This window comes from Glycine soja, chromosome 4 (genome assembly GCF_004193775.1).
Source record: "Glycine soja cultivar W05 chromosome 4, ASM419377v2, whole genome shotgun sequence".
Taxonomy (NCBI): Eukaryota; Viridiplantae; Streptophyta; class Magnoliopsida; order Fabales; family Fabaceae; genus Glycine; species Glycine soja.
In genome coordinates, this window is record NC_041005.1 from 33,245,418 (window position 1) to 33,317,506 (window position 72,089).

The 72,089-nt window shown below is 35.3% G+C and overlaps 1 protein-coding gene and 2 pseudogenes across 1 annotated transcript; all 3 read right to left on the minus strand.

Annotated features, from left to right (window-relative positions):
- Positions 1-16,947: 16,947 nt before the first annotated feature.
- On the minus strand, positions 16,948-35,688 carry LOC114410752 (annotated as a pseudogene).
- A 1,196-nt stretch (positions 35,689-36,884) lies between these two features.
- Positions 36,885-39,310, minus strand: LOC114410753 (annotated as a pseudogene).
- Positions 39,311-57,342: 18,032 nt separating this feature from the next.
- Positions 57,343-59,383, minus strand: LOC114410754. The gene is made up of 2 exons (XM_028374685.1): positions 58,736-59,383; positions 57,343-57,414 (listed from the first exon to the last, which is right to left on the minus strand). Exons 1-2 carry the CDS (start codon positions 59,381-59,383, stop codon positions 57,343-57,345), a joined length of 720 nt encoding a protein of 239 aa, XP_028230486.1.
- Between the last annotated feature and the right edge of the window lie 12,706 nt (positions 59,384-72,089).

Below are 72,089 nucleotides of genomic sequence, written 5' to 3' on the forward strand. Positions count from 1 at the left end.
GTGGATGTATCCTATTGAAAGTTATGAATACTTTTTAATCATTTTAAAAGATTCTAGAGTTATAAAGTAAAATGATATTATCTTAATTTGTAACCTAAAATTTTCTTTTTAGTTTCCTTTTACTCTAAAGTCATTTGTTCATAATCGAGCACATCCAGAAGGATATTTAGCTCATGAATGCTTATATTTTGTTCAAGATATCTATCTAGGGTGGAGACTCATTTTAATCGATTTGCTTGAAATGATGATTCATGTTTTGTGGAAAATGAAAGTGTTTTAAATCCTAGAGGTAGACCATTTGGGAGAAAGAAGCAAGTTTGATTCAATGTGAAGAAGAGAAAAAGAGCTTCTCGAATTTCTCTTGATAAGAAAGCATTGGTTCAAGCACATAGATATGTGCTTTTCAATAGGAACAATGTTAACCCTTTTTAAAAGTAATACAATTTCTTTCATGTTTATACTTAGTTATTGAAATTTTATATAATATCTTTCTATCAATGCTAATGCTTACTTTTTCTAACCTTTTTTACATAAAGCCCAGACTGATCTTATCATGAGATAAAATCATCGATTATCTCCATATGAAGTTGACAAAATTGATGGTAAAGAATTTCTAGATTGGTTTCGTGAATGAATAAGTTTAGGAAGCATCAATAATGTTAAATTTTGCATTCATTTAAAATTTTAACCATTTGAAATAAAATTGTGGTAGGTTGCTCGATTGGAAGAGCATGGCAACACACTAGACAAATGATGACAAGTGGTTAGTACGTGGTCCACTAGAAACAATGAGAAGATATAACGGGTACATTGTTAATGGATTTAGATTTCATACAAAGACATGTAACACCCCATTTTCCTAAAATAAATTAACAAGGATTTTATTTAAAAATAAATAGAGTTTTGGGAAAATAATGAGATTTTCATAATTAAATAAATAAGAAGAAATATTTTTATTAATTAAAATAATGGTTTTAAGGTAAATAAAATAAATACATGTTCTTAGAAAATAAAAAAGGATATTTTATTTACTCATTTGATAAGGAGTAAAATAAATTTCCTTTTTTTTATAAAATAATAAAATAAAGAAAAATAAAGTAAATAATATGTTGAGAGTATTATAGCTATAAATAGAGACATATTAGATTATTTTACAATACGTCTCTACACTCTCTTCCTCTCAAATTTGTTTTCCCTTCTTCCTCTCCCAAAACTCTCTTTTCCCACATAAACTCAACTTGTTCCAGTAAAACTATGATCTCGAACTCGTTAACTGTTGGATACTCGTGAAATTTGAAAACCAGGTTTGGAACTCATTTTTTCATATCTCTATCATTGGGATTTGCAACATAATATCTTTGGTGAGAGAAATGTCCCTCGCACAGAAATGGAGACTCTAATCCCTTCTCCTTCTCTCTAACGCTTGGAAACCTTAACAGAGCAACCAGAGGAAAAACTTGAGGAATATTAGGGAGCCGATAGAGATGCCACTGTCACTGCCGGACCACACACGTGAGTTTGCTTAGAGGTAAGGGATGAGTTTATCACAATTGGGGTTAGAATGAACATGTGTAGGGATCCTTAGAGGATCAAATTGAGATTTATTTTAGGATGTTTACTGTATTATAATTTTTCCTTTATGATTATAATTACGAGATTGTTGTGTTTGAGGGGCCAATTGATGCCCTCATGCGAATTGGTTGATAAAATTGAGTGTTATTTGTGTTTTCATTTTTTTGACCTATGATTTTGATTCCTTTGATTTTGATATGTTTATGTAAAATTGTTTGGAAGGTTTAATCATATGAACATAACATATTGATATTATAATTGTTTGGCATGTATATAATGCATGAGGCGTGATAACGTGTTATCTTGTGATTATGGAAGTGTGATGAACTATGTGTATGTGACAAGTTGACTATGTGTTAAATTGTGAGATCACACATGTGTATTGAGATGTTGGGTGCATTGAGTTGTGAGCTATGAATCATACAGTCACACGATTGTAAGACCTTTTAAAGGCGATGAGTTAATGCGTAACGAGTATTGTGATGGGATCCACTCTAGGAATCTGACAAGTTTAATCACTTTGAGGCACGACGAGTTAAAATTATTTTGAGAACAATTGAGGAGTCGTGTGTTTTGTACAATTAATAGATGGAGTCTACATGCTAAAATGTTTTCTGGGTTGGACTTGAATCAGGAGGGAGAAGCCTTGGTGGACTCTTCGGAGTGTAGGCCTTGGGGGTAAATACACTCAGTTTGAATGTTCCTTGAAGCCTATGTCGATCCCATATTGTTGGAGTATTCTCGCAAAACAGAGTGACCCTGACTAGTCTCCCTATGATTTTACCTAGTTAGAGTGACCTGACTTACCAGTGTGTGATTTGTCTTGTAATGTACTCTTGGGCGCCCGACGAGGTTTTTCATTGACATGGTACCACATTGCATATAGAATTGAGTCTTAGTATATTTGTTGCATAACGCTTGTGTATTGATCGATATTGTGTTTTGATCCTTGAGTAGGTGAATGATGTGAAAATGTGTGAGATGTGTAGTGTTTAAATATAATGTTACGCGATAAGTGGTGGAATAACGTGAGTTATGTTTAAGTAAGTTGTATTTCATTTATATGATATATATATGTGTGTGTGTGTGTGTGTGTGTGTGTGTGTGTGTGTTGTCCCATTTCTCTCTATTAGTTAGGAATGTGATAACTCACTCCCTGTGTGTTGTTTGTGTTTGGATCCTGTGATGATCTCGAACTTTGTGTTCGTGGGAGCAGATGGTTAGGTGGATGGCTATGAAGAACCTCATGCTAGAGGACACTAAAACATAATGCTCTGATAGGATGTGACATTTAGGCATGGGTTTATGTATTAATTGTATGATGTTCCAAACATGTTATTTTACTTTATTTTATTTTGATGCTTAACTTGAGTTCTTTTGTAAACCTGGACCACCTTGTTTTGAGTTGGAGATGTTTTTAATAAGTTTTATTTGATAATAGTGAAGTGAATGTGACCATTTTACCCACGTGAATTTATTTAAGCAATTTGAATAAAATTGATTTAATTAAATTCCATATTTTTATATGTTTTTCTTAATTATATGTATGTCGGGGTAGATGGTGTCACAAGACACGTGAAAGGTGCTTGAAGACTCAAAACAGTGGCATTATTGTAACTATTAAGACATTAAGTTATGCCAGTTCAAGAGATAAAAACCCAAAGGAAGAAGAAATCTACTACTATGGTGCACTAACAAATATAATTCAATTGGATTATTCAGGAAGATATAAGTTTGTACTTTTCAAGTGTGATTGGGTTGATATAAACAGGGGTTTCAAAATTGATAATTTTGATATGACGTTAGTGAATTTCAATTATTGTCAACATTCAGGGAATGATATATGTAATGACCCATTTGTTTTTGCATCTCAAGCTAGGAAAGTATTATATGTGGAGAATAAAACACAAAATGATTGACTTGTTGTGCATGCTAAAATCAGAGATGTATATACAAGTCTTACAAGAGATAAATGATAATGATTTGATCAGATCAGAAGCCGATGATAATGATGATATGATTGAAGTTACAATACCTATGGAGAACATTTTACCACATGAGAAGGATGATAATTATATAGATGATGTTGAGAGTGATGCATACTTCTTTTGATTTGTTTTTATTTGTTTTATTTGAACATTTGGTTATATTTTTAGTATACATGTATTGACCAGTTTGTCACATTTATATACTCTTGTTCCTTTCTTTAGTTTTTTGTTCTTATTGTTCATTACTCTTGTGTTTGTTTTTTGTTATGTATAAAAATCACTCAAAATATAATGATGTTATTAGTTTTCTATCAAAATTTGTTTGGTTATTTCCTCAGCAGTTTGATTCTTGGTGATTGGACATTGGTGAGAAAAAAAAACTTTCAAGCGATCTAAATTTTCATTTTAGGTAATTACATTCACACCACTTGTTACTACTTTATTCTTCTTTTATTTTTTGGCATGGTGTTTAAAAAATTCATAGTCAATAATGTAGCTATATCTAATTTTTATTTTATTTTATTTTTTGGATTGGTTTATTCAGCATACTATCGAAAAGCGTAAAAAGTTGAATACCATTCAGAATGATGGTCAATCACAAGCAAAAGAGCAATCAATTGAAAACTCTACTAAAGCAAACCAAAATAACAAATCTATAATTGAAGAAAATGCACAATTTGAAGGAGGTATAAAGATTTTATTAACTTAATTTATTTATTTTATATTGAATTTTTTATAACACAATTGTTTATTAACTAAATCAACAATCACAAACAGAACAACACATACAAGAAGAAAGTCATGTTAAGTCTCATACTTCTCTTGGAAGTGCAAGTGAAAGTTCAACTAAAGGTAATTATAATTTTTGGACTTTTTAACTATGCAAGTATATACACTTCTTTCTCTCTCTCTTTATATATATATATATATATATATATATATATATATATATATATATATATATATTCGATAAATGTCATATCCATTAATGATTTAGGTAAAAAGAGGACTAGAGGTTATAAACATATGCTAGATGTATGGGACTTGCTAGATGGAAAATTCATACTTGTTGAAGTAGATCTTTGGGGAAATCCTATGGGTTGGGAAGGGAAAACTCTACTGAATGCAATTAGGAGCTTGGTAAGGAGACACCAATGTGCTTCTATCAATTTTCTTAGCTAGAAAGACATGCCTAAGGACTATATTACTTACATGGTTGAATTGATTTTGGTCTAGTATAATACTCTATAAGTGTTGTTTCATTTTGCTTGTAAAATTTTATGTTTTGTAATGTCTAACAAAATGATCTTTTTTGTTTGTTAATGATACTCATAATAGAGTAAGTTTCAATTTGTTCCTGAATTAACTGAACAAACAAAGGAAATATTGATTGATGACATGAGTCTAAAATGGAGGCAATTTAAATATGAATTGAAACCAAAAGGAATATGATAAGAGCAAAACTAAGGAGGAAATTGCTGCTCACATGCTAGATCCAAGGGTTGATGCTTCTCAATATCGTGATTTAGTACATTATTGGTGTTCTGAGAAAGGACAGGTATATATGTACAATGTCACCAACCTTTAGCTAACATAACAATTATATATCATATGCTTATTTTTATCATTGACTTTTTATATTTTTTGGTTATAGAAAATAAGCATCATTAACAAAAGGAATCACTCAAAATATGAGGACTTGCATTGCATGGGAACCAAGAATCTTACAAGATGGATTCATGAGATGGTTTGTCTTTTTTATAGTTTTATAATATTTAATTGCTTAGTACAAATAGGATGATTGATTTTTTTTAACTAATGTTAAACAACAAAGGCTAAGGGAGTGCAAACTTCTCAAGCAAAAAATTATATTGACACTTGAACTCGAAAAGATGGAAGCATTGTTACTAAAAAGGCTGTTACTATAATTGTATGAATTTTAATTTTTATTTCAATACTTTCTCTTTGTTTTATGTTTTGTTTTGTTCAATTTTCTAATAGAGGGTTATGGTGTGAGGAGGAGTAACTAATGAGGAGATGAGTTTTGTTTAGTGACATTGAAGTATTAAGAATATTGGTGCATTGTAATAATTTTTAAGGTGTATTTATGTAGGATGAACTAAAAAATGGTAGAAGCAGAGAGTTCACAAAATTTAGAAAGAACCTAAGATTCTACTAATTGGACAAATGATATATATTCAAAACTCAAATGACCTTAAAAAAGAGAGCCTCAGCATTGTCTTAGCAAACTTCCACATCAAGCAAGTTCATCTCAAAGCTTTTATGCAGACAATAGAATTCAAAAATTAGACAATTTGCTTGGAAACCTTGTTGCTGCCCTTAAAGTGCGATTTGCAGAAGATCCACAAATTAATCGAGTCTTAGAAGCTATAGGTCAACAGGTATGAATTTACAATTCAACTTATTCAAAGATTTAACTATGATATGATACTTTACAAAGAAAAAACATTATTTTAATTTAGGTACCTACAAATGGTTCTACTAGTAAAAATCATCAAACCACAAACGATCCCAACTAGAGGTGAGTTGAAATTTAATAATTAATATTTTGACAATACCATTTTTGTTAGCATATGGTATAGCTTGTAGTGTATTCGTACTATTTATGTATGTAGTAAGTTGTAGCTTCCCTTTACTTGGTTGTCTCCTTTTTTCCTTAGTCATGTATGTACCTAGACTTGTTGACTAAGAAAAGGAGTTTGAATTTTATTGTTTTGAGAATTGACTCAAACTAATCAAGCTTTATTATATTTTTTTTCTATTCTAATATGACTTTTAAGGTTAAGTTAGGCCAAGTTAGTTGATTCACATACCTATGCAACTATAATTGAGAAGCTATCACATCTATTTGCATAAGATTTTCATTTGTATATGTTAATATGTATTCCTTTATGTCATTGTAATGGCTTCCAACAATGAAGATAACCAAGTAATGGTTTTGAGGTAAAGACATTTTCTTCTTGCATATATGCTCGATCATTTTAAAAATTTGTTGCTAACTTAGTTCATGAATGTGTAGATCAGTGATTACTTGAATGTGACTATTCTGTTGGTTATTGTGAATGTTGGATATCATCTTAGCTCGACTAAGTGTTTTGGGACATAAATACTTTTGTTTATTTTTGTGATTATGTGATTTTACTTGGATGTGGCTATGTTGTTGGTTATTGTAGATGCTAGATATCACCTCATCTATGTTAGGTGTTTTGGGATACATAAATAGTCATGTTTATTTTTGTGATTATGTGACTTCCCTGGGAAATGGACCTTTGTCCCCTTCATCCCTCGGAGAAAGAGAGAGAGGAATTTAATTACTCCATGTTTGTCAATTTTCAATGTTTGATCCAATGATTCAAAACTACTAGAACTTTTTTTCAAGGTAAGGCAATTACTTTATTGCCTAGATTAGTTCCTTGAACTTGTAAAAAGCTTAGACAATTAACTTATATACAATTGATATTCATTTGATCTAGATAACTGAATGATAATATTAATAATAATTTGGAAACATAAAGCATCTCAATAGATAATGAGCAATGTGAGTTTTTTATTATGTGACTTTTACCTACGCTTAAAGTCTATAAGTATAAATAAATGGTTTGTATCTACAGTCTTTCAATGGTAGGCATAAGTTAATGACTTTTACCTACAGTTGGAGGTTGCAGGTACAAGTTAATGTTTTAACCTACAATTAGACGTTGTAGATATAAGTTCATGACTTTTACCTACGCATATTGTGAATTGTAGTGGGTGGACGACACAAAATTGTGTGCATGTGTTCTGCATTTGGCACATTGCACAAAATTACATGAGGAGGTAAAAGAACAATGCCAGCAAAAAACTAATTATCAATATGGGTGAGTGTCAAACTTATTTCTCTTCATATTAAATATCATTTCATTTTGTATTATTCACAATATTGAAATTTTATGTTTATAACTACTCAACATATGCAAGGATAGAGCCTACGTTCAATTACTGCTACAAAATTTTGAGGGAGGAAGTAGATGTTGACCGAGCAATTAATTGGCTCAGTGAGATTCCACGAGAAAAATGGACTTTCGCATAGGATGTCGCTCGACGATGGGGGCACATGACCACCAATCTTGTTAAGTCGATTAATTCGGTACTCTAGAAATTTGCCAATAGGTGTGCTAGTAAAATCAACATATCTAAGGTGTAATGCATTGTTCAACAAAAGAGCGAGAGAAGCCGCAACAATGCTTGAATCTGGCCAAGTTTATATGCAAGTACTAAACAAGGCCATCAAAGACACACAGAGAAAGGCAAACGCTCACTGTTCTTGAGTTTGATCAACGCGACACACGATTCTTGGTCCAGGAGACAATAAGTCTAAGAGAGGTTTGGCCTATTGGAGATTGAACAACCAGTCTGGATGAAAGGTGGTGTGACTGTGGAAAATTACAGAAATTGCACATGCCTTGTTCTCATGTTGTTGTTGATTGTATGCATGCTCACCATGAGGACATGAACTACATATATCCTATGTATATGTTGGAAAGTGTCTCCAACGTATACAAAGGATTGTTTGGAGAATTATACAATGAAGTGTATTGGCCACCATGTCACGAGCCAATGATATGCCACAATCTAGATAAAAAAAAAATCTAAGGGTCGTCTTGTCTCCTCTCGTATCCATACCGAAATGGATATTCGAGAATTGGGTCAACCAAAGTAATGTTTTGTGTGCTGCATCCTAAGTCATTCAAAGACAAATTGCTCCAACCGTGTATGCTGAAACCAACAACGTTGAATTTATGTCATATTCTTTGTATTAAAAAAATGTTTTATTGTTTCAAATTTAAATATTTTAGTTTAATTCAACCTTTTGCTATATTTTTTCTTCTTTTGCTCATTTGCTACATTCTCTTTTTCTTTTATTATCATTTCTATTTTTTCCACTTATTTTTAATAAGCTAAATGTTTTTATTTAATTAAAATTTGAAAATAAAATAAAATATATTTTATCATTAAGTTAAATGTTTTTCTAATTTAAAAAATGACTTTTAAAATTTTATTTAATTTTAGTCTCTTTTTAATAATTCAAAACATTTGATATGTATAAATATGATAACTGACACCATATGATTGGAAAAAAATATTTAATGAACATTCATAATGTTATTATTATACATCTAGGAAGAGAGAAAAAAATAATAAAAAATATAAGTTTGATATGATTTATGATATGATAAGAAAAGAAACATGTAAAAAAAAATATGCTAATAAGTATGTAAAAAAAAATGGAAGGATTGAGTTTGGTCCATTATTTGTTACATATTTTATTTTTAAGTTTGATTTAATGTATTTAAAAATTTAATTTGGTTTATTAGTCTATTTTTAAATATCTATTTTATATTAAAGTTTTTATATAAGTGTATTTTTTTATATTGGATAATAGACTCATATTAAAATGTAGAAGTATCATCTTAAAATTATTTTTTAACAACACTTTCTCTTAAATCAACTTTATTTAATTTTATACTACAAATAAAATTAAAAAAATAAAAAAAAAATACAAAGTGTTCTCAAACTACAAATTATTTTCAGTTTAAACAATTTAAACGTAAATATAGATAATTAAAAAAAAGTAAAAACAATTTAAAAAAAATAACTAAGAAATAACAAAAAAAAACCACTTTATGAAATTGGTCCATGTTATGAACATAGCATTGATTAATAAACAAAATAAAAACACACCTTATGAACATAACTGATTTCTAAACTAAAGTAAAAAAAAAAAATGTTCATGTTAAGAAATTAGTTCCTGGATAATCGATTTCTTAAGGTGAACAATAATTTATATTACTAACGTAAATAATTTTTTCTTGTATTACTTGGGTACTCTTATATTATTTATTGAAAAACTCAAAAAATATATATAAAAGAATTGTTAGTACATTCGAATATTTTAAAAAGTTGATAATCATACTATATGAAAAATATATTGATATATATCAATTGAAGCCTTAAATATACTTAATTTCAAAATTTATTAAGCTTTGTTTACAATCAAAATATATTATAATAAATTATATTAACTATCACTTGGATAATTTAATCATAAGTCAATCAAATAATTTTTTTTATCATTATATTTATTCTACTATTCTACACGTGATTTCTCCTCCCTCCCTCTCACTCTTCTATTTTTTAGCTTTATTTCTATTCAACAAAAATTATCCATAAAAAATTTGATAGAATATATATTATCAATATTTATTCTAATTAAATATGTATCTTAAATTGTAAATGGTAATTACTTTTTAAAATTCTTATTGTAATAAATAAAAATATCAATCGAGTAATATAATTATCAATTTAATATGTAATATTTGTTTATAATTTTACTATGCTCAGCCATATAATTAAAAAATTTAGAAAATATATTTTATCATTTAATTAAAAGTATATGAAAAAAATATAGTATATTATTTCATATTTAGTTAAAAATAGTATGTACAATTAGGGATGACAAAAAAATTCATACCCACATATATTTGCGGATAAAATCCATAGTAGATACTAAATGAATATCTTTAGTGGATACGGTAATATCCCAAAAACAATTTAATAATTATTTAGATAAAAAGATATCTAAATATATCTTTTAGTAAAGAAAATGATATGTTTAATTATTTTAATATATTAGATTGTTGCTTTTATTTTGAAAAGATGTTAGTATAATGATATATTATATTGGTTAAGGATAATTATAACTAAAGATAATATAAATAATAGATAAAGAAAGATCGTTCAAACAAATTTCAAATTAAGTACAATTCTTATATAAGGGTAGACAATTCCTTCTTTTCGAATCACACAGTTAAATTGTCTCTCTTGGTATTAGTAGGTTGCTCAATGACTGAGAAAAAGAAAGAAAGTGGGGAAATTCTTTGATGCAATTGGTAGAGGAGAAGAAGAATAACGAAGAGTATGAATTTCTTAGTTCAAGAGATGAGCAAAACAACTTTCTTCTAAACTTTCATGGTATAATTATTTTATGAAAAATTTCTTTTACGGTGTTTTTGCTATAAAGAATTTAGGAATTAACGGTTTAGATGTTCACGTAGCATCTGTTGGACAAGTGACCTCAGTTATCTTAAGAAGGAGGGGGGGGGGTTGAATTAAGATACAAAAATTATTCCCAATTACAATTTAACTCTCTTTTTGAATTAACAATGCACCCTTAATATGAATTACTCAAAAGACAATTCAAAAATAAACTTCTTTAAAGCAAAAGATAAATAGCAATAAATAAAAGAAATTTAAGGGAAGAGAGAATGCAAACTCAGATCTTATACTGGTTCGGCCACCCTCTGTGTCTACGTCCAGTCCCCAAGCAACCCGCTTGAGATTTCTACTATCTTGTAAAAAGCTTTTTACAAACTCTGAACCACACAGGAACACCCTTACCTTGTGTTTAGATATCCTTACAACTTAAGAGACCCTCTGTCTCTTAAACAAATCTCTTTGAATAAGAAGAAGAATTCTCTCTTTAAGAGAAGAATATTACAATGGAAGATCACTCAAGATTCCTTATTAAATTTGCAAGTGTTTTGGCCAAGGAATATTTTGAGAGTTATAAGACAATTTGGTTTTGAGAGGATAAGACAATGTTGTTTAGAAAAACTCTAAGGAATTTCATATCCTAAGTCACCTATTTATAGGCCTTTGGTGGCCATTCAAAAACTTCTTGAACAGTTGTGACTCTTGGGAGTTATTTTCGAAGATTCCTTATTGATAATCGATTACATAAATGTGGTAATTGATTACATAGTTAGTTTCTGAAGAGTTGTGACTCTTCAGACTTGAAATTTTAATTTTTATGTCTGGTAATCAATTACACAAATGTTGTAATCGATTACAGGTTTTTAAAATTTAAATTCAAATTTCTAAAAGTTGTTATAAACAATTTTAACTTCTGGTAATCAATTACATACTGTGTGTAGTCTATTACAACCTTTTAAAATCAAATTCAAAATTTGTAAAACTGTTTCAGAAATCAATTTGACCACTAGTAATCGATTACATCCTCTGGTAATCGATTACCAGAGAGAAAATATCATATTTTTGAAATCTCAAAAATCTTTTGTAAAATATCCTTTAGCCAAACCTGTGCAGCATCAATTAAGGAATTCGTTCTAAGATCCTAGGAACTAAGTATATTATTCTTCTTGAATTTCTGAATTCTTGACTTGAATCGCGCTCATCTTTGGCATCATCAAAACTTCATATCATATGTGCTTCTACAGTATCAAATATATTTTAGAATGGGTATAATTTCTTTAACTAATTGATTTGTATTATAGAGTGTTGCACTATTATTTCATCTCAAGACAACAAACTTCAATGATATTTTAATTTGTCATACATGGATGTGCAAGAGTTTTTTTCTCAATTCAAATATTTGTGCCTATGAATATAAATATAAACGTTGATGTTACTTTGTGTTATTTTCTCGCAAGTGTGTTTGTGCCTTGTGCATGAATGACAATATTGGTATTTATATATTTGTGTGTTTATTTAATTATAACCGTGAATGCAACATTGTTCATATCATAAATTGATAATTTTGAAATATATGATAGATATATTCATCTGCGATGAAGATGAAATTATTATAGATACCTCCATTTGGGATGAGAAAAAGATTCTAAATACCTTTATCTATGAAGGGAAAGACACTAGAAGGTCATTACAGTGAATATGACCTCATAGATCCTTTGAAGAATCTGAGATCTACACTGCTTCCAAGAACTAAAAAATTAAGTCTTGTGTGATTCTGAGAATCACTAAGTTCAATTTGTTATGTTTATTTGGATGCGATGAGGTTGTCATTTATTTAAATATATTATGTATTCAGAATGTCATGAATTGTGATTATTTTAATATGATTTTTATTAGAGTTTATATATATATATATATATATATATATATATATATATATATATGTATGTATGTATGTATCTATGTATGTATGTATAATCTTATTTTAAATTTGTTGAGGATATCATGGTTGATTTTTCAGATTACCATGCTAGCTGAGAACAACACTATTTATGAACTCCTTTTAGTTGTTTTATTCATTGGGATTACTATCTCATTATAAGTATTGTTTTCAGAGCACAATGAAGAAGTTGTTAAGTTTGAGGAGACTTGAAGACATAATTTTCTTAGTCACATTTATTTTAGCTTGGTTAGTACTTCAAATAAGACACGGGATGCGACTACTTTCGTTATTATAATCTTGAGACTTCATATCTATTTTGGTATATTTTATTATGGGTTGTTATTGTAATGAAGGGCGTTATAAGTACTCACCGAGAATGAGTACAATTGTATATGTATTATCACTACCCATTTATTAATGGACACCGGGGCGAATATCATGGTACCTGTACCTGCGGATACGTGTTATTCGTTAATATTAAAATATGTAAATATTCTTTATAAATATTTTTTATTTGTATTTATGTTTTGGGGTATAATTTTATTTGGACTTATATTTTAGTTTATTTTTATTTGAGTTTATATTTTAGTGAATAATTTTTAAATAATTTTATTTGGAGTTCACAAAATTTATTTATTTAGAATTATTTGTGGACATTTTTAATTGTGTAGATTGTAGAATGTTTGAATAATTTTAGTTGTAACAATTAAAACTATTTTTTCAAGAAAATACTAAAATAAAAAAAATCAATAAAAATGTTTGTTAAAATATTAATAAAATATTTTTTATTTTTGCATAAATATCCATGGGTATCCACGGATAACCTTGGATATTAAAAAAATCCATAGCCGCTTATTGGATATCGTGAGGGTAACAAATGAGCACATAACCAATATTTATCAAGCAAGACAGGTAAAAGGTGACTATTACATGGAGCTCTCTCGCCTATTTTCATCCTTTTGACCATCTCATGCATTTTTAGTTAGAAAAAAAAATCAATAACAAGCTTATAATGTAAAACTATTTGAATATATATATGGATATTAATAATTATCTTATATATTTTTAACATATAAACTAACATATATAAAAAACTAAAAATAATTGATAAATATATTATAAAAAATATAATATAGAAAATTATAAATTATAAACTCAACACCGGTGCATGGCACGGGGTATTATGATAGTAAATTAAATATGATTGTTTGAATTTGGTTTCACCCTAAGAGACGCATGTCAATTGTTTATAATTTTTTTTCTTCTCTTTTTCCTTCATTAATATAAATTAGCTTATTTGTATAAAAATAAACAATAATTAGAAATATAAATTGCATAAAAATATAAAATTTTTATATCATAACAGGAGGATTTGAAGTAAGCTATCCTGGTGTCAATTGAATAGGTTTTGGTTTGGATTGGACAAAAAAATTTCAAAACCCAAATCAAATCGAATAAATTAAGGTTGTTACTATGTCCACTCCCCTTTGTCCTTTATTTTTCCAAACTACCCCACTAGAACACACTCCCCCTTCTCCTTCTCCCTCCCACATATAACTCTCATCCAGAATAAGAAAACAAACTCCCCCTCAACATCTTTCCACTTAGCAACAAATAGATATATTGTGCTAATGGAGTGTACATAGAACCTATATCCAATTTTTAATTCCTAACCAAACTATTTTTTATTTGTTGTTTTCACTACTACAAATGAAGCTTTTTAAGTCAGTTATGTAGCACATTTTATGACGGTTTTAAACCGTCATAACATGTGTCGTAAAATGTGCCAACAATACAACGACAATTTTGGAACCGTCTTTATAAATTGGTCTTTCTAAGACGGTTATTACAAAAACTGTCTTAGAATGTGTCATGTATTAAAGGCGGTTTTTGGTTGTTAACCGTTGTAGTATGACAACTTTCTAAGACGGTTGCAGCAAAAACCGTCTTAGAAAGTCTAGGGAGAGGCCTCACTATGCGTACTCACGGCGCAAGCTCCACTGCACACAATGGATGTTGGCGAGAGAGCGACGTTTCGAGGTACCTTTAGGGAGTGGTGTTTAAGATAGGGAGAGATTGGTTTGAGGGAGAGCGAGGTTTGAGGGAGACCTAGGGAGAGACCTCAAGGTTTAAGGCAACAGAGCTTTAGGGAGAGAGGGGTTAGACCTAGGGCACAACAATGCTGGAGCTACAAAAGTGTTTGGTTCAAGAGTTTAATTCAAAAGGTCGTAGTACGGGCCAGGTGAGGAACAAAGACGGGCTTACCGTATGACCGTCGTTGTCTTTCATTAACGTAACATTCTAAGATGGGCCAAGTGTTTTGTAACCGTCTTAGAACGTGTGACTTAAAAAACAAAATTTCTTCCCCTAATTACAAAATTGCCACCGCGCCTTATACGAAAGCGATTCTTCAGAACCGTCGTAGATCTCACGACTTAAAAAACTACTTTTGTAGTAGTGTTTGAAAGACATGCCTTCGTCATAAGAGGAGATCCAATCACTTTTGTTGTTGTATTGTACTTGTTGCAGTTTGTTTGTTAATTGAGTTAAGGCCCATCCATTCATGGAAATAGGATATGCTTATGAAGAGATGTGATATTTAAGTTGGCTGGTTGTGACAATGTGTCATTCAGATGGTGGACATGTTAACATCTTTGGCTATGATATTCATGTGTTTTTTTTTGCTTTGTTTTGTTTTTTGTGCCTCATGTGGCTTTCTCTTGTAACTTTTCCAACAATTAGGCACATCTTGTGCTATTGTGTTGAGTGTTTTTAATTAAAAAAATTGTCATTCAAAAAAAGAAAAAATAGCAACTCGTTCTGCATTTAGTTGTAACATTGTGGAACATGGTATTTAATGAGATGGAAGCCATGAAGCAAGAGGATGATCAAGGATAGAGTGCGTGTTTTTTTTCTTGGAAGATAATCAAAATTCAAGAGAGAAAGAGATGGGACAAGTGTAATTAGTAGGATAGTTTGGAGAAAAAAAGAAAGAAAAAGGGGAGTAGATTAGCATAAACAGAGAGTGAAAATACCAACTGTCTAAATTAAATATGATATTAAGTTCAAATTTGATTTCACCTAAGTCTAAACACAATTTAAATTTCAATAATTTTTTTACTATTTGAACCAACCTGATGAATGACCTGGCTAGTCATTTTTAATTTTAGATTAATATATTTTATTTGGTACTTAGAATTTTATTTTTGTTTTGTCTATTTTTCCTTCATTTATTTTATTAAGTAAATAAACAAATAAATATTTAGTCATTAAAGAACAAAGAATATTTTTACTATCATTAATATAAAAAATTGTTTTTTTAATATACTATTATATAATAATTGATTTTTAAGCATAAGCTGATGATATGAACTAAAACTAACTTGATTTTGATTGAATTGGTTTGATTTGTATTGGATATAAAAAATTTCAAAACCTAAACCAAACCTAATAAACTAAATATGATGGGTTCTGATTTGATTTACCCTAAATCCAAAATCGATCCAAACTGAAAACAATCCTAGGATTACCTCCACTTAGGCATGACAAAGAATCATGTACCCATAGGTATTTATTCGAACCCACCTCGACTTTGATGAACAATAAATTAATTAAATATATAATTAATAACTTAATATATATAATTTATTTAAAATATATCAATAAATTAAAAGTATAAAAAATGATGTGGCGAGTTACGCTTGAGTATACATGAACTTGATAAAATTCGATGAGGACAGATGGGTATTAAAATGTTAAACCTTTCTCTTTTATAGTCAAATCCAAACCCGTCCCGCCTTTCCTGAGGATGGAGAAAGTCAAACTCATCCCTACCCCATGTCGTTGTCAGGCCTACTTCTTATAGAATAAATCTAGTAAATATAAAAACATTTTTTAGTCGAAGACACTACTACATAAAAGGATTTTAACATTGGTTATTTAGGATTTTCAACATCGGTTTTAAAACCGATGTTGAAATGGCCGTCGTTGAAAGTAAACAGTTTCAACATTGGTTTTCAAAACTGATGTTTAAAATCACTATCTACATCGGTTTTGGATGAAACTAATGTAGAAATGTGGCTAATATTGTGCATCCTGAAGAACTTTCTACATTGATTATGAAAAAATCGATGTTGTAAAGGCACTTTTTATATTGATTTTAGACCAATTGATGTTGCCTGTTTCAAATAATAATAATAATAATAATAATAATAATAATAATAATAATAATAAATCAAAGAATTCACTACATCAGCAAGTAGCTACATGCTAAAATAATACAAGCAAGAACCTAAATTTTAATTACTGAATAGTGAACACAGAATGTCGTACTAGAATGTTGTTAAAAAATCATCTAGATCTAAATATAGTATAATAACTAGTTTTAAATGTTTATATTACAGGTATGTATGCATATGCTTCACTTTCTTCCCTATGAAAGAGAAGATACTTTACCGGGTCATGTTATACATCTGCATCTTCAGCAACCTTTATAAACTCTAAGAAATGAGTTGAATCATCTGCACGAATGAATGACTAAATTGCATCACTCACTAAGCCTTCTCTAAGTTGTGCTTTAGCCACTCGGCTCCAAACAACATCTTCTTTAACCCGAAAAGCAAACTCCAAAGCATGAGCAATAGTCTGAAGGTTATCCAGTAGGACATTAACAGCATGAGCATTCAAATTAAATTTCTTGAAAATTGAAAATGCCTCCTTTTATAGTTGTGCTTCCACAGCCACCTCCCATATTGCAGGCCAATCAAAGTTGTCCAACCTATTTATGTAATCCATAACTCTAGAAGGACTTGCCTTGATTGTAGTAAGGATTGGTAAATTTTGCAGATTGAAGTTTCCACTAAAAGTAGAATTTTGTAGCACAATCTTTTCTAGAAGCTCAATCAACTCATGATAGAGGACTATCCAAGGAGGAAGAGTTTGACTTGAGGGGACTCAACATGGATGGACCAATCACTAGAGTAAGGAGTAAGAGATTTCAAGAAGAGTTTGGCAAGAGACTAAATTCTCTTGTGGAGGAAAGAGAAGAAGAAGCGAAGCTCATAAATTTTAACCAACTTTTATAATATGATTTATTTTCATTTTTAATTGTATTTTGGGCCAATTTTCAGACTTGTAATGGGCTGCCACAACCTTTTATTGTTATTTTCAAGTCTTTTAATTATTATATTAGTTATTGGACCCTGGGCCTAATTTAGGATTATTAATAGGGGGTATAAATATACTTCTTAAACACTTTGTTAACAGTTTTTGATGAAATTTCAGATTAGACACAATGAAGAGAGTGTCATGTGCTATGCCCGTTGTTCTAGTAAATCAAACTCTATCTCAACTTCTAAGGTTCTTGGTAGGTAAGAATTTAAAAACTTGGGAGCAATGCCTACCCCATGCTGAATTTGCTTATAATAGGGTAGTAAACTCTACTACTTCTTATTCTCCTTTTGAGGTAGTTTTCCGTTCTAGTCCATTGTCCCCTCTTAATTTGTTACATTTGCCTAACACTTCTGCTATGATGAATAAGGATGAACTTTCTAAAGCCACCTCATGAGAAGGTGAAAGCACAAATTGAGAAAAAGGTTGAAAAATATGCTTGATATGCCAATAAGGGCAAAAAAGAAGATGGTTTTCAAACCGGGTGATTGGGTTTGGATTCCCTTGAGGAATAATAGGTTTCCTTCCTAAAGGAAACCTAAACTTCAAGAAAGGGGAGATGGTCTTTTTAAAGTTTATGAGTGCATAAATGATAATGCATATAAAATTGATTTACCACTAGACTATGGTATGAGACACACTATTAACGTTACTGACTTGACTCTTTGTGATGTTGGTGCCTTTGACATCAATTTGAGGGCAAATTATTCCTAATAAGGAGGGAATGATAGAGGACTATCCAAGGAGGAAGAGTTTAGCTTGGGTGGGCTCAACATGGATGAATCAATCACTTGAGTAAGGAGTAAGAGATTTCAAAAAGAGCTTGGCGAGAGACTAAATTCTCTCATGGAGGAAAAAGAAAAAGAAGCAAAGCTCATAAATTTTAACTAACTTTTAGAATATGATTTATTTTCATTTTTAATTGTATTTTGGGCCTATTTTCGGACTTGTAATGGGACGATCTTTATTGTTTTTTTTAATTATTAGATTAGTTATTGGGTCCTAAGCCTAATTTAGGATTATTAGTAGGGGGTATAAATACACTCCTTAAACACTTTGTTGACACTTTTTGATGAAATTTCATATTAGACACAATTAAGAGAGTGTATCTCTTGGTTCTTGTGTGAAACCTTAGGTTCTTATCAATAAATTCTATTCTCTATGACGAATCATCCTTAACTTATCAATCTTCCAAGATTGTGGCGTTGTTCTTTCCATCTCCTTTTCTAATTCTGCTTTTTTCCTTTTTACTCTCCCCATTTTCAGAGAGTCCCAAATAGCTTCCCTAGTTTGCTGATGCTAAAAAATTGGATTCGCAAATTAGGGTTCCATCAATTTGCAAATTGAAGTTTCCACTAAAAGCATAATTTTGTAGCACAATCTTTTCAAGAAGCTCAATCAACTCATGAGGAAGATCATAAAAGCTTTCACCGTAGTTGAAACTTGATCAGGACTCTTGCTTTCGGGCAAAGCACTAGACACCATTTGATCAATCATTAGAAAATAACATGAGTGTCTCAGACTAGCAATATGGAAATATGAAATACAATGACAACTTCTTGCTAAAGCTCATAGTACACACCTTGCTTGAAGTTTGAACAAGGAGTTTTTATTAGTAACATTAACAAGCTCATCATCAATAGCCCTCTTCGATAAGCAACAACAGAAAGGGTCAAATCCCGCTTTTCACAATATTTACCGACAACACGAGAATTATAGTATTGGTTGGTTATGAGAAAATGCTCAGGATTATTGTTGCTGTCAATAATGATTTTACCCAGGGAATTATGTACATGTACATCCTGGCTTCCTTCACTTACAAGATGCTCCAAGAATTAAGTAAGCAAGCAGAGATGATTCCTATTCCTATGCATAAAAAATTAAATGAGAAATGAACATGGCAATGATAGTGGAGATGAAAGATAGAGAGAAAACTAGCACACCTCTTCTCACATTCTTCAACTAAAGGCTCAACTGGCAGGAGAGAACGAACTTAAAGTATGAGACCTTTAATAAAATCTCCTGGGCATTCATCATCTAACAACTATCCTAATACAAGAGGAGCATGTCCAAGATTGACCTAAAAGCAAAAAGTTCAAAGTTTAGGTCAAAATTTTAAAACTTTCCAAGAATGATTTGAAGCACATCCATATGCTACAAGGATCACAAAAATCAAACACAAATCTTGAAAACAAAGTTACCTTTTGAATATAATCTTCAATATAGCAAAGCATTTTGCTAGTATAAAGATAATGGGTAAGATCCAGAACAAAGCCAAAACGATCACACATATTAATCAATGGACATGCATCTGGAAGCTTGGCCTCCATAAGAGAATTTTGTCTTCTCCGCATCATAAAAGTTTGATTCTCTAGTTACATGCTCTACCTCCTTAATTTGTCAAGTTTTAGCAGTGGCCTCAATGTACTTGAAGTGAATATTAGGATCCTCACTTTACAAGACAGAACAAAAAAATTACTATAATTGAAAAACAAAGTGAAGCAGACCAACTAGTGAACTGAGGTCATGTTCACTCTACAATAAGAAAGAATTGGAGCTCAAGTATGCACCCAAGAAAAGGTATAGTCCTTCATAAGATTTGAATTGCTCAAAGAGTTTGATGCATGCATCAACACCCACTTGCTCAAAATATTCCTTAGTGGTATGTAAATCATGTACTAGTAAGATTACCTTATAGATGAATTGTGAAATTCAAAAAATTAAATAGAACATGAATCTTATGGCAACATTATCCAAAAACAGTACCTGCACAATTATTTGAAGATTGCCCCTAAGATTGACAAGTAAAATATCTTTCATACACTCAAGTTCCCAATCTCGAGAAAGGGTTCCAAAGAATGTAACTAAACCCTGAAATACATTATGATCATATAGTAAGAATACATACACACACACACACACACACACACACACATATAAAAGTTTGTTGCCTCTCAGATCAAATTCCTCTGAAAAGTAACATAAGAAATATATAAACAAGAATTCTAGTTCACAAATAACCAAAAAAAGTGTAAGCAAGATATATAGTTATAAAAAAAACTTATCAAAACTAGTTTCAAGAAAGATAGGTTTGTATTCTTATAATTATTATTTTTCATTTTAAATTTTCAAAAAGGTACAAAAGGAATGCAATGGGATAAAAGGAAAACAAGATTGTACAATATATTGTCTTTTTAAAATTACAACTGAATAATAATTATAAGAGAGCACAATGAACCAAATATTATGAAGATACTAAGGGTAAACTGCAAAATAAACTTGAAGAAAGAGATCTGTTATTATGTTGTAGTCAATGAGGCATCCTCCTTCCATTTGAGACATCATTAGAGCAAAATTTACAGCACCTTGCAATCAAGAAAGTTTTGAATTAGGCTATACATAAACTGGAAAAAAATCAACTTGGATGCCAGAAAAATTAAACAAATCAGATTTAAGAGATTAGCAATATATAAATATTCTTAAAATGCAAGCAACATAAGCATGAAGAAATGATTTCCAATTGGATGCATTTAACTTCCATTCATGAGGTGATGCTATTTTAAGCAAGCTATGGTATGCTCAGATTTCAGAACAAAAATAAGTGCATCGTGAAGGTGCAGCAACACAGAGATAAAGTGTAATTAAATCAAACATTCGTTCAGAAAAAACCTTCTCACTTGGGGGTTTGTTTGTAAATTTTTTTGAAGAAGGAACATATAATTAGGTGTGTATCCAACCTTCATCAAAGGAAAAGAAAATAATGCATAAGATTGATAGTATTGAAAAAAAACTAATTTAAGAACATTTAATCACAACATCAACATTTTTATGATTCTACTAAACTAAAAAGAAATACGCCTACTTAGAATATATGAGGATCTTATCAAATTCCCTCCTCTCTGCAAAAGCTGCAACAACTTTCGGTGTGGCTCTAGCTTTGATACAGATCATTATCCACTGTCTACATTATATGTGTAACACCCTCTACCCCACACACATATATGTAATAAACAAAATATAAATACATAACTTATTAAAAGTTCATCAAACACATAGTATATAAAAACATTTTCAGGGTAAAAGGTTCATATCCACTTCTCAAGTATCAAGATAAAACAAGTCCAAATAAGGAAATCGAATTGTCTCAGCTCAAAACACAACCGTCCAACTTTAAGAAAAGGAATTCAACTGACAACGGAAATTATAAAACAACTACACTGTTCATGGAATTATAACATGTGAATTAAAACCCCATGCTCTTATGTCACGTCTATCAAAACATTTCCCTGAGAAAGGCTAAGCCTCTCCATCTCCAGCATGATCATCATCATGGGCTGGCTCACTTGAAACAAAATGGCATTCAACCCAAAACACAAACACACACTAGGAGTGAGTTATCACATAGCTCAACTTAATACAATCTATGTCACTTCACCACTTTATCATTTAAAATTCATTTTTCAATCACTAATCACATTACACATGAATCACACACTCGACTCAAGATGTAACAACACTCACCAATTTCATAATAAACAATTCAAAGAGTTGTGCAACAATTATACTAAGACTCAAGCCTATATGTAATGTGATACCATGTCGGTGAAAAACAATAGCAGAGCGCCTAGGAGTACATAATAAGACACGCCATGGCAGGTCACTCTTACTAAGTGAAATCATAAGGTGACCAATCAGGGTCACTCTATTTTACAAGAATGCTACAACCATATGAGATCAATAGAGGCTTAAAGGAGCACTCAAACCAAGTGTATTTACTTCCAAGGCCTAGACTCCAAAGAATCCATTAGGGTTTCACCTTCCTGATTCAGGTCCAACCCTTAATACAACTTTTGCATGCAGACATTGCTCGTGAATTATACAATACCCACGACCTCACACTTGTTTTCAAATACGTTTAAGACATTGCGCTACAATTTAACACCTCAAGTTCCAAACTTGGAACCCTACACTTTCCTTTTAACACCTCACATATAAATACTTTTCTCAAGGTAAACACCAATCGGGTTATTGTATAATTCACAACACAAGTAATATCATGTCAAGTATTAACCAAATACTTATTCACAACCATATCCCATGTCCACAATTTAACATCTCACAGTCCATCATCACATATTTGCGTGTATCTCACAAATTAACACATTCTCAACTTGTCACTTATACTCAATTTCAATCACAATTTCATGATCCTAATATAACAATTTATCACACGTCATGAATCATATACATTGACTCAAATAATTTTCAAAACCATATAATAGCAAATCTATGTAATATACACGCACTAACCAAATCAAAATAGTAAGTATAAAACACTGATATGCACCCCTACGTCTCAATTAACTAACTACAATATATATATATATATATATATATATATATATATATATATATATATATATATATATATATATATATATATATATATCAAACTCATGTGATGCCACATAGAAATCTACACTCCAAATATATGATCAAAGATGGGAGACAAGTTATAAAATTTAATTGTATAAAGTAATATTAAAACACAAGGCTTGAAAGGATTAAGTCCTGCCATACAAAATCATTTCACCCAAATCCTTCAATTTAGAAATTCTAAAAATCATATAAAATATCCCTTATACCACAAGGTTATAAATAAAACTAACATGATGAAATAACACACGGATCAATAATTCGAATATAAAACCATGTAATGGAAACGAACGTAATCGGGTATCAATTATATAAAATAAGGTAATGTGTAAGTATTTACACAAAACAAGTAATCGGCATCCAGTTAAAGAGTAATTGATTCTTAGACAACTAATTATAAATAAAATGACCATCCAATCACAAGAATCAAAGATAATTGGAATTAATCACATCCCGTCAAATTAAAATTAAGTACATGATCAACAAAAATTCACGGTAATATGTACATGATGTGTCATCATTTTCTCATATTTCTTAACCATTTTTGTCACCATTTTAATTACTGATTAGCCTTAATTGTCAAATTAATTATGCAGTTTTATCATTTGGGCCTACTGGATTAATTTTGTGTTTTTAATTTTATTTCAGGAGAATTATAAGTAATTAGGCTTGAATCCGGAATTGGGCTTGGACTTGAAGAGAGCAGACAATTTTATTCTACCAAATCTTATGTTATCTAGATTTTATCTCATCTAGATATTATTTAATCTAGATTTTATCTTATCATATCTAGATTTTATCTTATCTATATATTATTTCATCTAGATCTTATCTTATCTTATCTAGATTTTATTTTATCTAGATATTATTTCATCTAGATTTTATCTTATCTTATCTTATCTAGATTTATTTTATTTATGGGTCTGGACTTAAAATAGATTTGTAAGCTTTGGGGGCTGAGAACTATATAACAACACCAAGGTTCTAGTTTTAGGCTCTCTCTCTCTCTCTCTTTTTCGTTTTAGTTTTTTTTTTGTTTTGGAGAATAATTCTAGTTTTCTTCGTTTTCTACTACAATTTTGTTTGCTATTGATTAATGGAAGGCTAAGTCTCCAGCGTTGTTTTCTCTTGAGGATCAAGCACAACTCTCTTTGAGGTTTTATTATTACTACTGCATTCTGCTCAGTTTTTCCTCTTCACCAATTACTCTGTATTTGTTGCTATTAATCTATGCATGCTTAGTGCTTGATTAATTGTCTCTACGCTTAATTTACGTTCATGCTTAATGATCAGTTTCGTTCATGATTAATTGGTGTATGTGTTGCTTAATCACATAATGAATGCCTTATGTTAAATTTCGCTTAGTAATTTAATTTAGGGTTGGAATACGTGGTTGAATTGATAAAGGATAAATCCTCGTAACCTAGGATAAGAGACTTGCTTGTGAATCAAGGGGGAAACAACGTGTTTTAATTATGATATTTTCTAATTCAAATTTACTTGCTGTTTAATTTACAAAAACAAACAATCCCCCCAATTCGTTACTGTTTTCTTACTATCTGTTATGAACGTTTGGTTGACCATTGCTCGTTGGGAGACGACCTAGGATCACTTCCTAGATGCTGCATTTTTAATGTTTATTTGATTCGGGTACGACCTCGATCAAATTTGGTGTCGTTGCCGGGGAGTAGTAGGCCAAAGGTTCATAATAGTGTTTAGTTATCTTATTTTGTGTAGCGTTCTGTTTTGCATTTCAGTTACATTCCATGTTTAGCGATTGTTTTAGAGACGGATTTAGCGACTGATTCAGTCTTTTGTTTTGTTGTGAATAGTGTTGAACAGTGGTTAGCGACTGGAAATTAGCGACAGATTTTGCAATTTAATTAACGATTTTTGTTTTGATAGTTAGAGTTGTTATTTTTGGTTGAATTTTTGTGTGGTAGCTTCTTTTGATCCATATTTTGTGTGAAAAATACCAGGAGCACTTGGTGTGACATTATTTGAGAGAGACAAAATTTTTTGGAACTTGTTTTTAGTAAAACTTAAAACGACCATATTGTGACAACCCGCTGAAGCCGGTTAGGGTCTACCAAACTCCAAAAATCAGCCGTTTACTAAGTTTTTTTTTTTTTATTTTTCAAGTATTATTGTCCTATTTTTCTAAACTTTTCCTAGGTTGTTTTCATAGTTAGACTTTGAATTTTTGTTTGAAAATTTTTGTGCTATCTTTTCATGATTTTAGGGTGTTCCTCACAAGATTTCAGCTTATTTTGATATCGTTTAAGTATAGCTGTAGTTTTACCCCCTTGTTAGGTGTTGTTGAGAACCCCATTATTTGCTGCATATAGTGCATGACTAGGGGCAATCCAGGTGATTTACAACCCTTTAATCCTGAAATAGATAGAACCTTTCATAGATTAGTTAGGCATAGTGTGCATCCTGGTCATTCTGTACATTTTGAGCATTCTGAGCATTCTGTTGAGGGTGATTCTGAATATTCTGATTTTGAGCATTCCACTACTAATTTTTATACTGAGAACATGGCTCAACCTCCACCTCGTGAGAGGACTCTTAGGGAGATGGTTGCACCTGATTTCACTTATGAAAGCTTGTGCATTCAATATCTTGATGAGGGTGTTCCATATGTTCTCAAGACTGGACTAATACATTTGCTGCCCAAGTTTCATGGTCTTGCAGGTGAAGATCCTCATAAACATCTTAAGGAGTTCCATATTGTTTGTTCCACCATGAAGCCCCCTGACGTCCAAGAAGACCATGTCTTTCTAAAGGCTTTTCCTCATTCTCTGGAGGGAGTAACAAAAGATTGGCTATACTACCTTGCCCCCAGGTCCATTTTCAGCTGGGATGACCTTAAGAGTGTGTTCTTGGAGAAATTCTTCCCTGCATCTAGGACCACTGCCATCAGAAAAGACATTTTAGGCATCAGACAACTTTATGGAGAAAGCTTGTATGAGTACTGGGAAAGATTCAAGAAATTGTGTGCAAGCTGCCCTCACCACCAGATTTCTGAGCAACTCCTTCTTCAATATTTCTATGAGGGACTTAGTAACATGGAGAGGAGTATGATTGATGCTGCCAGTGGTGGAGCCCTTGGTGATATGACCCCTGATGAGGCTAGGAATTTGATTGAGAAGATGGCTTCCAACTACCAACAATTCAGTGCAAGAAATGATGCTATTGTCCTTAGAGGAGTCCATGAGGTGGCCACAGATTCATCTTCATCTACTGAATATAAAAATCTTGAAGGAAAACTTGATGCCTTGGTCAACCTAGTAACTCAGCTTGCCATGAATCAGAAATCTACACTTGTTGCAAGAGTCTATGGTCTATGTTCTTCTGTAGATCACCATACAGATCTCTGTCCTTCTTTGCAGCAATCTAGAATCAATGAGCAACGTAAAGCTTATGCTGCAAACATTTATAATAGACCTCCTCAATAGCAAAACCAACAACAACAAAATAATTATGACCTTTCAAGCAATAGATACAATCCAGATCAGAGGAATCATCCAAATCTGAGATGGACAAGTCCTCCACAACAACAACAGCTTGTCCCTCCTTTTCAGAATGTTGCTGGTCCAAGCAAGCCATATGTTCCTCCTCCAATACAGCAACAGTAAAAACAACAGTCACAACAAAGACAACAAGCAACTGAGACTCCTCTTCAACCTTCCTTAGAAGAGTTAGTGAGGCAAATGACCATCCAGAATATGCAATTTCAGCAAGAGACAAGAGCCTCCATTCAGAGTTTGACAAATCAGATGGGGCAGATGGCTACTCAGTTGAACCAAGCTCAGTCCCAAAATTCTGACAAATTGCCTTCACAGACTATGCAAAATCCGAAAAATGTGAGTGCCATCACCTTGAGGTCTGGCAACCAAATTCAAGTGCCTCCACCAGTAGCAGCACCTACACCTGAACCTGTCAAGCTTCCTTCTACACCTGAAAAAGAGGATGAGATAGTTGCACAAAAGAGAAAGCTTCCTAACAAAAATTTTCATGTAGGTGGACCTTCTTCTTGTAACTCTGACTTACAGAAGCCTTCTATCCCTCTTCCATTCCCACCTAGAGTAATTCCAAACAAAAGGATGGAAGAAGTGGAAAAAGAGATCTTGGAGACCTTTAGGAAAGTAGAGGTGACCATATCTCTGCTAGATGCCATCAAGCAGATTCCAAGATATGCCAAGTTTTTAAAGGAGTTGTGCACCCACAAAAGAAAGCTCAAAGGAGATGAAAGGATTAGCATGGGCAGAAATGTGTCAGCATTGATAGGTAAATATGTTCCTCACATTCCTAAGAAATGTAAGGACCCATGTACTTTCTGTATACCTTGCATTATTGGGAACAATAAATTTGAGAATGCCATGCTAGATCTAGGAGCATCAGTTAATGTCATGCCTTTGTCCATTTTCAATTCTTTATCCCTTGGATCTTTGCAATCTACAGATGTGGTGATTCATTTGGCAAATAGAAGTGTTGCTTACCCCGCAGGTTTCATAGAGGATGTGCTGGTTCGGGTTGGTGAACTTATTTTTCCTGTTGATTTTTATGTTCTTAATATGGAAGAGGGATTTTCCCATGGTTCAGTTCCAATTATTTTAGGCAGGCCATTTATGAAAACAGTCCGAACCAAGATAGATGTTTATGCTGGCACATTGACTATGGAATTTGGTGATATTGTTGTTCATTTTAACATTCTTGATGCCATGAAACATCCATCTGAGGATCATTCTATTTTTCGTGCTGAGGTAATTGATCAGATTGTTGATGATTATATGTTTGATTTTGATTCTGTTCTTTATAGTAGGAAACATCCATTTTTATTTGATCTGCATACTTGTCATTCCTTATGCATTGAATCTGAATCTGAGTTTGAATTTGATCTCGTATCTGATTTTTATGCTGAGAATGAATTTGAATTTGAGTTTGGTTCTGAATTTATAGGTGTTGTACCTCTTGATGTTGATTTTTTAGAGTCAGAATGCACTAACCATGTTGCAAGAAGTACATATACTTTTGACTTGCTTTATGAGGTACAGGCTGAGGAACCTTCTTCTTCTCCTCCTACCCTAGTTCCTCCCACTATTCAGCCACCACCCACACCAGAGTTGAAGCCCTTACCAGCAAACCTCAAATATGCTTACTTGGAGAAGGAAAAATTTCCAGTAATCATCTCTGCCTCCCTTGCTGCTGAGCAAGAGGAGAAGTTGTTGCTAGTTCTCAAGAAGCACAAGAAAGCCATTGAATGGACTTTAGCAGACATTCCTGGTATTAGCCCATCTACCTGCATGCATAGGATACTTTTAGAGGATGGAGCTAAGCCAGTGAGGCAGCCACAACGGCGACACAACCCCGTCATTCTAGACGTGGTGAAAAAGGAAGTAACCAAGCTCTTGCAAGCTGGAATCATCTACCCCATTTCTGACAGCCAGTGGCTGAGTCCAGTCCAAGCGGTTCCTAAGAAGTGATGCAATCCTACCCCCCAAGGGCATTGGATAGAAGACTCCAAGAAGATTGGGCCAAAGATGCAAGAGAAGGCCCTAGGGTTCTCATGAGCCTTAGGGTAGATTTCGGGCCCATGGGCTAAGTATGAGCCCACTTATCTTTGTACATATTAGATTAAGGTTTCATTAATTTTGGGCCTTGTATTTAGGGCTCCATAATGTAGGTAGGGTACCCTAGAAATATAGGATTTTTCAGCCCTTGTATTTTAGGGCACCTAGACTAGTTTTTGTATTAGGAGTAGTTTTGTAATTTCACATGCACTAAGTGAATATTTGATGTGTGTGGTTGGAAATAAATTTAATTGAATTGGTAGAAGCCCAATCCAATTAAATTTTATAGGGGGAGGTGAGCATTCGCTTACTACACCCCATTGCCACATCATATAGTCACACTTTGTGCATGTCCTTCATGCTTTACATGCCTCATGGCACCTAAACACACTTAGTGGAGAATCTTGGAATTGATCTTGGATTAGTGGGCTGAACCATAACTAAAATTCACTAATCATAATTAGTGAAATTTTGGCTCCAAAGTTTGGCTCCACAAATTCAATTTCAAATTCAAGTGAAATTTGAATTGAAATTTAAATTTCCCTCCAATTTTGTGTGACACTTAGGCTATAAATAGAGGTCATGTGTGTGCATTTTTTTGAACTTTGATCATTTGAATATTAAAATTCAGATTTCAGAGTTCTTTTAGAGCACAAAAATTCGTGCTCTTCTCTTCCTCTCCCTTCATTCATCTCCTTCTTCCTCCAAGCTCTTATCCATGGCCTCCTATGGTGGTGAGCTTCTTCTAGACTCATCTTCTCCTTGAAGTGGCGTCTCCTATCTCTCTTCCTTCTCCATTCTGCTGCCATTCATCTTCCATGAAGCAAAGGAATCCATTGATGAAGAAGATCCTAGGTCTAGAAGCTCCAATGGAGCTTACATCATGAAGACAGGCCTCACAGTGATCAAGAATGAAAAGGATGAGCTTATCCCCACAAGAGTGCAGAATAGCTGGCAAGTTTGCATTGATTATAGGAGGCTGAATCAAGTAACCAGAAAAGATCATTTTCCCCTGCCTTTCATTGATCAAATGCTTGAGCGCTTGGCAGGTAAGTCTCATTACTGTTTTCTTGATGGTTTTTCTGGATATTTACAAATTCATATTGCTCCTAAGGATCAAGAAAAGACCACATTCACCTGTCCCTTTGGCACTTTTGCCTATAGAAGGATGCCCTTTGGCCTATGTAATGCCCCTGGTACCTTCCAGCGGTGTATGCTTAGCATTTTCAGTGATTTTTTTAGAGAGTTGCATAGAGGTGTTTATGGATGATTTTACTGTTTATGGATCCTCTTTTGATACATGTTTGGATAGAGTTCTTAGTAGATGCATTGAAACTAACCTTGTGCTGAATTTTGAAAAATGTCACTTCATGGTAGAACAAGGTATAGATTTAGGGCATATCATTTCCAGTAGGGGCATAGAGGTAGACCCTGCAAAAATAGATGTTATTTCACAATTACCTTACCCCTCTTGCGTGTGAGAGGTTCGTTCTTTTCTTGGTCATGCAGGGTTTTATAGGCGCTTTATCAAGGATTTTAGCAAGGTGGCCCTTCCACTATCCAATCTGCTGCAAAAGGAGGTGGAGTTTGATTTTGATGACTGGTGCAAAGAGGCCTTTGATTGCCTCAAGCGTGCGGTGACTACCACCCCTATCATTCAGACACCTGATTGGACAACCCCATTTGAGTTAATGTGCGATGCATCTAATTACACTTTGGGAGCTGTCCTCGTTACTTCACCCTACTTCTCTTCTGCCATGACTTAGGGAGTTTTCTTTTCCTGTCTCCTTCTTTACTTTTATTGCACTTGTCCAAATTTATTGATTTCTTTGATTGTTCTTGATCTTATGATTGTGCTACATTGAGGACAATGTGTTGTTTAAGTGTGAGGGGGGGGGGGGGGAGAAGATTGTCTTTAAAAAAATATTGGCCCCATTACAACCTTAAAAAACCTTTTGATCCACATGTGCTTGTGCTTGTGATGTGGTTGTAAATTTTAGAGTCTTGCCAAGTCTATGTGATGTTTGTTTTCATGGGTGCTCTGAGAGTAAACAGTAGCCTAGACACTTGAGAGATAAAATGCATATCTTGAGAGGCTTTATCACTCTTCATTCTTGAGCTGATTGATTATCTAGCCATGTTTGAGATGCTTGGATGATTTTCATGACGGCCTTGATTCTTTAACTCTTTATGTGTTGGATGTTACCCATTCTTTTCATTCCTTGAGATTCATTAAGAAATATGTAATTGTTGTTGTGTCTGTTTGTTTCTCTTTAATGTCTCTGGATTTGTCCCTAGCTTTGTTTTTTATTTTGCCCAGGAGTGCAAAAGGCTAAGTCTGAGGGGATTTGATGTGTCATCATTTTCTTATATTTCTTAACCTTTTTCGTCACCATTTTAATTACTGATTAGCCTTAATTGTCAAATTAATTATGCAGTTTTATCATTTGGGCATACTGGATTAATTTTGTGTTTTTAATTTAATTTCAGGAGAATTATAAGTAATTGGGCTTGAATCCGGAATTGGGTTTGGACTTGAAGAGAGCAGACAATTTTATTCTACCAAATCTTATCTTATCTAGAAATACGCCTACTCAGAATATATGAGGATCTTATCAAATTCCCTCCTCTCTGCAAAAGCTGCAACAACTTTCGGTGTGGCTCTAGCTTTGATATAAATTTTCAATGCCAGATCATTATCCACTGTCTACATTATATGTGTAACACCCTCTACCCCACACACATATATGTAATAAACAAAATATAAATACAAAACTAATTAAAAGTTCATCAAACACATAGTATATAAAAATATTTTCAGGGTAAAAGGTTCATATTCACTTCTCAAGTATCAAGATAGAACTAGTCCAAATAAGGAAATCGAATTGTCTCAGCTCAAAACACGACCATCCAAGTTTATGAAAAGGAATTCAACTGACAACGGAAATTATAAAACAACTACACTGTTCATGGAATTATAACATGTGAATTAAAACCCCATGCTCTAATGTCACGTCTATCAAAACATTTCCCTGAAAAAGGCTAAGCCTCTCCATCTCCAACATGATCATCATCATGGGCTGGCTCACTTGAAACAAAATGGCATTCAACCCAAAACACAAACACACACCAGGAGTGAGTTATCACATAGCTCAACTTAATACAATCTATGTCACTTCACCACTTTATCATTTAAAATTCATTTTTCAATCACTAATCACATTACACATGAATCACACACTCGACTCAAGATGTAACAACACTCACCAATTTCATAATAAACAATTCAAAGAGTTGTGCAACAATTATACTAAGACTCAAGCCTATATGTAATGTGATACCATGTCGGTGAAAAACAATAGCAGAGAGCCTAGGAGTACATAATAAGACCCGCCATGGCAGGTCACTCTTACTAAGTGAAATCATAAGGTGACCAATCAGGGTCACTCTATTTTGCAAGAATGCTCCAACCATATGAGATCAATATAGGCTTAAAGGAGCACTCAAACCAAGTGTATTTACTCCCGAGGCCTAGACTCCAACGAATCCATTAGGATCTCACCTTCCTGATTCAGGTCCAACCCTTAAAACAACTTTTGCATGCAGACATTGCTCGTGAATTATACAATACCCACGACCTCACACTTGTTTTCAAATACGTTTAAGACATTGCGCTACAATTTAACACCTCAAGTTCCAAACTTGGAACCCTACACTTTCCTTTTAACACCTCACATATAAATACTTTTCTCAAGGTAAACACCAATCGGGTTATTGTATAATTTACAACACAAGTAATATCATGTCAAGTATTAACCAAATACTTATTCACAACCATATCTCATGTCCACAATTTAACATCTCACAGTCCATCATCACATATTTGCGTGTATCTCACAAATTAACACATGCTCAACTTGTCACTTATACTCAATTTCAATCACAATTTCATGATCCTAATATAACAATTTATCACACCTCATGAATCATATACATCGACTCAAATAATTTTCAAAACCATATAATAGCAAATCTATGTAATATACACGCACTAACCAAATCAAAATAGTAAGTATAAAACACTGATATGCACCCCTACGTCTCAATTAACTAACTACAATAAACTCAGATTTATACTGGTTCCGCCACACCCTTGTGCCTACGTCCAGTCCCCAAGCAACCCGCTTGAGAGTTCCACTATCTTGTAAATTACTTTTACAAGTTCTAAACACACAAGGACAATCCTTCCTTTGTGTTTAGAATTCCTTTACAACAAGAGACCCACGGTCTCTTAATCCCTTAGAGAATGAGGAGAAGAAGAAGAATGAATCTATCTAGAAAGAGATAGATTTTACAGATTGAGCACTCAAATAATTCCTTAATGAATTGCAATTGAATTGGCCAAGGAATTTTTAAGAGGATAGAATGATTTTTGCTCTTTGAGAGGATAAACACTTGTTGTTCTGAAAAACTCGATCAAAATCGTGTCTCAAGTCACATATATATAGGCCTATGATAGCCATTCAATAAACATATAAAAAGATGTGACTATTGAGAATGTTTTCTGAAAAACTCCTCTGGTAATCGATTACAATAAGTGTGTAATCGATTACACTCTTTAAAATTTGAATTAAAACATTCAGAAACTGCTGGTAATCGATTACCATATATGTGTAATCGATTACACAGTGCAAATTTTGAATTCAAATTTTAATAGCTGTTGTAAATCAGTTTTGGCCACTGGTAATCGATTACATCCTCTGGTAATCGATTACCAGAGAGTAAATTTGTTGAAAAAGACTTTTTTTAACTTAAAATTCTTGGCCAAACCTTTTGCGATTTCAATTGGAATTCCCTTCCTATTTAATATCCTTTCTAAGACTCTATAGACTGTCTTGATCATCTATCTTGAATATCTCTAATTGCTTTGTCTTGAATAAATCTTTGAGAAGCATATGATTCATGTAATCCTTTGGCATCATCAAAACATTCAGCTTGATCCTTTGTCTACATATATATGTGTGTGTGTGTGTGTGTGTGTGTGTGTGTGTGTGTGTGTGTGTGTGTGTGTGTATAACTCATGTGATGCCACAAAACATAGAAATCTACACTCCAAATATATGATCAAAGATGGGAGACAAGTTATAAAAATTAATTGTATAAAGTAATATTAAAACACAAGGCTTGAAAGGATTAAGTCTTGGCATACAAAATCATTTCACCGAAATCCTTCAATGTAGAAATTCTGAAAATCATATAAAATATCCCTTATACCACAGGGTTATAAATAAAACTAACATGATGAAATAACACACGGATCAATAATTCGAATATAAAACCATGTAATGGAAACGAACGTAATCGGGTATCAATTATATAAAATAAGGTAATGTGCAAGTATTTACACAAAACAAGTAATCGGCATCCAGTTAGAGAGTAATTGATTCTTAGACAACTAAGTATAAATAAAATGACCATCCAATCACAAGAATCAAAGATAATTGGAATTCATCACATCCCGTCAAATTAAAATTAAGTACATGATCAACAAAAATTCACGGTAATATGTACACAATCAACAAAACTAATTGAAAGAAGGAAAAATAACTTGTGAATTACAATTCCATAAAACAGTTCAAAATAACTCAAATTGATCTTCTAGGAATCTCTACACATGTTCATTCTAATCTCTAAGCGTGAGTAACTCATCTCGTACCTCGATGTAGTCTCTTAAGCATTCTTCGTTAGCAATGATGGCGTTTCCGATGCTCTCTAGAACTCCTCCTCTAGTTGCTCTGTTAGGGTTCTTGAGCGTCAGAGAAAAAGAAACAGAGAACATAGAAAATACTTTGTAAAACTGCTCTGGGGTTAAAAGCTCCTTTATATAGTGAGAAGAAATCTGATGACTTAATTCTTATTCCTATTTGTCTAGTTTATTTTATTAATTATAAAAACACTCTTTTCCCTCTATTAATTAAATAAATAAAAGATGGATAAATAAACTTCTCTCTTATTTTCTAAAACTTTCTTTTTATTTTCTAAAAACTTATTTATTATTTATTCCAAACCTCTATTTTTATTTAAATAAAAAATTATTTATTTTAATTAAAAACCCTTTTAATTAATTTTTACAAAAAAAAACGAGGTGTTACAATATGCAAGCCTCATAAAATTTGGGAAAATAAAAGATAAAAGTGCAAAACACAAATCAGGGAACAGAGAATGTGTTTCGTTAAAAGGAATTGACAATTTGGATTTTCCTTCCCCAAAGGCCCAAATTGTCCATGAAATAAAACTGGTAAATAAGTTCATATAAAAAAGATAAAAAAGTTTAAATTTGTATTAGGACACTCACAAGGTCACCAAGCTCCTCACTGCATTCAAGTTTATCCTATGCTAGCCAATTTTCCAAGAGATTCTTTTTGTTCTAATTTACAACAAGTTGTGACAGTTCCAATGACTCAAAAGCATTGAGTTTTCCCATGGTTAACTGAGTTCCATAGTATTGCAATAGCAGTGGCATTTGCCTAGCTTGCATAGGTACACTCTGAAAGCAAATTAACAAAGGCAACTCAAGACCTGGAGATAGACAACATATTAACATATTAATGTGGTAGTCATTAGGCACACCCTAAACGGAATGCATTGACTTAACAAGACCAAGAAATATGCATGGATCAGTATGTGTGATTCATAAATACTTGAAATTTAGCAACAGTGTCAGGAGTACGAAGTACTCCTTATGGCGATTGTGCAACAAGCTATGCAACTTCCTTATACTTCGTCTGAGCAAATAATTCTTGAAAATGCTTAACAACCTGAGAAAAAAAGAAACATAACAATAAATATAGGTAAAAAAAACAAATGTAAAAGTTGAAAAGAAAAACTTTGTCTAGAGATTGAGTGACATTGAGTAAAACTCAATTGAATTCTAAACACACACATTAGACATGTTTAATGGAGGATCTTGGAGATGGATCTTGCACTCAAAATTGATTCTTACCAAGATCTAGTGTTAGAGATGCAATTGGGATCTCCATAGTGTAAGAACAAATTAAAGAAGATTAGAGAAGAACCTCACTGTTTTCAAAAACAAATAATTTATAATGGCTATCGACTTATTGTTTAACGACTTTTAGAGGGAAGGCAACAAACTAAAAAGGCAAAGGAAGAATAACAAATGAAAATCAAATCCTATCCAAACAACAACATTCCTCATCCAACAAAAAATCAAAATAATAAATGAAAAATGAAAATAATAGATTAAGAAATCCAAACAATTCCCCTGACCCTTAAATCCTCAGGCTTCCAGTAACTTTAAGATAGTCGTAGTGACTATTGATGGCAATCTTCAAACACCAAAAGGTTATGAATCAAAGATAGCGACGTTTTGCGACCTTGTTCTCTTTATTGTGTCGTTATCTTCTCTCTGAGAGCGAGACACACAGAGGTTCCAGATCTAGATCGATGCCCCCATGGATGAGGCATTTTTCCTGTAGGAGCGAAGCAGATCTAAAAAGGTGCCGCCATTGCAAGAAGCTAGCATCGACAAAGAGGTGTTGACAATAGAAGCCGCTCACACTACTACAATTTATTGATTTAACATCGCAAGCTTAACATTGGTTTTCTGAAAAACCGATGTTAAGAAAAGCACGGTGGCATTTTCGTAAATAAGTTGGCTTATAAAACTGATGTTGTCTCATTCATAAGTTAAAACCCAAAAATCCATTTTCCCCCCACACGATCAGTTACCAAAACCCTTTCTCTTCCTCATCGCTCAGGCTCGAAAGATCTATCTGTCCTCCTCACTCAAGCTGCCATTGAGGTTTGTGTTCGGGTTCGCACAGGCTCCACGAGTTCCCGTTCGTGACTGCTGAGATTTAGGTACGTGGGTTGGTGAGTTGGTTGTTTCGTAGGTTTTAGACATAGTCTTGGCTCCTGGTTGGTGGGTTCGTGAGTTGGTGAGTTGGTGGGTTCGCAGGTTGGTGAGTTCATTGTTTCGTAGGTTGCTCTCTTTGGCACTTTTGATTCTGTAATTTTTCTCTTCAACTTTTGATAGCTGTAACAATTCTCAGATTTTACTTCGAAGGGATAGCATTCGATCTTCATTCTCTTTTTGTTGTCTGTTATTATTTCTTTAAATAATGGTTACATCCAATGCCTCAACCTAATAATCCCACCAAAATTATTAGCTTTTGTCTTAGCATCTTCCACTTCTTCAATCTCAATATTTCTCATATCAGCGTCCATCCCTTCAAGTTTCTTCTCCCCATTCCTATAAGGCTTGGTCTTTGAACAAACACTAGCCTTATCCCACTCACCTTCAAAATGTGCAGGTGAAAATGTTGTTACAATTACATCAATTCCATAGCCTTTACCCCTTCTCCTATCAATTATGCTATTAAGGGTAGTCCTTAGAGCCTTTCTTAAAACATCATAAAACCCAATTTCAGTGTGATTAAGGCCAAGACAGTAGTGACACCCTAAAACTGAACCACCCTCATAGTACATTGCAGGATGCAAAAACTAGTGCCCAATTGATAGCACAGTAATGTTGTCGTCACCGTTCCGGTAGACAAGATTCGGGGTTGAACCAGTGGATAACATGCAAAGAAAGGACTCTAATTGGTTCCCAGGCATTGAGTCCCCAACAAAAGCTACATTCTTGTTGCTAATGAGTTGGAGAAAAGTTTGAGGCTCAAACCTTGGAAGACTACATTGACTTGGTTTCCATCTCCAGTATAGATAGCCAGAGTCAGGCCTTCCACGTGTTATGCAATTCTGGCCTTCTTTGATTGTACCACAGGTTGTACTATTGTTCAAAAGGCCTCTCCTATCTCGGATCCATTTGCCATCAAAGTAGTCACATGGGGTCTCATAAGCTTTTTCCTTTTCTGCCAATAAGGAACATGTAAGTCTAGTGAACAAACAAATCCTACATCCAAAGTTGCTAATTAGTAATTACAATTCGACAAAACTTAGATATATATAGTCCCTTTGATGCTTTTATGTTGTTGTCAAACAAACCAGAATTGGAATTTTATCTATGTTGCCAACAAAGAAACATGTAAGTCTAGTGAAGCAACAAATCCTACATCCCTAAGTTGCTAATTAATTGCAATTTGACAAAACTTAGATAAAGTTCCATTGATGCTTTTGTGTTGTTGTTGTCTAATCAAAATTGAAATTTTACCTCAAATAATCTATATGGACATTTAATGCAACCCTTTATTATTATTACAGATTAATAAAACTCCAGTTCTGAATTTAAAAACAATACTAAAACTGCATGTAAGTTTTGTCAACTATAACTCAAGACAAAAAACTAGCAACAATATAGTTTTGACTAAATGAAATGATCAATTTAAGCATACATGTACCTGGCGAAGAAGGTGGTGTGGAAGCAGAAAGGAAGACTGTGGGATGATGGTGGTGGGAATGGAATGAGGAAGCTCAGTTTTTGGAGATGGAGGGAAAGGTAGAGGGTAAAACTATAAGCGAAGTAAAACTATGGGAAGAAGAGTATAGAGGGTCCAAGGAATAAAAACTATATGAGAAGTAAGGATTGCCTTAAAGTTTCTTTTTCTTGGTACTCCTAGGCTTAGGATGTGATAGTCTATCTAAGAGATTAGATAGAGGAACAAGGAAAGGAAAGGGTTTATCCGTAGTCAGCATGATTTAGAGGGTGTTTGGTGGCATGCAACCTTCACTTGACCGCCTCGAGGTACTTAACCCTATCGTTAGGTAATCTGTAAAGTTCCGCAACATTCCGAAAGTAAAAAAGAAACATTGTTGCGCAATCCGTAAAGTTCCGCAACATTTCGGAAGTCAAAAAGAGCATTGTTACATAATTCGTAAAGTTTTACAACATTCCAGAAAGAAAATGGATGTCGTTACGGAATCCGTAAAGTTTCGTGAGATTTCGGAAAGAAAACAGCCAAAAACACAAAAATGGGGGGGGGGGGGGTGAACTTATCAAGATAGGGGTGTAAATAGCAATTTGAGTCTAGGCCCTTCCAGAACATTTTCGAAGTTGGGTTGCTTAAGGAGGAAGCAACTGGGCGGCAAGCTCCTCCACGTTTTTGAAAAATGGTTTCCGGGGCTTCCGTAATGCTTCCGTAAAATTTCTGAAAACCTTGGGTAAGCATATTTCACTTAACATTGATGAAAGGGAAGAGAAAAAAAAGATGAAAATCAAATCCGAAACGCTTCCGTAACTTTTCCGTAAAATACGAAAAAGGGGGTGAACTTAGTAATTCGGGTGCGCTTAGAAATCTTCTTCATTAAGTCTCTGGGCGGCAAACACCTCTCTTTTTCCCTATAAATAGGGGAGAGGGGCTGTTTCAAAAAATACTCATCATCCCTTAGCTATGCATTTCGGCTATTTTGGTCAAAAACACATTTCGTGAAAAAAAATCGAGTCAAAGTGCTTTCGTAACGCTTCCGTAAGCGATTCTGTGGAAATTCTTCATCGTTCTTCACCGTTCTTCGTTCGTTCTTCGTCGTTCTTCGGTCTTCAATCGGTAAGTTCCCGAAATCGAATCTTTCAATTCATTCTATGCACCCTTAGTGGTCCCTACTTGTTTTGTGTACTTTCACTTTAATTTCGCTTACTTTCAGTTTTCTTTTCTTCCGTTTTTAACGTGCTTTAACCGTTTATTTAGGCCGTTTTCTCACCTAATAAATGATAAAATGAATTTCAACCGATCATTTGCGTTGTAATCTCGTTTAATCACTGTTAAAATAAAATCTAACCGATCATTCACGCTGTAATCTCGGTTAAACCAAAAAAGGCAAAATAATAATAAAATAATCAAAATATCTTTGAATAAAATAATCAAAAAAATCAATCGGACGTTTTTCTTTGGAAGTTTCCTTGGATCAATTGACTAATAACCAAAGTGAAACTAAGGCTAAAATCAACTCACAAATCAAGCTTTGTCTGCAAAAAATCACTAAAAACTGTTTTAAGGTCCAATGCCTTAAACGATCCTCTTTGCTTTTATCGGTTAACATGGACCGTTCAAAAGCATAAAATCAACATGTAACTTTACAGCTTTTGCGAAAACTACGTAGGTCTGATTTCCTCTTCGATGGAGGATACGTAGGAGAAAAAGCCCCACTTTTGTCGACCTCGTGAGATGGTTAGAGGTCCAACGCCTTAGCTTTCTCACCAAGTAAAATGGATTATTTTAAGGTCCAGCGTCTTAAATGACCCGCTTCCAAGTAAAAAGAATCACTTGATTCGCCCCTTTTGAAAGAACTACGTAGGTCTGATTTCCTGATCACAATTGAGGAATATGTAGGAGCAAGGGAAACACCCTTGTCGACCACAAAAAGATAAAAAATACAAAAAGGCATAAAAAGACATAAGAACGTAAAAAAGGGAAAATAAAACAAATTGAAAACATCTTTGCACACTCGATTAAAGGCTGCCGTCCTTTGTGACGAACGCGTGGGGTACTAATACCTTCCCTATGCGTAAATACAACTCCTGAACCTTTCACACTTAAAGTTTGTAGACCACACCTTTTCGGTTTTTCCGATGTTTTTCTCGAATAAATGTTGGTGGCGACTCCGCGCATCTTCCTCCCATGGAAGACGCACCCGTGAGCCCTTGCGTCGCCCTCCCGCCGAAGGGTAGGTTGCGACACGTTCATACTAGTTTAGGTGTGTGAATTGCAATGCATTGATTGCTGGTGCTGCTGCATTGTTTGAAAATCATATAGCTTTGATTGTCCAACAACTTAGATAAACTTGATTTGGATGCAACTGAGATACACAATAGAATTATTGTTGCTTAGTTAACAAAACTACAGCTAAAAGTGGGACAACATGTTTGTGTATATTAGATAAGGGAAGAAAATCAAAACAGAAACGAGAAAAGTCTATTTTAAGTCAAATGAGCTGAATTCATAATAAAATCTTCTAGATTAAGCAAACCACTAGGCACCCACTTAGAAACTGAAACCCCAGTTTGAAAAGCAGGTCCTATAGTGCAACTGAATTCTAATATGCAAACTCAAAAGAATATTCTATAAATTAACCTTATTTTGAGCTAATGAATATAGTGCAAACAAAATGAGCATCATGAAAACATTAAAAGTAAAATAAATAACAAACGACCAGAGACTAACAATACCAAGGAAGAATTGAACAAACAAGAGAAAAAGGAATAAATAAATAAAAGTTGAAAGTGATGAGACAAGAAAGAGTCATTCATTGTAAGTGATGAAAAGAAAAAGAGAGGAATAACAAATCAAAGCCTAGTATGAACAATCATGCAGTATTTTCAAACAATCAAAGCCTAGTATGAACAATCAAAGCATGTAACACCACTCATGGTTGCGAAGATGAAGTGATTCAAGTCACCAACTGCAACAAAACACAAACAATCACAATTCACACATCTTCTAGGGTTGGCTTTTGATGTTCAATTTTTTGTGATGGGGGAGTTATTAATGTTTCCTTACGCTTAGTCTGTGAAAGTTCTCCAAATTTAATTGATAGCTTAGCACCCTTAAACTTGGCAGTCACACTGTCAGTGTCATAATAAAAAAGAAGAGGCAATTCTAGATTGAAACGATGCCATCTATTTTCAGTGATCAGTCGTTCACCCATTAGCCTTAGGGTGAGCTTTGAGGTCACTTGAACCTTCAATTGATCCCTTTTAAAATCTGTATATGGTGATAATAATATCAAAAGTAGATGAAGTGTATTTCTTTTTTGTTTTTGCAAATGCATAAATTTATATGACAGGGACACGCATCTTTTCTGTAGTTTTGTCAACTCATTAGCACATTCTGCCAAAAGATAAAAACCTAACTCTTGTTCCTGTTGCTTCTCTAATTTTTTTGAACAACCATATTCTCTAATTATCTTAAATTTTTGTCGATTGTTGAAGTTACACTTCCTCACAAACACTCTGGACTTTATAAAAATACTGAAATTTAGAAATACCAAACTAAGACTTGCATTCACTATATTTGTTCTTATTAAGATTTGAAAATCCAACTTCAAGCTTTCTAATTGTAAAATACTTTCCTGAGTTGCATTAAAACTGGAAAAGTGCATATTTTTTATACACTCACTAATTCTCCGTCAATTTGAATTGTTTAATCATTGACATCATGCATTGCTTTGTCTAAAATAAATTAAAAATTCATGTTCATGCTTTCTAATACTGTAAAATAGTTTCCCCAACTGTGCTAAAGCCGGAAGAATGTCTATTTCTGGTACACTCCATTTCTGGGAATACCACACCAAGAGCCCGCAACACACTATACTTTAAGAGTAGACATGTGCCTTGTGCCTCAACCCACGGGCATATCGCCAAGCCATGATGAATATTATTGAACATACTTTTGTACCTTGTACCTTAGAAGAACACTGCCTTTACATTTATTTAATTAAGTATTTGATTTCTGTTCTTGAAGTTCCATTTTCGGCCGTGGAATTAAAATACATGTTGTGCATTGTGTGCTACCAGTCTAGCAATTGATTTCTAAGCTTACCTATTCCTGCCTTCTGAAAGATGGTGCAATTGGAAATTGATTTAGTGTCAGGCTTTTTCCCTTTTAGGTCATTTCCCCTGTACATTACATTCATTCATATAAGAGAAAACCTACAGTATTTTATCTACTATCTAAAATAAAAAATATATACACTATAAAAAGTTTTTACATTATCATTTAGTCATAAACTACTATCTAGACAGAAGAGCGTCACTTTTTGGCTTGTGTGTCATAGGGTGAATTCCCATTTTAGTTAACCTTTTCTTAAGACATGTGTTCTGTTTTTGATGTCATTGTTCATTCTCTTAGGCAAGTGTGTGGCACTATGGCTATTTCCAACCACCTGAGTACAAAGACAACACAAGGATAATATGAAACACCACAAAAGCCAATGTTAAATTAAACCCTACAGTAATCATAAACTACTGAAACAAATAATCTTTTTTTGTTTTTAATTAATAATAATGTTATTATATTATAAAAAAATGTGACTAAATTTATGAGAGTGATAAGTGTGTGTACGCATGCCATGTTGAGAGCATTACATAATCACATGCTATATGGCATTGCATTATTGCTTTTTGATTGTGGCAGAAGATATATGCTATCACTCACACACACGTGTGTGTGTGTGTGTGTGTGTGTGTGTGTGTGTGTGTGTGTGTGTGTGTGTGTGTGTGTGTGTGTGTGCATCTTTTTGCAATTAAGATTCACCTTGAATAAACCAGTATGTCAAGAATAAAATTTAAGGAAATTGCACAAGGCACATGGCACAGGGCACAGTTTCTGAAATTCTTTTTGTTGGGGAAGGGTTGGAATAGTTAGGTCATGGGTGAAGAAATTGAGAGCTCACTGCAAGACATTCTTCTGCACACAAGAGCATAGGAACAAAAAAGAAATTATAGCTCCCACATAGAAAATGAATGAATCTTAGTTAATGTAGAATGAGTATGAGATAAAATATCAAGTTGAGGTGTGAAATGCAGTAACAAAATTATCATTACTTTCTTTCCTTGGCCAATTCTTATAAGCTTCCTATGGATTTAATAGTGTCACCATAGTTCACCAAGTAAACCAGCAAAGAGGTGATCCCTCTTGCTGTCTGATTTTCAATTGGACAAGCACGTAAATTGGAATTGTGAGCTTAGCACCAATTACAATGTTGACAAGAGCATAATAATTCTGACCCATCATTGCCTGACATGTGGTGAGGCCTTGGAAGGTTTCTTTTACCAACTCATAGTAGGTGTCATTCTTGCTTGTAGTGTAGGGTGTGTTATACTGGTAGATGTTTCCTGAAACAAAACATAGGAACAATGATTGACTTATCGGACTTTTTAATCATACATTATAAAACTAATTATTTCACACTTGTTGTTAATTAAGTACTAGTATTAATGACAAAATGAGCAATAACATATTGAACCCTTATTTGTGGCAGCATAAGCTTGGAGACACTTATCATTTTGTTGTTTGCATCATCATTGACGATATTCATTGTTGGAGACTATTGTTACTAAGCATTATCATAGGTATGAATGCAAAACATACTTTTCTTGGCCTGGTTTATGTTAGAGTCCATTTTTATGTTGTTTTATATGATTCATTGGTGCAATCCTTCCTAGGAAGGGACCAATCACTAGAACCATGAGCAAGAGGCTCCAAGAAGATTGGGCTAGAGCTGCTGAAGAAGGCCCTGGGGTTCTCATGAACCTTAGGGTAGATTTCTGAGCCCATGGGCCAAGGTTGGGTCCAATTATCTTTGTACATATTAGACTAGGATGTCATTATATTTGGTCCTTGTATTTAGGGCTCCATATTGTAGGTAGGGTACCCTAGGAATATAGGATTTTTCAGCCCTTGTATTTTCGGGCACCTAGACTAGTTTTTGTATTAGGGGTAGTTTTGTAATTTCACATGCACTAAGTGGATATTTGATGTGTGTGGTTGGAAATAAATTTAATTGAATTGGTAGAAGCCCAATCCAAATAAATTTTAGAGGGGGAGGTGAGCATTTGCTTACTACACCCCATTGCCACATCATATAGTCACACTTTGTGCATGTCCTTCATGCTTTTCATGCCTCATGACACCTAAGCACACTTAGTGGAGAATCTTAGAATTGATCTTGGATTAGTGGGCTAAACCATAACTAAAATTCACTAATCATAATTAGTGAAATTTTGGCTCCAAAGTTTGGCTCCATAAATTCAATTTCAAATTCAAGTGAAATTTGAATTTCCCTCCAATTTAGTGTGACACTTAGGCTATAAATAGAGGTCATGTGTGTGCATTTTTTTCAACTTTGATCATTTGAATATTAACTTCAGATTTCAGAGCTCTTTTTGAGCACAAAATTTAGTGCTCTTCTCTACCTCTCCCTTCATTCATCTCCTTCTTCCTCCAAGCTCTTATCCATGGCCTCCTATGGTGGTGAGCTTCTTCTAGACTCATCTTCTCCTTGAAGTGGCGTCTCCTCTCTCTCTTCCTTCTCCATTCCGCTGCCATTTATCTTCCAAGAAGCAAAGGAATCCATTGATGAAGAAGATCCTAGGCCTACAAGCTCCAATGGAGCTTGCATCATTAATGACTATTGTTTTGTATATAATTAATGTTTATCATGAGTGAACCTTAGATTCTCGTTTGAGACTGAATGCAATGATTCTTGTAGACAGTTTACAATAATCATTGTATTCAATCTTGAATTATCCGTTTGGACATTTTGGAGAGACTGATATTTTTATGGTAGATTCATGTGTTAAGGTTAACATTATTTTGTTTAATTTGATGAAATTTTGGTACAATGCATTTTTAGATGTCCTTGCATCAATTGTTTGAACGGAAGACGACAAATACTAGATGACATACTGGAGCATCTATTGTGTGATGGAATTAAGAAGAATTACACCACATGGATATGACATGGTGAATTGACAGACATGCAGAGTGGGTCCCAATCTGAACCGTTAGATGTAGAAATGAGAGATCACTTGGAGGATATGATTCATGACCTTGGACAAGAGTCTTTTCAGCAAGCACATGCCCCTATGTATGATACATTGCAAAGTGATTCAAAGAAGCCTTTGTATCCAGGGTGCAAGAATTCCTTGACACTGTTGTCGACGGTGTTAAGTCTGGTTAATGTGAAGGCCAAATATGGGTGGAGTGACAAAAGCTTTAGTTCACTACTTCAAGTAGTGCACGATATGCTTCCAGAGGAAAACATGTTGCCTAAAAGTTATTATCAAGCGAAGAAGATACTGTGTCCGATAGGTATGGAGTATCAAAAGATTCATGCTTGCCCGAATTATTGCATATTGTACAGACATGAATTTGAAGAATTGTCCAAATGCCCTAGGTGTGGGGTATCACGGTACAAAGTCAAGGATGATGAGGATCATAGTAGTGATGAAAACTCAAAGAAGGCCCCCCCCAGCAAAGGTGTTGTGGTATCTATCGATCGTTCCAAGGATTAAGCATCTTTTTGCTAATGGAGACGACGCTAAAGACCTTACATGGCATGCAAATGGGAGAAACTGCGATGGAATGGTTCATCATCTGATTGATTGCTCGTAGTGCAAGAAAATAGATCGTTTGTTTTCGGATTTCGGCAAAGAGGAAAGAAATCTTAGGCTTGGACTAGCCAATGATGGAATGAATCCATATGGAAATTTAAGCACTCAACACAATTCATGGCCAGTTCTACTAGTAATTTACAATTTTCCTCCATGGTTGTGCATGAAGCGAAAATACATGATGTTGTCTATGATGATATCGAGCCCAAGACAGCCAGGAAATGACGTTGATGTTTATCTAAGTCTGTTGATTGAAGACCTAACAAAGTTGTGGGACGAGGGGGTTTTAGTGTTTGATGGGTTTCAGAATGAGACTTTTCAAATCTGTGCAATGTTTTTTTGTACCATTAATGACTTTCCAGCATATGGGAATATGAGCAGTTACAATGTTAAGGGTCATCATGCATGCCCCATCTATAAAGAAGACACAAGTTATATACAACTGAAACATGGTAGAAAAACAGTCTATACTAGGCATCAGTGTTTTCTAAAACCTCATCACCCTTACAGGCGATTGAAAAAAGCATTTAATGGAAGTCAAGAGCACGAAACTGCGTCGATACCGTTGATTGGTGAGCAGGTCTTCCAGCGGGTTCAACACTTGAATACTATATTTGGAAAGACCCAAAAGAAGGAAAAGAAGTAAGACTTGTATATGGAAGAAGAGGTCGATTTTCTTTGATCTTCCGTATTGGTCTAATCTAGATATTAGACATTGTATTGATGTTATGCATGTGGAGAAAAATGTATGTGATAGTATCATTGGGACATTCCTTAACATTCAAGGCAAGACGAAAGATGGTTTGAATACCCGTCAAGATTTAGCTGAGATGGGTATACGATCGCAGTTGCATCCAAGGTCTGATGGTAAAAAAATATACTTTCCTCCAGCTTGTCATACTTTGTCAAGAAAGGAAAAGATCAGTTTTTGTCAGTGTTTGTGTTGGGTCAAAGTCCCACAAGGATACTCTTCAAATATTAAGAGTCTTGTGCAGTTGAAGGATCTTAAGTTGGTAGGGTTAAAGTCTCACGATTTTCACGTGTTGATGCAACAATTGTTAGTCGTGGCCATATGAGACATTTTTCCTAACAAATTCAGGTTAGCCATAACTGTTTGTTCTTTTTCTTCAATGCCATATGTAACAAATTCATTGATCCTGTGAAGTTAGATGAGCTGGAAAACAAGGCTACTATTATACTGTGCCAGTTGGAGATGTATTTTCCTCTTGCTTTCTTTGACATCATGGTTCACTTAATTGTTCATCTGGTCAAAGAAATCAAATGTTGTGGTCCTATTTTTTTGCGGTGGATGTACCTAGTTGAGCTATACATGAAGATCTTAAAAGGGTATACGAAGAATCTACATCGTCCGGAAGCATCTATTGTTGAAAGGTACATTGCAGAAGAAGCCATTGAATTTTGTTTAGAGTACATTGAAAAGGTTAAACATATTGGGCTTCTTGAGTCTCGACATGACAATAGAGTGGGCAGTAAGGGTTCAAGAGGACTGCATGTTATCACTCCAAGTGTAGAAGATTTGTTACAAGCTCACTTGTATGTGTTGAATAACATTAATGAAGTTTTGCCATACATACTTCAGCATGAAGGTTTAGTGAAAGAAAGTAATCCAAAAATATTGAAGATCTGGGTTTTGAAAAAGCATAACAAGACTTTCCTTGATTGGTTTAAAGATACAATCTTTGCTGATGAAAATGCTTCTGAAACGTTAAGAAAGCTAGTAGATGGACCTAAAAGAAATGTTATAACTTGGCAAGGATACAACATAAACAAGTATTCCTTTTATACAAAAGCACAAGATGAGAAAAGTACAATGCAAAACAGTGGGGTCACCCTAAGGGTTGAATCTCAACACTTCGCCAGTGTACATGATGACAATCCCTGTGTAGCTTCCATCCCTTACTTTGGGTTCATTGAAGAAATTTGGGAGCTTAACTATGTCAAATTTACTGTTTTGTGTTTTCAAATGTAAATGGGTTGACAGCAACACCAGCGTGCGGACCAATGATGTAGGATTTACGTTTGTAAATCTAAAGAAAGTAGCTTACCAGAATGACCCTTTCATCATCGTAGAACAATTTAAACAAGTATTTTATGTTCAAGACCCTTGTGATGAAAGGTGGTCAGTGGTTCTACACGGGAAAACAATTGGTGTTAATGTAGAAGATGATGATTCATACATTAATACTTATGTTAGTCCTTTGTCCACACAAATGTCGCCTAACATCGTCGGAGAAGAAGAACTTGATGACGTTCTTGCTAATCGTAATGGTCATGATGAAGGAGAATTAATTAACATCGTCTAATGTAATTTTCTTATTATGTATTTCATTTCAATCCATTCATTTACATAACTGATTCAGTTTTTTGATAATGTTAATTAACTAAATTTTTTTCTTTACAGGCTGATGGCTACTCCACCCTCTTCTCTTCCTCCTCCTCTTCCTTCTCCTACTAAAGCAGCATCACAGTCGTCGTCTACCTTGAAGCAGACAAGAAAAGCCACACGGCTAAGATCATTGGCAACTAGACCAATTGGGGCAGAAAACCCGGTGGTGCACGTCGATCCTACGATCAGGAAGATTGACGGTCCCCATAAGAAGAAATTAAGAATCGGAAGCTCGTGATAAGGTCGACGTGGCATACAAGAATTGGAAGCAAGTGCATGCCGCTCATAAGGAATTGATATGGGAGGATATTCAGGTATTTTCTTTTTCATCTTGCATGAAGGATGGTTTTGTGTGAGTGATGGAGATGGTCTGGAGGAACTATGAAAAGTGTTGTGGGTGCAAACGTGCGTGGCCGAACATGCCTCGTGTTTTTAATTGGGATGAGTTTATATTGTTGTTATTGATCAACTCACTACTGTGAGTCTTATCCTTTTCATGTAAAATGGGGGTAGAGTAGGGATTAATATTTTCTTTTCTTTATCTCATTCAATTGATTCATTTAAAATATCTCTGTAAATGTGCATTATTGAAATCTAATGATTTGACCTTTATTATTAACTGATATTTTTTACTAATGTAATGCTTTAGCAATTTACTATGTACATGTCACCTCATAAATTGAATTATCCCATTAAATGAATGTACTCTTAATGATAATTTTATCAGTGACGCAATTTATGTTTATTTCTCAAAGTGTTTAAGTTCAAATGAAAATGATGTTTTGTGAAATTATTAGTGATGAACTATTTTAAACTCACATAAGATGTAATTCTTTTGGACTCATATATAAACAAAAATAGTTAATTTTTCATTAATTAAGAAATTCAGCTTACATAATTTAATTTTACTATTCTCAAGCATAACATAAGGTTATTTCAAAAATATCCTTCATTGAAACTTACTATCATAAATAAAAAGGAGTAATTGTAAATAGAATTAGAACTAAATGAAGAATGTTTTAAGAAGGATAACATTAAATAGAATAAAATTAGTTAAATTTGCTTATATTTAAGTCTAACATATAATATCACTTTTTTGTTTATATATAGTCCAGAGGAAATATTAAGTAAAATGAAGATTCTAATTGTTTAGTTAAAAAGTTTTAAATTTTTCGCAAGTTTTCTTGTATGACTTCATTATACTTGTGAGACTTTATGAGAATTAATTTAATTGAGATATTTTTGTAAGTAAGAAGAGTTATTTTATGTATATATGTGAGCCCCAATTTAGGGTGTTACATTTTTTTTTGTACGAAAAAATTTATGTGAATTGAGTCTCGAGGACTTACTAGACTTAGGACATACTTCAAGGCTTAAAGAACACTTATATATATACTTAGAAATTATCCATTAACAATATTTTCATATTGACAAAAAGAATCAAATCTACATTCATATGAGATATGAGTTCATTTCTTATCAATTGAATTAACTTTTATTAGCAATTTAGGGTGCTACATTACCTATGATACTTTCATGATAAGGGGTGAATTAGTGAAAAAAATATATTTAAGACAAGAAAAAAAATCTCAACATTTAATTTTGCTAACTTCAATATGTAAGCCATTTCGTGCTCCGCACTTCCACATACTATAGGCAGAAGAATAGCATTGAATTTGCTTAGTAGACCAAATTGGGTGGCATAGCGTAATCCCCCCACATTCCAAATTTATTACCCATGAAAGATATCTAGTAGCTAGCTATATCTGTCGTCTTAAGCTGTGGTCTGGTCTGTACTTACGACAACCCATATATTTAAATACACCTTTTGTCAACTCAGAAGTGGGTTGAAAGTAGATTTTAAGATCATGATTTGAGTAGTTAGCCGTCATTGTCATGCATGCACAGAAAGACGCTCGTATAGGCCATATAGTAGTAGTGGTAGAATAGGGCTTAAGCAACATCTGTATGATCTCCCAGTTTGAACTTGCGTGCAGCAGCAACCTGCATTGCTAGCTTTGCAGTAAATTAAGGACTTGAGTCTTTAGAGGAAAACTATTTAACAAGCACTATCGATTCACTTTCTCTCTGCAAGTCGGTAAAAAGCAGTTATGTTAAAAGCTGTATATGTAAGCTTGTATCGCACTGCCTATAGAGATGATCATCCATCTTTCAAGCTAGGGATCGATAAATAATAATATAGACATAGCTTCATTCCGCGGAAGGGCCATGTACAGGCATTTTGCTGTTGTATAAATAAGTCGATCTACCAAACATGCTCAATGGAATAAATGATACTTGAGAAGAAAACTCCATCATCACTATGAAAGTCACATGTGCACTTTGTATGACTATGGAAAATATATATCTTACTCAAAAGTGAGATATTTTTATCCATTACAGAATGTTTAATTTCAAATAATAAGATCCAAATCCTAGAGGATAATTGTCATATATAATATATATCTTACACACATTTTTTGTTTCTTCACATTAATTTATTTAGTTCATTGTTTTCATTTTTCTTACTTCATATTTTTTTTTTAACTTTTGGCTTCCTTTTAGAATATATTTTCTTTCTCCACATTAGATTATTTATTTTACAAAATGGTTTGCCACATACTTTTTTCAACCTTTGATTAAGATTGAACTTATCAAAAATCAAGATTTTTTTTATTGGTCTCACTTTTTATGTAGTCCTCTCTCCCGATTTTATAATTTTCAACAAATTTTATTTAACAATAACCTATGTTAGAAAAGTGTGTTATATATATAGAGAGAGTTATTTGTAACACCCAATTTTTATGTAAAATAAATTAAAACAGATTTTATTTAAAAATAAATAGAGTTTTTGAAATAATAATGAGGTTTTTATAATCAAATAAATAAGGAAAAATAATTTTATTAATTAAATAATGGTTTGAAGGAAAATAAAAAGGATGTTTTATTTATTCTTTTGATCGGGAATAAAATAGAGTTCATGTTTATAAAATAATAAAAATAAAGAAAAACAGAGTAAATAATAGGCTAAGAGTACTCTAGTTATAAAAAGACATATTAGGTCAATTTTTACATTTATACACTATCTCTTCCTCTCAATTTCATCTTCTCTTTTTTTTTTTATCTCTCAAAATCCTCTTTTTTTTTTCCGTATACACCTAAACCTTTCTCAATAAAACCACAATCTCGGACTCGTTAACCATTGGATCGTCGTGAAATTTGAACACCATATTCGAAACTTATTCTCACACATACCTGCCATTGGAATTTCTGAAATAATGTCTACAGTGATGAGAATGTGTCTCGCACATAGCTCTTTATTTTTCCTGCATACACCTAAACCTATCCCAATAAAACTACGATCCTGGACTTGTTAATAATTGGATCATCGTGGAACTTAGACACCAGGTTCAAAATGCATTTATGCACATCTTCATTGTTGGGATTCGGAAAATAATGCCTGTGGAGGGAGAAATTATCTTCGCACGCAGACAATGAACTAAAGGCTCCAATCCCTTCTCCTTCTCTCAAACGCTTTGAAACCCTAATAGAGAAAACAGAGAAAAAACTTGAGAAATCTTAGGAAACCGCTAGAGACGTCGCTATCATAGCCAAACTACACATGCGAGCCCGCTTAGAGGTAAGGGATGAGTTTATCACAATTAGGGTTAGAATGAACATGTGTAAAGATCCTTAGGGGATCAAATTGGAGTTCATTTTAGGATGTTTATTGTATTGTAATTCATCATTATGATTATAATTATGAGATTATTATATTGGAATCATGAAATTGTGATTGAAAATGTGAGTAAGTGATAAATTGAATATGTGATAAATTGTGAGTTACACGTGTATTGAGATATTGTATGTATTGAGCTGTGAGCTATGAACTGTGTAATCACACAATTGTAAGACCCTTTAAGGGTGATGAGTTTTTGCACGACGAGTATTGTGTGGGAACCCGACGAGTTGAATTACTTTAAGGCACGACGAGTTAAAATGATTTTGAAAACAATTGAGTGATTGTGTGTATTGCATAGTTCATAGGTAAAGTCTATGTATGTGCCATTTATATATTAATATTGTGTGATGTGTATATAATTCATGACATGTGATAACATGTTGCTTTAGAATTATACCATTGTGACTGAGATTGAGTGTATGTATTGAATTGTAATATACATGTGTACTGAGATGTTGTGTGCATTGAGTTATGAGCTATGAACTATACAATCACACGACTGGGAAACCCTTTAAAGGTGATGAGTTAATGCACGATGAGTATTGTGATGAGAACCACTGTGGGGACCCGACGAGTTTAATCACAAGCACGATGAGATAAAATTATTTTGAGAACAATTGAGGAGTCCTGTGTTTTGTGTGGCGTCCCTAAATAATGACTGGTTTAATAGCAATAAATTAAATAGCAAAAACCATGGGAATTTTTTTTTCTTTTTCTTTTTCGTTTCTCTCTCCTTTTCACAGTAATTAAGTTCAGAAGGAAAATTATCACTATAGAGTCCTGAATGGCTAGTTCACAACTCTATTCGGAGTCATTTCTTTCTAATCACTCATAACCTCTAAACTATTTTGCTCTTTCAAAAAGAAAAATATGCCAGCCATTATTTTAGGTCGTCACGTGAAAAATAATAAAATGTGGTCGATGAACTCTTTTCAATAAAATTTGTTAACACTTTCTTTTCAAATAACAAGATTAAACATAATTACATTCATCATCTAAAACTGTCCAAAATATGGGAGTTTGCAAAATACATAGTGACATCCAGAGCAAAGGTATCAACTGTGGTAGCTTCAGCCACATATATACAATCATCAAAATTTCTATACAATAGGTCTACCCACCCCAAAAATCAAAAGAGTAAACCTAGTAATCCGAACTAGATACACTCACCCACAAAAATTATGTAAACCTAGTCTAAGGAGCCGTCTACTATGATGAAGAGTCTCCACTATTCGCCGTCCCTCCAGGGCTGCTCTCCTCCGTAGAGTCTGTCTCAGATGCTGACATGACATCCTCTGGAGAATCCACATCAGGGAGTGGGTCCTCATCATCCTCTGGAAAGTCAAGAGCATCCACAGCAGGCTCAGGAGGTAACTCCTCTGGGTCCTCCTCAGGGTCTCACTACTAGAAAAAGCTGATTTAACATCGGCGGATTAACATCGGTTTTGTCAAAAACCGATGTTAACGTAAACGCGGTGGCATAATTGTAAATAATGTGTATTTCTTAACATCGGTTTTATGAAAACCGATGTTAATGAAGTGACTCTAACATCAGTTTTCAAGAAAACCGATGTTAACGAAGCGACGTTAACATCGGTTTTCATAAAACCGATGTTAGAGTCAATTTGTTAACATCGGTTTTGAAAAAAACCGATGTTATAGGCGATTCGTTAAAATCGGTTTTCAGAAAACCGATGTTAACAATAATCAGTTAACATCGGTTTTTTGAAGAGAATCGATGTTAACATTGACATCAATTTGTTAACATCGGTGTTTTATTGAAAACCGATGTTAAACTTACATTTTAAATTGTATTTATTGAAACGACCTATTTCGCTCGCGCTCCTTTCTTCTCCGTTTACCCTAGCCTCTCTCGCTTTCTTCTTTTCTGTGAACCCTTTTGCGCTCTCTTCTCCATTGCACTGTAAACATCGAAGGCTGTTGTTCTCCATTGCACTGAAGACCGTGACAGGTACGCTTCATCTACCTGTGTTGTTCTATCGAAGGCTGTTGTTCTCCCTTTCGTGCTAGGTCTGTTTCTGGAACCCTTGGTTAAGCTAAGGAGCTTTTTTGGTTTCTGGTGCAAGGATTGGCGAATTGGTGGTCACCTGAGGTACATTTGACTGGTAGTACGTGGTGTTTGTGGTCTGCTGAGGTACATTTCACCTGAGGTACAATCTCGCCGGCATTGTCGCTGTTGTGTTCGAGGTAAGCTTCATGTCTTCATTGTAAGTTTGTGCTTTCGCATACGTGGTGTTTGTGGTCTTTCATCTTAAAGATTGTTAGTTAGTTTCTTAAATAGTTACTACTACTAGCTAGGGTTTCGAATGCAGGTAGTGTTGCTTGGAAAGCTGTGTATCCATTAGGTTCTGGTCACTATTTTCCTCAGTTGCTTCTCCTTGCGTCAAAAGGTATGCACTCCTTGTTGTGTATCCATTAGGTTCTGCTCTCCGTTTCCAGCAATGTACTGAATGTCGATGAATATGAATCTTTGTTGTATGTTCTAAAAATCTAGTAGCTGCCTCAATTTGTTGAATAGCATTTTTTGTTCTTGTATGGTTTTTTTTTTTTGCACAGCAGAAATCAATAGTATTATATATGATGTGCTCAGATGACTTTTCCCTTTGTCCTATTAGGTATTTCCTTTTTTTTTGGAAGGCATAAAATATATTATATTATTAAGATAATCAAAGCAGTACAAGTGGTACTGAATTAAAAGAAATACAAGCACCTCTGGTGTTGCCCTCCAAAAGAAATCCCAAGCTAACCCAGTAGAAAAGGCAATCCATTCGTTGAAATCACTGATAATACTAGCTTCTGCTCCCCTAGGTGATATACCCTCTCTTTCAGAATGATGCCTTATATTGTTGAAGTCACCCATAAAGCACCATATACAGTCTGGGTCTTGTTGTTTTATCTGCTTAAGTGCATCCCATAGAATCAATATATTTTTTCCACTTTGTCTTTTTCCCATCTCTGCAACCTCCTGCTTATCTCTGATTTCCATCTCCGTTATCTTGCTGATGACTGCTGGCTGTTGTAACTCAGTATGAACTCTTATGTTTTTTGCTAATTCCCATTGAGACTCTGCCTCTTGGATGTCTATTTCATCTGGTTTCTTCAAATTTCCATTAGCTTCTGGACTTTCATTAGCTGCAGGAGGTACGGTGTCACCCGATAAAGCAATTGATTACTTAAACCACCCGTATATAGCTTCTGGACTTTCCTCTACAACCTCATTTGCAATCAAAACCCCATGAAGCAATTGTCTGCCCTTAACAAAGGCTAGTTGCCTTTCATCTATTAAGTGATTCATGACCTTGCTTAGCCTATTTGATAGGACTTTCGCAATAATTTTGTAAACACAGCCAATAAGGGATATAGGTCTGAAATAAGTTGGGGATCCTTAATCTTAGGGATAAGGGCAATGAATGATGAATTGAGACCCTTAGGGAAAACTGCATTCACATAAAATTCCGAGAAAAACCTTAGGAATTCAGGCTTCAATTCATTCCAGAAATGCTTTAAGAACCTGAAATTGAAGCCATCGGGCCCTGGGCTTTTGTCACTCCCACAAGCCCACACAGCACTAGAAATCTCCTCCTCTTTAAAAGGTTCCACCATCATTTCTCTCTGATTATTGGACAGAACATTAAAGGAAACCCCATCTAGGTTGGGTCTGTTCAAGGAAGGTTCAGCAAATCTGGCTTGGAAGTGCTGGAGAATTGCAGCCTTGACCACAACAGGTTTATCTACCCAATTGCCATCAATATGCAGCCCCCTCAAGGCATTCCTTCTTCTGCTAAAGTTAATAATTCTGTAGAAGTAAGAGGTGTTGCCATCATCCTGTTTGATCCACTTACTTCTAGATTTCTGTCTCACTATTGATTAATGAAGAAAAGACTGCTCCCAAAGGTCAGACTGTGTTTTTTTAAGCTGTTGAATTTGCTGTTCAGAGGGGTGAGCTGTGAGAGAATCCTCCAGATCATTCAGCTTTTTCTGAGTTTGCTTCACCTTGTTGCCTAGGTCTCCACAATTATCTCTGCTCCAGGTTTTTAGCCTATGTTTGAGGTTCTGAAGTTTGCATTTTTAGCCTATGATTTGCAGACCAGCAATCCCTAACCACCTTAGTGTAGTCCTTGTTAGACAGCCAAGCATCAAAGACCCTAAAAGGCTTAGGGCCCCAATTAGTGCATTTAGAATTCATTAGGATGGGGCAGTGATCTGAATAGTTCCTTTCAAGATTGAATTGGGAGCTATCAGGCCACTTAGATAGCTAGTCATCAGAAACTAACACTCTATCTAGCTTACTCTTGCAAGAGCCATTAGGCCTAACCCAAGTGAAAGGCTTCCCCACACAAGGGATATCATCTATCTCCATTTCAGCCAACCAATCATTAAATTTAGCTATAAGGTTAGCTTCTGAATTGGAGTGTCTACTTCCCAATCTTTCTGCTGGGTGTCTAATGCAATTAAAGTCTCCCACCAGGCACCAAGACTGAATTTGGGATTGGCTCTTCCTTGAGTACAGCTTCTCCCACAATTGTCTTTTGCTTTCTATCTCACAAGGAGCATAAATGTTGGCCACCACGACTCTCTGCATTTCTGCCATCCAAACCCCCTCCAACATAATGAATCCCCTTTCAGCAGTTTTGACCTCAACCTGGAAATTATTATTGTTCCAGATACACAATAAACCCCCAGCAGTATTCACAGCAGGGACCCATTCCCATTCAAAGTCTGATTGACCCCACAAAGTCTGGCACAGTGCCTTATCCAAAGAGTCCCTCTTTGTTTCTTGCAAACAGAGGAGGTCTATCTTGTGTTTCCCAACCAATCTCCTAATAGAGGCCCACTTTATACCTCTACCAAGCCCTCTAATGTTATAAGACAGAATATTCATTTTAAAAATTTCCTGCTACCCAGCTCCATAGTTTTCTTTCAGCTTGTATAATATCAAGGCTTGTTAGAGAATCAGCTATGATTCGTACTTATACAAATATGTATCAATTTAGTACCTCTGGTACTTATTAATGAATATATTATATTTTTGGCTGATAAAAAAAAACACACAACAATCTTATGCTTGTGTTGATAATGATGCAGGTATATTTACAACGACAGGACCCCCTTTGAGAAATTGGCTGATAAATTCTTCTGTCCTGGTAATTGATTACTGTTTTTTACTTCACCTCCAGTGTTACTAATATAGAAATTAAAGGAAATTCAATCCAAAAGAAAACTTGCTGTCATGCTTTGCAAGTGATATAAATTATCAAAATCTAATGACAATGAGTGCACAGAGCTGCAACTTGGCAGCAGTTTCTGACTAATACATCAACATTAGGATTCCCAAGCATACAATGAGCTAATCAAGATTTTCACGTATCATTTTTGCTGTTTCTGCTGCTATATGGAGAACAATGTTATCATCATCATCCTGAGACAAAATAAACAGCTTAGAACTTTAAATTAGAAACATAACACACAAAGACACACACACTCATCACACACACACACACACTCATCATACAAACACACACACACACACACACACACACACACACAAAAGTTTGATAACAAATTTGTTCAATTATACATGCAGAAATTTCTTCAATTGTAACTTATTAGGTGTGACAAGGTAGCTGGCCTCTTCGTAAGGTACTTATCTAAATTTAACTTAAATTCTACTGCAGTGGTGATGACCTACTAATATTAGTGAAAACAAATTTGCCAAGTCTACATAAGTTAATTTGTTCAGAGTTGTTTATTCCTATTTTAAGTTTTGAAATATGCTTGCATGATTGTATTTGTATGAGGATTATATTGTTTTTTATATAAATTATGGCAAGCTGAACAGTAGTGAGTATAATGTTGGTATTTTAGGGGCAGTGTACTTATTTTTGTTTTTTTTTTATCAGCAAAGATAATTTTTTTTTGCTTAGCAAAAATAGATATGTATTAGATAGATGAAAGAGTACCAGAGGTACTGTGAGTACAAATATATTTTGAACATAGCTGGTACACAAGATGAATTAAGTACCAGCTACAACCCCTGACTTAAGTACATATGTGTTGCACCTCTTGGAAGAGGTCTCAGCCAGTACATTCCCTTTCTAATCACATAAAGGCATCTGCCAGATTAGAGGACCACTCTATAGAAACCTAAGAAAAGTACAAAACTAGTAGCCAAAATTGTATCCTCTACTAGTACAGAAAAGCTTGTCTAATACTACTGCACCAGTGATTAAAATGTTCTGTGAAGTCTTTCTCAAAGTTCCTAAGCCAGGTCCAAAGAATGAAAATTGCATCATCCTCACTGTCCCTGCAAAATTGGCATGACGTGTCAGCAACCTGCACTTGCCTCCGCTGCAAACTCTGTCTTGTCGGAAGTCTATTTCTAATTAGTCTCCGTGCAAAGATTGCTATTTTTCTTGGAACCTTTATGCTCCATAATTTGACAAAACATTCCTCCTGGGTTATTGCTGTTGCTCCTCCCATTATTACCTTTTTTTTATCAGCAAAACTAAGTATATTATATATATAATTCAAAAGTACCAAAGGTACTAGTACATAGGGCTATACAACCTGATATCTAGATACCGAAACAAAGGGATTCTAGATACAAGGAGAACATAGCTTTGTTCTAAATGTAACACCCATTACAAGAAAAAACCTTGACTAATATTGCTTGCCCATTGGTTTAGATGAGTTGAGAAATGTTTTTCAAAATGTCTAAGCCTAGTCCAAGTCCAGAAAACAGCCTCATCAAACAATCTGTTAGCATCAAATTCTGCATTCGAAAACAGAATTCTGTTTCTGAGTTTCCATATAGCCCATGTGACCGCCATCCACCAATATCTCCATCTCTTAATCTTTAATCCTTTTACCTCAGTGAAGATATGCTGTAGAAAATTTTGTTTAGGCCCAAGAGGAAAGGCAGTATGATAGTTCAGCCAAGACATCGATGCCCACCAAATTGGTTGGATGAAGATGCAATGGAAGAACAAATGAGATGCCTCCTCTACAGCTTCTCTACAGAAAGGACATCGCAGATCCTGCAGTTGCACATGTCTCCTATGTAAATTCATCTTGGTTGGTAGCCTATCTTCTATTAACCTCCAAGCAAAAACTGTTATTTTGCTAGGAAGTTTAATCCTCCATAGTTCCTTACACCAATCCTGTTGTTGACCTCCTTTAGAAGCTTCCATAACCAGATTGTAGGCGCTGCAGGTGGAATAAGTCCTTGTTTGATCACCTAACCATTCCCATTCATCTGTTCCTTGCTGCTGAATGTGTATACCTTCAATATCCTTTAAGAAGTTGACTATTGATTCAATTTCATTTTCAAACAGCGATCTTCTCCACGTAAACTGCCATTGCCAACCTGACTGCATGTACTGTCCCATCTATCTAATGGTCTGATTTTGCTGTTAAGATATTTGGTACAGTCTAGGATACCTCTCGGCTAGAGATTGCTACTGCTGGTTCCATTTATCTTCCCAAAGCCTGACCTTATCTCCCCCTACAATTTTCCACCTCATTTTGCTGTGAACTATGTCTCCATGCTGTGCTGAATTAACAGTTTGTTTTAAATCTTTCCACCATAATGATTGATGCCCTATCCTTCCTTCTTCATATAAGCTCCTCCATCCCCCATATTTTGAATCCAACACTCTGGACCAGATTTCTCCCTTCTCTTGCATATAATTCCATTTCCATTTGCCTAGTAAAGCAAGATTAAAGATACGAATATCCTTAATACCCAGCCCACCTTTTTCCTTTGGCATACAGACTTGTTCCCATTTAATCCAAGCAATTCTTTTTTGCTCTAATCCTCCACCCCACAAGAATCTCCGTTGTATCCTTTTGAGCCTTTCCTCCACTGATTTTGGAATCCTGAAAAAAGACAAGAAATAGATTGGAATAGATGTTAGGGCAGCCTTAATTAATGTCACTCTCCCTCCACATGAGATGTATCTTTGTTTCCATCTTGCCAATTTCCTCTCATATTTGTGGATAATGTTATTCCACATTTGTGCTCGCCTCGGATTAGCCCCTATAGGTATGCCAAGATATGTAAAAGGAAAAGATAACAGGGTGCAGTTTAAGTAATTAGCAGCATCCCTCCTCCACTAATCTGATACCCCAAAAGCTCCAAAGCAGCTCTTAGCATAATTAATCTTTAGGCCCGAGATTAACTCAGAAGCCCTCAAAGTAGCCTTTAAAGCTTTCACATTTTCCATAGTTGCTTCCCCAAAAAATATAGTGTCATCTGCGTATTGTAGAATACTTATGTCAATCTTTTTAGATCCCACTGAATAACCTTTGTACATGTTTTCAGCTATTGCCTTTCTCAACAATCCAGATAACGCTTCCATCACCAAATTAAACAGGATGGGTGCTAACGGATCCCCCTGTCTAATACCTTTTTGAGGTATGAACTCATTTGTGGGACTTCCATTCACCAAGACCGACATTGACATAGACTTGAGGCTTCCTTCGATCCATTTGATCCACCGGGAGTTAAAACCAAATCTTCTCAACATATACAGCAAGAATTCCCAAGATACCGAATCATAAGCCTTCTCAAAATCGATTTTGAAAATAAGACAAGGCTTGTGTTTCTTTCTAGCTTCATCTATAATCTCATTTGTGATTAACACACTTTGCAGCAAATGTCTACCTTCGATGAAAGCAAATTGAGTTTCATCAGTTATAGCTGGCATCACTCTTCTAATCCTGTTTGCAAGCAACTTTGCCACTATCTTGTACAAGCACCCAATTAAGGAAATGGGTCTATAATCTCCCAACTGCTGTGGGTTTGAAATCTTGGGAATAAGGGCTATAAAAGAAGCATTACAGCCTCGGGGGATAGCACCATTTACATGGAATTCATGAATATATCGAAATAAATCATGCTTTAAAGTATCCCAGAACTGCTTTATGAATCTAAAGTTAATACCATCGGGGCCTGGGCTCTTGTCATTGCCACATTCCCAGACAACATTCTGAATTTCAATTTCCAGAAATGGAGCCTCGAGCATGGAGTTTTGCTGATGGTCTAAGGATTTGAAGAAGATGCCATCAATTTTAGGTCTCTGAAAATCTGCTTCTAGAAATCTGTTAGAGAAGAAGGATCTGATTTCTTCTTTCACCTTATTAGGGTCATCAGTCCACACACCTTCAATGAGAAGTCCTTTGATGCTATTCCTATTTCTGTTTGCATTCACCCTGATATGGAAAAATTTAGTGTTGCAGTCTCCTTCTTTTAGCCATCTTGATCTTGATTTCTGCCTTAGCAAGGCTTCATGTGCTTGGGCAGCCATCCACTAGTCTTCCTGCAACTTCTTTCTACTTGAAACTTCCAAGTCAGTCATCTGTCTATGCAATGTGTCCTTTTCTAATTTATTAAGCTCCATTTCCAGCTGCTGCATTTTTTTAAAACTATCCCCATATTCTTCCTTGTTCCATGTCTTTAGTCTGCACTTCAACCTTTTGAATTTTTCCTTCAATACATAAGCTCCCCATCCTGACACTTGGACAGAATTCCAACAATGCTTGACTACATCACTGAAAGACTTATCTGTTAGCCAGCAATTTAAAATCCTGAAGGGTTTAGGACCCCAGTCCACATTATTAGCTTTGATAAGGATGGGGCAATGATCTGAAACATTTCTTGATAGAGTGAACTGCACACTTTCTGGCAAAGTATCCCTCCATTCAGGGGATATTAATGCCCTGTCTAACCTGCTTTTAGATTCACCATTTGGCCTAAACCAAGTGTATTGTCTGCCCACATTTGGAACCTCCAATAACTCCATGTCTTCAATCCATTCATTAAATTCTTGCATATTGTTGTCTCCCACTGACCTGTCTATTTTTCCCATTCTTTCATTTGGATTCCTTATGCAGTTAAAATCCCCAAGCACACACCACAGTCTTACTTGAGATGCTTGTTTCAATTGTCTCACAGAATTCCATAATAGTCTCTTGTTATGTATATCACAAGGAGAATATACTGTCACTATGCATATTTTCAGGGCCTCTCTGGTGCAGACTCCTTCCAAGAGAATGAATCCAGTTCCAGTAACCTTGTTTTGTAGCCTAAAATCTGATTCAGTCCACATGCATAAAATGCCACCAGCTAAATTGATTGCAGGTTGCATCTCCCACATAACTTCATCACTTCCCCATATAGCCTGACATAATGTCTTATCAATGTTGTCTTTCTTAGTCTCCTGCAGACAGATCATTTGAATATTTTCTTTATTTATTAATCTCCTTATGGCAGCCCATTTCACTCCCTTCCCCAGACCTCTAACATTATAAGAGGCTATATTCATGGGTCCCTGACATGTGCTCCCATCCTCTCAGCTTCCAATCTGTCTCTGGTTTCCATACTACTTAATTTCTACAAAATTTCCTTGTGTTGGACCTCTTGATTGTCTCCAATGGTCACCCCCAATTGCTGGATCATTTTCCACAATTTAGCAACTTGTTGGGTCTAAGTATAACCTCCACTTGCCTCCTGTTGTAGATCTATACTGATATTTCCTGTTGCGGTTCCTGAACTATTTCTGCTGCTGCTCTGCTGTATGATACTTAGTGGCATATGGTTTCCTTCAAAGCTTCCACTCCTTTGATGTCTCCTATTAGACCAGCTTCCCCGGGAATATACCTGCCAATTACCTCCCGTAGGTTTTTTATGAGTAGAGGGGGTATGGTCCAAGTAAGTTTGAGGTTCATAAGGCAAATCTGTTAGCTGGCCCAACTGAGGCCCACATTGTATGGACTTAGCCTGCTGTTCAGCTCTGTCTTCCTTATCATATATTTGTTTATTTGCCTTCTTCATGATGTGCTTACCCTTTATTACCTTATATGCATTGTTTGCTGTATACTGACCTGTAGGGTCAGCAGCCCATTCCCAGACATCAGGTCCATGTTGTTGAATGGCCATATCCTGAACCTCATTGAGAAAAACACATGCCGTATCAATTTTATTGTCAAAACAATGGCCTTCTCCAAATAAAGCTCCACTCCCACCCATTGTCTTTGTGACTTCCCATCTGTTGGATGTAGTGATGCTCCTGTAATGAGATTTAATGCAGCCTAGGGATGCTGCATTAAACTTAGATAGATTCTTGATTCAAGCTTCTGCACACACACACACACACAGAAACTGGCTTCTCCATTCAAAAAGGTGTCTTCTCCATTCAAGCTTCCATTCCCAAACATTTGCAGACTGACATCCCATATCCTGAATAAGCTTCTGCTGTTGATAGGATATGTTATACAATCTGGGATATTTCTCCCTTAAAGGTTCCTGTTCCATGAGCCAGTAGTCCCATTTAACCCATGCAATTTTCTTCTGATCAAGGCCACCACCCCATAGGAACCTCCTCTGGATTAGCCCCGATTGGTATTCCCAAATAAGAGAAAGGCAGAGGCATGATTCTGCAATTCAGATAACTGGCAGCCTGCAATTTCCATTGTTCAGATTGGCCCAACACCCCAAAGCTGCTCTTCCCATAATTTATTTTAAGTCCTTGCTGCAGCTGAGATCTTGCTGCATCTTCAACACACATAGCCACACACACACACAGAAACACACACACACACATACACAGCCACACACCCACACACACACACACACACAGAAACATACACACACACACACTGAAACACAAAAGCTTGTAAAGCATTGATTTGATACTGCTTCCCTCATCATGTGGCTCATGATGTTTACAATTTAATGATCCTTTGCTACCCTGCAATGAGACACACACAGATACACAAACACACACACATAGAGACAAACACACGCAGACACAAACACAAACACACACACAGACATAAAGATACACACACGCACACACACAGAGTCATTCACACATAAAGACACAGACAAAGACACAAACACACTGAGCCACAGACACACACAGAGACCCACACACAAAGACACACACACTGAGTCATAAACACACACATACACAAACACACTTACACACATGGACAGACACACACACACATAAAGAGACAAACACACACACACACAAATAAAGAGACAACCACAAACACACACACCCACACACACACAGATAAAGAGACAAACACACACACACACACAGTCACACACACATAAAGAGACAGACAAACACACAAACACACTGAGCCATAGACACACACACAAAGACACACACACTGAGTCACAGACACACACATACACAAACACACTCACACACATAGACAGAAACACACACACACACACACACACACATAAAGAGACAAACACAAAACACACACACACACACAACTGTTGATGTCCTTGTATGTTCTTGTACGTCATGAATGTTCTTGTATGTCATGAATGTTGTTATACGTGCTGAATGTAATTTGCTATATAAATAACTGTTGTTCATGTTGAGTGAACCGTAGATTCCTGTTTGAGACTGAATGCAATGATTCTTGCGGATAGTTTGCATTAGTCATTGTATTTAGTCTTGAATTGTCCGTTTGGACAGTTTGGGGAGACTTGTATTTTTATGTTAGACTCATTCGGTCAGGTTATTATTATTTTGATTAATTTGATGAAATTTCGGTTGAATGCATTTCAAGTTGTTCTCTGAGTGCATACTTGATTATCGTGAAATTCGTTTCACCGATGTCATGTCGTGTACTTGGAGACCAATGCGAAATGCTGCCGAAATTTACTCAAATTGTTCAAAATAATGCTAACCATGACGTTTGAGGCTAACATAAAAGACAGTCTTCCTAAATGGGATAGGGCCACACCTATGAATAAAAAAGTGAGATTTGCATGCATGGATTTGCTTAGATGGATCGAAGTTGGATCAATCAAAGTCGCATGAGCCCAGAATATGAGGATGGCGTCGAGCAGTTTTTGCAATTTGCTTTAGAAAGAGGTCGACCGAATGAAGAAGGAAAATATTATTGTCCTTGCATCAACTGTTTGAATGGAAGACGACAACTACTTGACGACATACGAGACCATCTATTGTGTGATGGGATGAAGAAGAATTACACGACGTGGATATGGCATGGTGAAGTGACTGACATGCATACTGGGTCCCAATCTGAACCGTTTGATGTAGAAATGGGAGATCGCTTGGAAGACATGATTCGTGACCTTGGACAAGAGTGTTTTCAACAAGCACACGCCCCTGTGTATGAAGGATTGCAGAGTGATTCAAAGAAGCCTTTGTATACAGGGTGCAAGAATTCCTTAACCCTGTTGTCTGCGGTGTTAAGTCTGGTTAATGTGAAGGCCAGGTATGGGTGGAGTGACAAAAGTTTCACCTCACTGCTTGAGGTAGTGCACAATATGCTTCCAGAGGACAACACGCTGCCTAAAAGTTACTATAAGGCGAAGAAGATATTGTGTCCCATGGGTATGGAGTATCAGAAGATTCATGCTTGCCCCAATGATTGCATACTCTACAGGCATGAATTCCAAGAAATGTCCAAATGCTCTATCTGTGGGACTTCACGGTACAAAGTGAAGGATGAAGAGGAAAGCAATTCTGATGAAAACTCCAACAAGGGCCCCCCAACGAAGGTTTTGTGGTATCTTCCAATCATTCCAAGGTTTAAGCGTCTGTTTGCTAACGAGGACGATACAAAAGACCTTACATGGCATGCAAATGGAAGGATTTCTGATGGAATGGTCCGTCATCCGGCTGATTGCTCCCAGTAGAAGAAGATTGATGGTTTGTATCCGGATTTCAGGAATGAGCCAAGAAATCTTAGACTTGGACTAGCCAGTGATGGAATGAATCCATATGGCACCTTAAGCACTCAATACAGTTCATGGCCAGTTCTGCTAGTAATTTACAATTTGCCTCCTTGGTTGTGCATGAAACGAAAATACATGATGTTGTCTATGATGATATCGGGCCCAAGACAGCCAGGAAATGACATTGATGTTTATCTAAGTCCGTTGGTTGAAGATCTGAGAAAGTTGTGGGACGAGGGGGTTGTAGTGTTTGATGCGTTTTGCAAGGAGACGTTTGAAATGCGTGCAATGCTTTTTTGTACCATTAATGACTTCCCAGCATATGGGAATCTCAGCGGTTATAGTGTTAAGGGTCATCATGCATGCCCCATCTGTGAAGAAAATACAAGTTACACACAACTGAAACATGGGAGAAAAATTGTCTATAGTAGGCATCGCCGCTTTCTAACACCCAATCATCCTTACAGACGACTGAGAAAAGCTTTTAATGGAAGTCAAGAGCATGATATTGCGCCGATACCGTTCACTAGTGAGCAGGTATATCAGCGGGTTCAACACCTGAACACTGTATTTGGGATGACCCAAAAGAAGGATAAAAGTCAGAGTTGCATATGGAAGAAGAGGTCCATTTTCTTTGGTCTTCCGTACTGGTGTGATCTTGACGTTAGACATTGTCTTGATGTTATGCTTGTGGAGAAAAATGTTTGTGACAGTGTGATTGGGACGCTCCTTAACATTCAAGGCAAGACGAAGGATGGCTTGAATACCCGTCAAGATCTAGCTGATATGGGTATAAGATCATAGTTGCATCCAAGGTCTGATGGGAAGAAAATTTACTTGCCCCCAGCCTGCCATACTTTGTCCAAGAAGGAGAAGATAAGTTTTTGTCAGTGTCTTCGTCGGGTGAAGGTTCCACAAGGATACTCTTCAAATATTAAGAGCCTTGTGCAGTTGAAGGAGCTTAAGCTTGTAGGGTTAAAGTCTCACGATTGTCACGTGCTCATGCAACAATTGTTAGTCGTGGCTATACGAGACATCTTGCCAAACAAAGTCAGGTTCACGATAACTCGCCTGTGCTTTTTCTTCCATGCTATATGTAGCAAAGTGATTGATCCAGTAATGTTTGATGAGTTGGAAAATGAGGCCGCAATTATACTGTGCCAGTTGGAGATGTATTTTCCCCCTGCTTTCTTTGACATCATGATTCACTTGATTGTGCATCTGGTCAGAGAAATCAAATGTTGTGGTCCTGTTTATCTACGGTGGATGTACCCGGTTGAGCGATACATGAAGATCTTAAAAGGGTATACAAAGAATCTATATCGTTCGGAAGCATCTATTGTTGAGAGGTACATTGCAGAAGAAGCCATTGAATTTTGTTCAGAATACTTAGAGAAGGCTAAAGCTGTTGGGCTTCCTGAGTGTCGGCATGATGACAGAGTGGGTGGTAAGGGTTCAAGAGGACTGCAGGTGATCACTCCAAGTGTAGAAGATTTGTTACAAGCTCACTTGTATGTCTTGAACAACAGTAATGAAGTTTTGCCATACATAGTTAAGCATGAAGCTTTAGTCAAACAGAATAATCCGAAAATGTCAAAGAATTGGGCGTTGAAAAAGCATAACAAAACTTTCTGTGATTGGCTTAAAGATACAATCTTTGCAGATGAGAATGCTTCAGAAACATTAAGAAAACTAGCAGATGGGCCTAAAAGAAATGTTATAACCTGGTAAGGATACGACATAAACAGGTATTCATTTTACACAAAAGCACAAGATGACAAAAGTACAATGCAGAACAGCGAGGTCACCCTAAGGGCTAAATCTCAACACTTTGCAAGTGTCAATGATGCCAATCCCTGTGTAGCTTCCATCCCTTACTTTGGGTTCATTGATGAAATTTGGGAGCTTAATTATGTGAAATTTACATTATGTGTTTTCAAATGTAAATGGGTTGACAGCAACACCGGTGTGCGCACCGATGATATAGGATTTACCCTGGTAGATCTAAAGAAACATGGTTACCACAATGACCCTTTCATCATGGCAGAACAAGCTAGACATGTATTTTACGTGCAAGACCCTTGTGATGAAAGGTGGTGCGTGGTTCTGCAGGGCAAAACAGTTGGTGTTAATGTAGAAGATGATGATTCATACATGGACACCTATGTTAGTCCTTTGACCGCTCAAATCACTGGTAACGTTGTCGGAGAAGAAGAAGCTGACGACGTTCATGCAAATCCAAATGATCATGATGAAGGAGAATTGATTAACATCGGCTAATGTAATTTTCTGCAGAGACAGAGGTCACCAAACCTAGTAAGTGACAACTACATTTTTCTCTTATTGAGGCATTGGTTTTTTGTTTCAATTTGCCTCCTTAGGACTTCATCCAGCTCATGTTTGTCGCCAGTTTCATCATCCACCACCCTTTTCTTCTCTGGCTTCTCACGTTCATTGTTGTTAAACCCATATTTATGCTCTCTTCCCTTCATGTCTTGTTTTATCACAACTTTAGCTGAATCTCCCATCTTCAGCATAGTTGAAACTCCTGTCTCATTGTCCAATGCCACACTTTGATGGCCTGTATCTCTTTTCTTCGTATGTTCTAGTGCTTCAGCTTCAGAATGCATAAAGCAATCAGAATTTCCGAGTGATCACCAAAGGCTTCTGCATCAGCATTGACACTCTCCACTCTCTTTGGTTTATGCTTCTGTGTTTTCTTCCGTGCCTCCTCGTTATAAATCTCAGCTTTATTCGAGGTTGCACTAGAATGATCACCACCAATCTGTGCTTCTTCCTCGTCTATCAGGTGAATATCTTTCCTTTCAACTTTTGTTTTGTAAATTACAATGTAGTTTTCAAAAGCAAAGGTGAAAGGAAAGATATTGAGCTGGTAGAGGAGGAACAGGCACGGATTGGTGTTGATCCTTCTAGTGGGACCTCTAATAAATCTGAGAATTATAAGGAGGAAGCATGGAAGAAAACACAGAAGCATAAACCAAAGAGGGTGGAGAGTGTCAACGCTGATGCAGAAGCCTTTGGTGATGACTCAAAAATTCTGATTGCTCTATGCATTGTGAAGCTGAAGCAGTAGAACATACGAACAAAAGAGATACAGGCCATCAAAATGTGGCATTGGACAATAAGATAGGAGATTCAACTATGCTGAAGATGGGAGATTCAGCTAAAGTTGTGATCAAACAAGACATGAAGGGAAGAAGGCATAAATATGGGTTTAACAACAATGAACGTGAGAAGGCACAGAAGAAAAGGGTGGTGGATGATGAAACTGCCGACAAACATCAGCTGGATGAAGTCCTATGAAGATCCTCCTCATTCTCAAAGAGGGGAACGAGCAACAATTTGAAGGTTGTATATTCAGGAACTAAAGAATTCAAAATAGCTAGTAATAAGAGGGATTTGTTTTTGGGATTTTCTGAGCACCAAGAGCGGCTACGCAAGAAGCTTGCACTTGAGGAGGGAAGGATATTTGCAGCTAATGAACAAGTTTCTTAACTATTTGTCCTTAAGATTTTACTATTTCTTTTTGCTAATATGTAAATATAAATGGTATAAGGGTATGGCGTAAAAATATGGTCTATATTTACTTCTAAGATTGTTAGGGGTAAAAATGACCATGTCCCTATGGCATAACCTTATATTATTTATATTTACATATAAGAAAAAAAATAGTAAAATCTGAAGGACAAATAGTTAAGAAAGTTGTTCATTAGCTGTAAATATCCTTCCCTCCTCAAGTGCAAGCTTCTTGCATAGCCGCTCTTGGTGCTCAAAAAATTCCAAAAACAAATCCCTCTTATTACTAGCTATTTTGAATTCTTTAGTTCCTAAATGTACAACCTTCAAATTGTTGCTCATTCCCCTCTTTCTTTTCTGCAAAAAAGAAAATCAAATGCTGTCAAAACATGGATGAAGTCCTAAGAAAATCAATATCAAAGAAAACATGGATGAAATCACAATTAAAAAGCACAACTACCTATCTTTCAGAGTCCTTTGGTAATTTGTCTTGTCTCCTTATGTGGTGGGGTTTTGTTTAATAATCTTATACTTTTGCCTTCCAAAAAAAAACTTATCACTAATCCTCTTTTCATTAATCCAATTTTGTATGTTATTGTATAAAAGATCATGGGTTCTCCACCTGCCTCCACTACTCCTCCTCCTCCTCCTCCTACTTCGGACGCATCGGCTTCGACGTCTGCCGTGAAGCAGACACGCAAAGCCTCACGCCTACGATCGTTGTCCACTAGACCACCTGGTGTTGAGAGACCAGTGGTGCATGTTGATCCTGCTACAGGGAAGGCCGACGGTCCCCACAAGAAGAAATTAAGAACATATTTGGGGATTGTGGCACGTGATAAGGTGGACATCACCTACGAGAACTGGAAGGAGGTCCCTACTGCTCAGAAGGACCTGATTTGGGAGGATATTCAGGTATTTCTCTTTTCTTATTTGATTGTGTGTAATTAATAGCCAAAAAATTTCATTATTGTAACAAATAAACTTTGTTTCATGTTGTCAGGCGGAATTTGATATCCCAGAGGATTCTGACAGTATGACAAAAAGGAAGTTACTATAGACCGTGGGGGAGAGATGGAGGTAGTTTAAATCAGACCTCACGAGGAAATGGCCCCTTGCAGCCGATCAGGACGGTGTCGAGGACACTGTCTGTGACAAATACGGCATCAGCAAGGAAAAGTGGGCCCAGTTTTGCCAGACTCGCAGAGACCCTTCTTGGGAGGTATGTTCCGTTGCCATTTAAGTTGTTTTTCATATTAAACATGATGTTGTTATACTTCATTCTACCCATTTCAAACATTATTGTTTAATTTTTTCAGGATGTGCGCATGAAGGCACAGACCATCCAGAAGCAGAATACTGCCCCCCATGTTTTGTCTCGTGGGGGTTATGATTATTTGGAGCAGAAGCTCCTGGCTGAGAAGACCAAGAAGAAGATGCAGGAAGCTGCACAGTCAGGAAGCGTTGATGGCATCATCGACCCTCCATCCCCGGTCAGACGCCACGTGAAGTGGAAGATGGCCCGCACGAAGAAGACAGGGGAGATGACGACTGAGGCCGCAAAGGAAATCGCTGAGAAGATTGTAAGTCATGTTCAACTAACCATTACAATTATGTTTGAATATTTTGAGAATGCCATGTACCACTATGTGTTTTCTGTGCAGGATTCGTTTGAGGAGCAGGCCACACAGGGATCGTTCATCCCCCATGGACGTCAGGATGTTCTGGCCGCTGCTATTAGACGTCCAGAGCACCCTGGACGTGTCCGTGGTATTGGAGCCGGTGTTACCATCAAGCAATACTTTGGATCGGCTCCACGGACGTCCCGCAGCGCTTCCTCCCTGCCTCCTAACGAATTACACCAGCTGACTCAGCAGATCAGGGACCAGCTAGAGGAGTCCATCACAGAGAAAGTGACGAGGCAGGTCATGGCATCCTTCAGCCACCTTCAGTCACAGATGCAATCTCAGGGACTTGCAATGCCTCCTGAGCCTCTGGTTGGTCTTGGTCCCTCCGGTCCTCGAGTGAGCACAAAGGGGAGTTGTGTTGATCCCTCAGGAAACGATCCTGAGACCGGTGACTCTGACAGGTGCGGCTTGTACATAGAAACAGATTCTGTCCGCCTGGTTGCCATCGGGAGAGTTTATGAGGGATCCACTGTTGTTCATAACACTCCTTTGTTGCTTGGCCAAGTAAAGGTGAGTGTAGAGGAGGTTAGAGATCTAGATGCTCCAGTTCCTGTACCCACTGGTGAGGTTTCCTTAGTGGGGCAGGCACTTCACACCTTCCTTGCTTGGCCGACACATATGGTCAAGTCTTTATCATAGCAGGTACTTATTGTCCTTACTATATGTTTCTTCTTTTCAAATTAGGCTATTTAACTTTGTTTCATGAACAGGTAGTTGTGTCTCCGCCAAAACCACCTCCGAAGCCCGATCTGGAGGTCGATGATTCGCTTTATTTGATGACATTAACCATCCCAGAGCTTTTCTTGAGGCCTTATCAGGTTAGATGGGATGCCACTGTGTTCGGGGTCGTTAATCCAGATTTCCCCCTGTACATAAAGCACGAAGACCTCTCCGAAATCGCACACGGTGGTCAATATCTCAGCATATCAGTGTTACAGTTGTGGATTCTGTAAGTCTTTATATAAAAGGCTTTTATTTACCTAAGTTATGGCTTTCAATTCATAAATATTTAACTTTGACTTAACATAAACAGACATCTCACTGAAACATGTATGCGAGCGGGGAATTCTGATATCTATGGATTCCTCGAGCCTCAGTCCATTCAGAGGTCTGGGCAATCGCAGTTTGAATCTG

Excerpts from the sequence above, each read along its gene's own strand:
- LOC114410754 (XM_028374685.1), bottom strand. The coding sequence starts at position 59,383 with ATGGGACAGTACATGCAGTCAGGTTGGCAATGGCAGTTTACGTGGAGA. Across the intron at positions 57,415-58,735 it reads ACAGATTGTTTGATGAGGCT|GATGATGATGATAACATTGT; the intron begins GTTTTCTGGACT and ends ATTTTGTCTCAG.